Source organism: Dipteris shenzhenensis, chromosome 10 (genome assembly GCF_047967505.1).
Source record: "Dipteris shenzhenensis isolate YYH24624 ecotype China chromosome 10, Dip_SZ_1.0, whole genome shotgun sequence".
In the NCBI taxonomy this organism is placed as follows: domain Eukaryota; kingdom Viridiplantae; phylum Streptophyta; class Polypodiopsida; order Gleicheniales; family Dipteridaceae; genus Dipteris; species Dipteris shenzhenensis.
In genome coordinates this window covers 14,926,008-14,998,096 of record NC_141605.1, presented here as the reverse complement: position 1 = coordinate 14,998,096, position 72,089 = coordinate 14,926,008, and the positions used below count along the sequence as shown (strand labels likewise).

Below are 72,089 nucleotides of genomic sequence, written 5' to 3'. Positions count from 1 at the left end.
ATGGAAGCCATTCTAGTAGTGGGGATTACACTTCATCGATCCATCCCATGTATGCCACATCCAACAAGAAACAAAGACATCATTATGGCAAGTATTTACGTCACCAAATGGGCTTTAAAAACATCCTTCAAGGACAACAATCATGGTTCTTGTATGACAATGTCATCTACCAATTCAAGTGCCCCATCCGACCAAAGGTTTCACTTCATGAATTCAATCACTGATGTGATGATAAAAGAATTCCTCATTTGGTAAAAGAAATTGATGATGTTACTATCTACATGCAAATGGGTAGGTCAGAGCAATGAACAAGGCCTAAAAATGTCCTCCACAAGACGACGATGAGCACTAAAACAATTAGGATGACAAGATGCAAATAGCACTTTGTGACTACCGAGAACGACATTCAACATCACAACAACACACACCATTTTAGCTGGGATTTGGACTTGAAGCAATACTAAAAGTGTAATTTCTTGTGCCAAGTCTAAGAATGTCTATACAACACATTAATGGGCAAAAAGTTCCATAGCGTAGAGGTTGGATAAGTTGTCTAGAATAGCATAGAGGCTAGACAAATTGTCTAAAATTGATGAATCCATAGCCTAGACACAAGGCATAATTCAGTAGAGGAGGAAAGTGTGGCATGACCACCACATTAGAATGAGCTCTCAAAGATGACATGTTCATACTACTAATGCTTCTTTAGGAGTGATGAAGCTAAACCCACAACAACGATCATGGGTAGGGCCCTACCGAATCAAAAAGTGTTTTGACAAGAGGACGGTCACTCTAGCTCCATGGTCTCTAAGCCTCCCTATTCAATCTCCACTATGATCTTACAAACACCATGACTAGCGATTAGTAAAAGAAGCAACCAAACCAAAGGCTAAAGGGCCATGTCAAAGAAGTCACAGCCAGAGAAGCCGTAGAGCTCAAAAGCTTCACCCACCTATACTTTTTTGATGGCCCATCACCTCTCTAAATTGACTACGCCTCGCAAGGCTACATGACTTCTATGAGCTACATTGGGGAGTAGTGCTCGACTGGAACCTTGCCATCTGGCCATTAGTCACAATAAAGGCATTCCACACAAAGGGTTTCATGGTCACTATTAGTGAGCGCAACGTGCCCAAGGTGTTGAATATGCTGAAGGTTGAAGATGATCCACCCAACCGTGTAGTGATGACTAATTACAACAAGCTATTCAATCCAAAGTATGTCTACTAGACCAAGGCTATGCCACAAGCAAGGCCCAAGACCCCAAATTCAACACATTCTTTTGCTTCCTATCAGAGAGGGTGCAATTGAAGACGTTGGACACTTGCGTCCCATGAATTCTTGTAGAAAAGCATTGAAGGCCAAAGCGAGAGCATTGATCAATTGAGCAAAGTTAGTCACACATATATAAATGACCAAGAATCAATAACTACCCATCCAAGAAAGAAGAAGGCTAGGCGAGGCAGTGCCCACGTTGTTGAGATATCGAGCTCCACTCGTGATATGCTAGGGTGACCGTTGTGCATTTATGTCACCGACTTGTTAGTTACAGATGCGATTGGTACATTGCCCATGAATAATAGCTGGATGACTGCTATCTTTATGTACTCTAGTTAGTGGCTCAGTTAGTATGCCACCTAGGTTAGCTGAGTTTGGTTTGAGACCCACATATAGGGTTCATCTATTCCTTTTGTACTAAGAGAAAGTTCTTTTGGCTTTCACAACTAAGAAGAGAAAAACTGTTTTCAGCCTCTTGTGTGTATTCCCCCATTATGTATGTGAGAAAGTTGCAAGTGAGACTCCTTACCTCTCTTCACATGGTATCAGAGCTTGGTTGGTGGTAAGGAGCTCAAGAAAGCAAACCAAGTTTGTGGTGTCTTGGTAAGAGGATCAGTGTTGCTTTCCTTTTTCGAGTTTGGGAGCAAATCTCTGCAGGTAGCATAGCCGAAAAGTGCAAGAGTGCACTGTCTCAGATTGGGATGCCCTTCGTGGTGTGGCGAGAGGGTAGTATATGCTGTGAGAAAGGGCAAAGCTCTTGGTGACATTTTTTTTTGATTCAAGGCCATTTTGGGGCCCGTTTTAGTGGCGAAAGTTTTCCGTAGGCACTCAGGAAAGTGCTCTATTTTTGTTGTGCGACCACTGTCCTGCAGATCCGTGAAAGGTTGCCATAGAAATCTCATCATATGCCTGTGTGTAGAGATATTGGGAATGACAGAATCATTATTATTGCCTATTGATGCAAAATCATCACTAGGAAGTGACTGTGTACCACTTTCATCAGTTTTGGAGATTTGCCTTTGTGAGGCAGAAGCTATGTTTTTTGCAGTGACAGAATATTTTTTCAGTGTTCTGTAATGGCATCTAATGCTCTTTTATAGGTAGTCACTAAAAAGCTTGACAAGAACAACTTCCCATCATGGAAGTTTAGAATGATGAATTTCCTTAAGGGAAAAGGCTATTGGGAGTTCATTATTGGAGCTGAACAAGAACCAGTTATGCCTAATGTTCCCAATCAACAAGAGTTGCAAGCATTTAAAGGATGGCATGAGAGAGCTAGAAAAGTTATGTACTGGTTGTCTATCAGTATTTCAAGTTCTATAATTGTGCATATTCAGGATGCAAGCACGCCGAAGGAGGCGTGGGATACTTTGATAAAAATGTATAGCACAAATACGCAAGCTAGAAAAATGCAGCTCAAGCAGGAGTTGCATAATGTGCAGAGAGAAAATATGAGCATCAATGACTACCACATGAAGGTAAAGAAGATTGCAGATAAACTTGCTTCCATTGGGTCGCCAGTGGAAGATGATGATTTAGTTTCTGTGACCTTGAATGATCTAGGAAAGGGTTATGCACAGTTCTGGACATCCATTGCCATCCATGAGAATTTTTTGATTTTGGGGAGTTGATTGCTCTTCTAATTTCTAAAGAGCAGAGAAATGGTGGTGCATCTTCTTCAGGAGGAACTTTAAAAGAAGCTGTCTTCTACTCAAATGCTGGAAGAGGTAGAGGCAGAGGTAGAGGTAGAGCAGGCCGATTTGGAGGCCGTGGCAGAAATCAGAATATGCAACAAATTCAAGAAAACCAGTCCTATGGAGGAGGACGTGGTAACTTTAGAGGCAGGGGAGCCAAAGAGGTCGCAGTGGATGGCAGAGAGGCCAAAATGCAAACAGCAATGTTGAATGCTACTACTGTGGTAAAATGGGTCATATGGCTAAAGACTGCTACAAAAAGCAGAATGACATCATAAATGGAAAATTGCAACAAGGCAATTATGCATCCTCTAGTAGACAGGGTGATGACAGAAATGAGCATTTGTTTATGGTGCAACACATGACCAATTCTATGACAAGTGCAGAAGAAAGCAATGATGTGTGGTATCTTGACTCAGGTCGTCAAACCACATGATAGGTCATGCAGAATGGATGCAGGATGCAAGGAAAATGGAAAGACTAGGATTTGTGGAGACTGGTGATGATACTGCACATCCTATTGTGCAGATTGGTAAAGTTCCTTTGTCTATGCAGGATGGGAAAAAGAAATACCTATATGATGTATTTCATGTCCCGAATATCACCAAGAACCTAGTTTCTATTGGTCAAATAGTTGAGCAAGGCTTGCAAGTCAGATTTAATCCTCATGGATGCTTTGTTGAGGATATGAAAAATAAAGGTCACTTGATAGCAAAAGGGAAGAAGAAGGTCAGAATGTTTATGTTAGATGCGGACATGCCTGAATTGAGTGCAGCAATGTTTGCACATGGGACCGGTGTAGTTGCAGATATTGATATCTAGCATAAACGCATTGGTCATGTTAATATACAGTGACTTAAATTAATGCAAGCCCAAAATATTATTGCAGGATTGCCTAAGTTCAAGGTTGCAGAAATGCATAAGGTATGTGAAGCCTGTCAATTTGGAAAACAGGCAAGGAAACCATTTCCTAGACATGTTCCTAGACATGTTCAAGAGAGTAAGAGGCCATTAGAATTAATCCACTCTGATGTGTGGACTACTAAAGCTACATCTATTGGAGGCTGTCATTATTTTGTCACTTTTATTAGTGACTACAACAAAAAATTTTGGGTGTATTTTATGAAAAAGAAAAGTGAACTGTTTGGGCATTTCAAAGCTTTTAAAGCTATGGTTGAGAAAGAAACAGGCCTGCAAATAAAATGCCTAAGGTCAGATGGAGGGAGAGAGTACCTCTTAAATGAGTTTGCAAGGTTCCTACAGGAGCATGGCATAAAGCAGCAATATTCATGCAGTCATACCCCATAGCAAAATGGACTTGCAAAAAGGAAAAATAGGCATATTAGAGAGGTATCTCGTGCCATGCTCAATGAAAAAGATCTACCAGATTATTATTGGGCTGAAGCAGTTGGTACAGTAGTCTACATAATGAACAGGACTCCCACTACAGCAATACATGGCATGATGCCAAAGGAGAGGTATACTGGTAGGAAACCAGATATTTCTCATTTGAAAGTTTTTGGTTGCATTGCCTATGTTCATGTGCCAGATGAGTTGAGATCCAAGTTGGATCCAAAAGCTAAAAAGTGCATCTTTATTGGTTATTCTCTACAATAGAAAGGGTATAAATGCTATAACCCTTCTGCTCATAAGTTTATAGTGAGCAAAGATGTTGTTTTTTATGAGATGAACAGCTGGTATAAACCAGTAAATGTGATTGATGATGTAGATGCACAAAATGGTAATGCTGCACAAAATTCACAGCAGCAATCACAAAATATTAGTGGACCTATAGTGTCCTCTAGGAGTGGTTCATATACTTCGCCATGGACAGGCAGATTGAGATCAGGAGAATCTCCTCAAAGCAATGCAGATAGTGGTATGCAAGTATCACGAAAGGGAAAAGAGAAAGTAGATCAGCCCTAGTCTGACAAGATAGGATAGTATCTTGTCACTATTGGCTTTTAAATTTCCACGACAGATTTCTCACTTTATGTGAGAAAAACAGAGAAAGGTATTATGCTGCTTGTCATTTATGTTGATGATTTGATCATCACAGGTGATAGTGATGAAGATATCCTTCATGTGAAAATGCTATTGAAGCAGAAGTTTGAGATGAAGGATTTGGGAGAGCTGTGTTATTTCTTGGGCATTGAGGTGATTAGATCCACAAGTGGGATATGGCTCTTGTAGAGGTAGTATGGATTGGACATGCTGTCCAAATATGGGATGACAAGCTGTAAGCCTATTTCAGTTCCTTTGGAGCAGAATGTGAAGCTAAGCACAGATGCAGTGAGCTTCTAGAAGACCCTACTATGTATAGACGCATCGTAGGAAGTTTGATTTATATGACTATTACCAGGCCAGACTTGAGCTATGTTGTTGGGTTGGTAAGTCAGTTTATGCAGGCTCCAAGGAAACTACATTTGGATGTAGCTAGATGCATATTGAGGTATGTGAAGTCCACATTATAATATGGGACTATTTTATGAGACTGGGGTTCAGATACAGTTGCATGGATACACTGATGCTTATTGGGCTGGTAGTATTTCTAATAGACGATCTACTAGTGGATATGTGGGAGTGCTGCAGTCACTTGAAGCAGCAAGAAACAGCCTACAATTGCCTTGTCGAGCACAAAGGCTGAGTACAGGGGTGCAGCAATGGTTGCATGTGAGGTAGCTTGGTTGCGTAAGCAACTTTATGATATGCATCAGTCTACAGATGGGCCAGTTGTCATTTATTGTGATAATATGAGCAGTATACACTTGGCAAATAACCCAGTCTATCATGCTAGAACAAAGCACATTTAGGTGCATTATCACTGTGTGCAGGAGAAGGTTCTAGTAGGTTTTATTGATCTAGTTTATGTCAGCATAGAGCATCAGGTAGCTGACATATTCACGAAGGCATTGGGTGTAGAGAAGATACGCAAGTTCAGAGACCTACTTGGTGTGCAAAAATTGGGACTGAGCTCGAGGGGGAGCGTTGAGATATCGAGCTCCACTCGTGATATGCCAGGGTGACCGTTGTGCATTTATGTCAATGACTTGTTAGCTGCAGATGCGGTTGGTACACCACCCATGAATAATAGCTAGATGACATCTATCTTTATGTACTCTAGTTAGTGGCTCAGTTAGTATGCCACTAGGTTAGCTGAGTTTGGTTTGAGACCCACATATAGGGTTCATCTATTCCTTTTGTACTAAGAGAGAGTTCTTTTGGCTTTCACTAAGAGGAGGAAAACTGTTTTCAGCATCCACCTTTGTGTGTATTGCCCCAATGTGTATGTGAGAAAGCTGCAAGTGAGACTCCTTACCTCTCTCCCACTCTCTTCACACACGTATGCCTATTAGCATAAAGCTAGGAGAAATTGTAAGGCCCACCATCCACCACCCACAGTCACCAACATAGTCAATGACTTGTTCGATGAGTCATCAAAAAGAGAAGAGGAGAAGGTGGCAAATCCGACCACGAGCAGCAGTAACAACAAGTCAAAGCATGACCTACAAAAGAGCAATAGGAGAAAAAGCAATAGTAGTAGAAAGGGCAATGGTAGCAATACATGAATCAACTAATAGTGACGCCCTCCAAGATGACAAAAGAGGACAAGGGGAAAGGCAGCATCGAACCCAAGTGGAGTAGGCAATTGAAGCAACCAGAGGACGCACGATGCAGAGATCACCACCTAAAGCCCAAATCAATACATTGTTAGACAAGCATGAATGGTACCCCTACAAAGTGTGCACTGATGATGACACCACCTATGCAACTCATCATGAATTGCAACCAAATTTGATGTCACACACTACTAACAACAGTTTTCCGTCAAGGTTTGATAGGCCAATGGAGCTCTTGAGTGAAGAATACTTGGAGTAGCAAGCCAAAGGACTGGGCATCAACACATGTTCAAAGAGTCTCAATCCATAGGCGATGAGGATGGATCACTTGTCAAGGTCACCAAGGCCATGCAAACCAGGCAGTAGTGGAAGAAGCTTAGTCCTACAATTGCTAGGTAACAAAGGGGGAAATGCTACATGATGAACCAAGTTAGACGTTTGTGGTAGGAATAGACACCAAGAAAAACATAATTACATTAACGAAAAATGTGCCATTGCATTAACTAATTAGATGAGTCAAACCATTGGACCAAAGATGTTGTCAAAGGCTATGCACAAAGGATTCACCCAGGCAAATTTTGGCAAGCAGGTAGGTACAAGTTACAACACCTACTCTCCTAACAAGGGTAGTGTAAAATGTGGAGTGCAACCCAAGAGTTGTTTTTATTCAAGCCAATTTGGCTAAGTAATAGAAAGACTTCTTTTTTATTTTAGAAAAAAGAAAGTAGTTTATATTATACTATCAAAAAGGACTTTGATTATATCCGTTATATCTCAAACCTATGTAAACAACAAAAAATGGGGGGTAAGTAAGAAAAAGCCTTAAATTGTCTACCATCTATAAACATATCTAAACTTCCTCTAGCTTAATAGTAACTAGCACCTCATAAGAAGAGGACCTCTTTTGAAACATATTGTATCTGAGGAGTGTTTCCCTGACCGGGGCCATAGTAACATGCTCTATTGAACCACCAGATTAGTAAGATTTTGTGTGAACAATAGGGCATTTGTACTTGACCTCTGGAGTGATAGAAATAGGTGCAGTTGAAGAGGTAACCATAGCAGTACCTTTCTTAACCATGCCCTGAGGAAGAGCGATAATATAATCCCTAATTACATTCCGAATGCTTGATTAAGAAGAATAGGGAAAATATTATTCTTAATCACACATTCCAAATGTTGATAGAATGCACACAATTCATAAACAAATGTGGAATATCCTCTTGCATCTTATGACATATCATGCATCTCCCATCCCCTTGCCTAATCATGCTGGCCCTGCTTGTTGTAAACTAGATCCATCCAAGTTTAGCTGACCAAACCCTAACAAAGTCCCTCCTATGCCATTTCTTATTTTTATGGTCTACTATCTCATCTTGGTATTCCACACATATGGGGATAGGGAAAATTCTCCTTCTTTGGACCCATCTAAATTTGACAACTACCTACCACCCATCCATACCAAAGCCTATGTCCTAAAGTTGTCTCCTTCCTTGAATTAGCATTAGATCAAAGATGTTTAGTTTGAAACTTCTTTGGAGTTCCCTATCCGCAATCCAACTACCCCTTTGTCTATCCCATGAGTCCTTCCACCATCATATCCCTTTCCTGCTCAGCCTTAGTGATCCTTTTAAAGTAGCATACTTTAATGGTGGGTATTCATCGCAAATGATTGAAATCATATAGATTCCTAATTGTAGAAAGTCCCTGTCTTTCTAGACAATCCTTTCCATAACAAGTAGGTCTCAATGACTCCCAGGCTTCCCAAATGGCTCTCCAGAAGTCTAAGCCCTTAGCCACAATTGGCTCACTATCAAAAATGGTTGAACCCTCTAGCAAGTATTTCCAATGTCCACATCAAATTGGTCTACTAACCCCAGCTATGCTTCTCCTAAACAAAGTGGCCCACACTTAATTGAGTTCGTGGAGGTAAGCCTTTAGAACTCACTATCCCATGAATCTGGCCAATGACTTTTCAATGTTGACTATTCCTAGCCCTCCCATGATCTTTGGCATTATACAAAAATTCCACTTGAACCTTGGCTACCTTTCTTTGCCCCAATTCACCGACCCATTGAAAACTTCTAAAGAGAGAATTTATCTAATTCAGAACTTTTTTAGATGGAACCCAACAAGAAATTAAATAGACCAAAGATGGATATATAAAGTGATTAAGCACAAACTTTCTTATTGCCAGTGATGGCTGCAAATTCTGCCATTTCTGGCTATTTTCCGTTGATTTTCTAGACCACTCAATCCCATCTATCACTATTAGTACATTTAAATCCCATTGGGATCCCCAACAATCTAAAAATATCTTCCTCTCTCAATGCTTTGCATCCCTTTTCAATGAGGAATTTAGGAGGAGAGCTTCTAGTCCCTTGCATCCCTATTTTTTTATTATTTATTTTTTAGCTAGATGCAAGATAAAAGTCTCCAAAAAGTACAATGTTTCCAACTGATTGAGGATCATTTATGCAAGGTGAGATTAGTGTCATCAGCAAATTGCTAACTCACGATTTGTAGGCCCCCCTCCAGTTGAATAACCTTAATAACTTCTCTATACACTCCATCTTTTCTAACCAACCAAGAGCATCTGAGCGATTGCAAAGGAGAAAGAAGGCATCCCTACCTAATGGATCTTTTCACGAAAAAATGCTAAGGGCTTTGTCCATTTATCTAACATAGGAGTGTAAATAATGAAGTGGTAAGAAAGTGTTGTAAGATTGGTTCCATTTTCTTGTCCATATTTGATTTTTCCTTGTGTAAAATCCTCATAATCAAGCATTATTAATCAAACTCAAAAGTTGGATACTATTCATTGCCAAAGTTGATTCAAATGAGTGCGAGCTTAACATATTTTCTTACCAACTTATTATTTACACTCGTACTTTATTTCCATTATTTTATGTTTTGTAATAGGTAATTCCAACTCCTATGCAAGATACAAGAAAAGTTAATCTATTTTGTCAAGTATATAAGCTTCCACTCTTTCACTGTGATTTGACCTTTTTTCTGAGATTTGGATGCACTCCAATCTTTCTACAATATAAACGATTTGAAGGTCAACTTGGATAAAACCAAGGTCATGATCTTCAATACATCCCAGACAATCACACGCAAAGAGCCATTTAACTTTGATGGAGCTCCGATAGAGATTATTGCATAATATACATACCTGGAAGTTCTCTTTTCACTTTGATCTTCATGATGCGACTAGCTATGTAGGCTCATTTGAGTAGGGGATATACCATTGTACCAAGGCTTGACTTCAGGGCTTTCAATCAAATTTTTAAGATACTAGAACCAAGTCTCTCCTCTTCGACTCACTACTTTATCCAACAAGGATGTACAGTAATTCCTTTTGGAAGACAGATTGATCCCACACAGAAACTTCAAGTTCTACTTCTTGCTCGGATGGTTCATAACAAACCATCATTCTCGCATCATATCATATTAGCAAAGTTTAGAGATACCCCTCCACAACTTGATGCAACCTTCTAGATAGTCACTTATCTCTGGGTCAGAAACTTTGGTAGCACGATATCCAGACGACGCAGACTACCATGGCTAGCCTTGACTTCATCTATGGCATTAGAAGAGGAGGATTAGAGGAGTTAGTATGCTTGAACACGCATTTGGTTTACAAGCTTATGATTATAAATGAACAAATTACTATCATTTCCATATTTCAGTATGGTCTTAAGCCTCCATCTATGTCATTCATCTATTAGAAGGTGAACCATATCATCAAAGAGGATCTCTTGTAGCTCTACGCAAACACGACCTAGTTATCTCCTATTGAGCTTTCGATTAAATGCAGGTTCTACTACAAAGATCACTACTTACAAATCTTAAAGAAGTTGACTGAACCATCATGCTATACACATATTCATCTCCTGCATGCACTTAGGATATTAATTGGTCAGTTTCTAGTCTCTTCACACAAGCTACTAGTTGAGACAGTGCGGACATTGGGCATCCCATGAAGATTAAGATAGAGGATCACTTTGCATTCACATGCGGATTATACTATGAGATCCGTCGAGACACCATTGTCTTTCTAATAGCAATTTTGGCCCACTCAGAGTTCTTGGTGCACCTTGATCAACAACATGTGGCCACTCTCATTCTAAAGGCTCGAAGATAGAGACCACCTTATATGAGTACATGAGGGACTAGCTAAGCCCAGCCAAAGCACGATCGTAGATTTTTTCTTCAATGACTCGAGCCAAGAAGCGTGACTTGACACACCCAACTCCGGATGGAACATATGAGAATCACAAACATATACTTTCTTTTCGACGTGGAGAGGTAGACCACTAGAGAATAAAACTCGCCAGACAATGGGCTACATCATGAAGACTATAGATATTTGGACATGTTAACATGTCGATTGCTAGCTATCACTACTTTCTTTCTTGACATCAACCTTACCAGATCCCAAGCCTCTTCTTGTATTATCTCAATCACTTAGTGGTGTTGATTCAACTGACAACATACATAGATCTCGTCACTCGGATGAATTGTTGATTGTTTGATAAGTGACAGCATTGGTATTTTTTTCTTTTGAGTTTTTAGCAACGACAACGCAGTGCACTACACTAAATTTAGATCAGAATACCCATTTAGATATCCCACCCTTAGCTTTCACTACATCTAGTGTTTTTAGTCTCATTGCTCATTATTCTCAATAGTCCTTATGATTATATATAACAATAATATATGAGCAACTTTTTTAACCAAACATTGTACATGATAGGTGTGAATGTCAAGGAAGTTCTTTTATTATCAAAAGCAACCCAAGATTTATAATAGTAACCTAGTTGCCATTCAAAAGTAGATTGAAAAGAACATAGGCAACACAACAAAATCAAAATTTATAAGAGTGAATCTTAGAACCAATAAAAGAAAGAGTAAGAAATAATGAACAATATTTGTTAAGGAAACATAAGCTAATGTCTTTGAACTTTGATATCATGGTGCTCACGTGAAAATTTGAAGCCAAATCGTTGAGCCCATCCAATTCTCCTTTTTTTTAATTAAGTCATTCTTTCAGATTTTGAGAATGAGTACTTTCAAACTCCTTAGCAAAAATTGTAGCAATCCTTGAGCTAGCATTCAAATTTTCTACTTCCATATTTAGTACCTCTACTGGTGTGCTTTCAAACTATTTGAGCAATGCTACAAATACATTGGAGTTCAAATCTAATATGCTAGAAGATTCATTGGCACACTAAACATCAAAACACGCTAACAGAGGTATCAAATATGAAAGCATGAAAATTGAATGTCAACTCAAGGATTGTTGAAAGTTTTGCTAGGGAAAAGCTGAAAGAATAATTCTATAATAAAAAGAAAAAGAGAGAACTTTTTGGACTTTGCTTTGATAGAAGATATTGAAAGGAATATAAATGGTGGTTTTATGAAGGTTTCATGTTGGAGTTCAAGAAAGATATTACCATGATCGAGAGCTAGAGATTTTAGACTTTGGTGACACAGCTTGTGTTATTACAAAGAAGAGAGAAATGCAAGTGGTGAAGAAAGAGAGGCCACTGATTTGTGTCAACTTTTAGAATGTTCTCATCCAATAAGTAGTGTTGTTTGTTGTATAGATGATGACTTTCTTGCATGCAAATGGCATGAAGCATGCAATTAATGTCGTCGGCAAATTGGGACTTCAAAATGGTTCATACATTGTGGCCAATGGGATTAGTAACAGTCGCCACTCCTTGTGCCATTGAGATAAGATATGTCGACCTCAATGTTACTGTCAGGATGTCAGACATTGAGGAATGGTCAGAAAAGGAGTCAGGATCCTTTGTAAAGGTGATGGACATCAACAAGTGCCAAGAGTCATCTGGGTGCTTGGCTAGTGTTATTGAAGCAGAGGGGGATTCTTTGATAAGACATGAAGAGTTAGGTCAGACAATGGCAGTGAAAAATGGATTTGTACTTGGGATATGATGTCTCGGATATGTTGCTTGGTTACAGATGTAGCCAGATGGAGGATAGATTGAAACAAACTCTGAGAGCTTAGCGCCTATGTTATGACAAGAGAAATCACTAATCTGTGATTAGTAGACATTAAAACATTATTATATATTATACGCCAATGATGTAACATGTATTTGTATTCACGATGGACACCGACCGATTTGTTATTGCGGTAGATCATCTCAATAGATAGGACTAGTCAAGCTGGAGCCATTGCTTCAAACGGCATCGAATTTGGACATGTGACACTTATTTTATTAATAAAAATGTGCACACATGTGTCTAGGTCCTAGGGGCAATAGGAAGGGAAGGGTGCATTAAGGTGCATTGAATGGTAGATGCATGGGTCATAGGCTAAGGATAGGTTTAAATGGGAAGATGGAACTTGAGTGATCTCAAGGGACATTAATGAAAGGGTATCACCCTTTCATTGTGAATCTCACATAGCATTCTTCATTCACCTTGCATTCATTCGCCATCTCTCACACACCTAGCATGTAGGTTGAAATAAAAACAAGTACTCTCACGAGGGCGCTCTTCCCCATTGGAGGGCCAATTGGAATTCAAATTCTACATGCATTGCACACATTTGCATTCTTAAGAAGGCTGGTTCTTCACATTTGGTATCAGAGCATCAATGAGCCAATACTGGGACAGGAAGAGAAGGAGAAGAAGCGAGCGCGAGGGAGAGCGCAATCATGTGGGACAGCAGGCAGTGCAGCGTTTGCGGAAGGGAGTTGTATGAGAAGACGGCGCACAGGCAAGATCGTACAGAAGGCAGAGAGAGAGTGCCGCAAGGAGTCCACGCGTGCAAAAAGGAGGCAAGATGTGGGAACAAACTCATAGAGAGAGACTTGTAGATCTGTATGTGAAATAGTGCATTGGCCGAGATCCAAAAGGCCGCCCGACAAGATCTGCATGCAAAACTGTGGGGTGACCTAAGTTCCGCAAAGTCCAACCGTAAGACCTAGGAAGGGTGGAATTCGGAGCCCTTGAGGTGAGGGCTTTCTCTGATTTTTGGATATTTGGACGCGGAATGGGGTGTCCTAACGGGGTGACTCCCCCCCATGAGAATAGATCCTTAAAACCCTTAAACCGTGAGAAAAAGAGACCCTCCCCGTTCTCCCCAATGGAAAGTCGAATTGGAACAAGATTTTAAGGGGGTGATCCAACCACCAAGCACCTCCTATAATGGTATCTAGAGCTCCAATCCACTCAAAATCGTTGGATAAATTGATGTTTAGGGGACACACTTATGGACATGGTCATGTGGTGTGTGTTTGCCAGTGTACTAGTACTTGTGTAGGACATGGTGTGAGTGCTAGTGAGCACCATGGTAGGTGTGTCAGGTGAATCATCAGTTAGGTCTCACCCATCTAGGTGTGATTGAGATAAGTTAGGGACTTGGTGGCCACTTTGATGGAGGACTTGGGGGTGTTACTGATGGAGACAATCAGGGAGATAATCATGGATCTGGAGCCACCTACTCAGGGGCATTCCACTATATGTAAACTCTACTAATGAATGAAATCATACTTGCCATTGCTTCTATCTCGTGTACTCTCTCTCTCTCTCTCTCTCTCTCTCTCTCTAAACTATGGATCTCCACCTCCATCCTCCTTGAACTCTCTGTTACTCTCTCTCTCAACCTGGTACCTTCAAAAATAAGTAGCCCAAATGGAGCGCACCAGTTTACAACAGAAATACAAGAAGAAAAGCCTAAAAGAGAAGGAAGAAGAGTTTATTTGAAGTGGTTTTTTGACACAAACAAAGCGGGAGTCGGATAAGTACCACTAACTCACAATACTTGGCTTTTACTATAAAATAAACCCATTTTCTAAAATTACAGCAAGCCATTTCCTCTCTTGTATTACTAAAAGGAAGGAGAAGGGATATTTAATAATGAACTTGTCCTTTTTCCTCAAATACCAGAAGGACATAGGGAGAGAACACCATCACCTCCTCCTAAAGAGGATAATGTAGATGAGAGTTACACACATATTGAATATGATAACCCACGTTTAGAATTTTCTTCGTCTCTCCTTCAAGAATCTCTTGATAGGGAGTTTTCCTTCAGAAATGAAGGGAGAAATGAGTCCATCCAAGAGCAAGGCGTTGAGTTTACGCCTTTAACTCAAAATCCTATATACATGGATTATAATCCAAGTGCAAGAGGGAGAGAGGAGTCTCCTGTTGATGAGTTGGTTTCTCAACGTAGCCATTTGATTGAACAGCCCATTATGACAAACTTTGGGACTAAGAGAGTGCTGAATTTCGAGGATGAAGATTTAAGTACCCCCTCAGAGAGAGCTAAATTCCAACTCTGAGAGAGAATAGAATTCCCAAAGTATGATGAAGTAAGAGAGGCGGATAAAATCTTCAATTGGATTCGCCATTTTGAGCTATATTTTGCCCATCAAGATAAAACCAACCATGAGAAGCTTGCTCTTGCTACACTACAGCTACAGAAGGATGCTTTGATGTGGTGGTCCTTATCACAAACGTGAAAAGAGTGGTCCAAATTTGTAGAGCAGCTTAAGGCCACTGCCTCCGAGACATGAAGAAGAATTGACCTTCCGCTGGGAAAGGTTCAGGCAATTCGATAACGAGAGTAACGCTGAATGTACAGCTAGGTTCTGGAAACTCTCTTTAGAGTTACCTGAGAAGAGTGAGGATGATAGAAGGAAGAGGTATTTAGTAACCCTAACCCTGAAAGTCAGGTATGAGGTTGAAATGTTCAACCCAACCACCTTGAAAGACCTCACTAAATTGGCTGAGATTGCTGAGAGGAAATTGAATTCTCATAAACCCTTCAACAAAGGAAAAGAGAAAGCTATTGTACAAAATGTTAACAGCCAATCACGTCATGGATGGATACCATTTCCTTCCATGACTGGCGATGAGAAGAAAAAGCTAATTAAGGAGGGTAAATGTTTCGGATGTAAGAAACATAAGCCACGGCATCCATGGTTAGCCAGAATTGCCAAAACCAATTCTATAAAAGGTAAAGGCAAAGCATCCAAGCAAGAGGGTGAGGCTTCTACCTCCTCATCCTAAGACTCTACGGTGAACATAGAACCAAGAGTAAATGCTATCCATTCAGCCAACACTGGTGTATGGATGTGTGAATTGAATAGAGAGTAGGCATATTCACTGTAGAGTATGGAAGAATCTTCTCCTCCATATAGAGCGTCTTATGGGATGAATAGCGCTAAAATAGAAGAGTTGGAAAAAGAGAGTAATGATCTATAGTCTCTATAGACTAAGAAGCTCTTCATCACAAAATCATCTATAGCCAAGGTCCCCCTAGTTCAATGAAACATTTGGGTGAGAGAATCGTTTTAATATTAACCAGTTTGTTGAGAATGTGTTTCAGCTTATTGAGCAGGTTACTATTAAGAGATTTTAGCAGCTAAGTATTCAAAAGAGGATTTTGAGCATGAAGAGATATTGAAGAGGCACTGCAGTGGTACTTCTGCATTTGAATATTCAACATCCAAAGGAACCAGAACTTGAAGATGGGATTTAAGTTCTGATTCAGAAGAGATCGTGTACTACCAAGAGAAGATTATTTGCAGATTATGAAGAGGAGATGCAAATGCAAAAGTAAAAGAGAAGCGTGCCTAAGAGTAAGAGACAAGAGAGGATTCAAAAGAGGACTTCTGCGCATTCAAGCCAGAAGGGAGTGTCATGACAAGAGAAATCACTAATCCGTGATTAGTAGACATTAAAACATTATTATATATTATACGCCAATGGTGTAACATGTATTTGTATTCTCATGATGGACATCAACCGATTTGTTATGGCGGTGGATCATCTCAGTAGATAGGACTAGTCGAGCTGGAGCCACTGCTTCAGACGGCATCGAATTTGGACATGTGACACTTATTGTATTAATAAAAATGTGCACACAGGTGTCTAGGGGCAATAGGAAGGGAAGGGTGCATTAAGGTGCATTTAATGGTAGATGCATGGGTCATAGGCTAAGGGTAGGTGTAAATGGAAAAATGGAACTTGAGTGATCTCAAGGGACATTAATGAAAGGGCATCACCCTTTCATTGTGAATCTCACGTAGCATTCTTCATTCACCATGCATTCATCCGCCATCTCTCACACACCTTGCATGTAGGTTGAAATAGAAACAAGTACTCTCATGAGGGCACTCTTCCCCATTGGAGGGCCAATCGGCATTCAAATTCTGCATGCATTGCACACATTTGCATTCTTGAGAAGGCTGGTTCTTCACAACCTGAAGGGCTTCATGATGTTCACCTATCATGAGGGAGATAATTGGAGGATGTTGGTACCAGGAGACCTCTAGTTCAGAGACGGATTCGTGACTAAAGATGGTGGTGCCATTAGCACTCAGTTTTAGTCCTGTGTACCAGACTGGGATGCGAAAGAGAACCGAACTTGGCGAAGCAGGAAGCATTAGTTGAAAAGCCAAAGAAATACTATGACAATACCAAACTATTCTAGAGGGCTATGACATGAGAACTCCTTGAGCATCTTCATAGATGGAGTGAGATCAGGCCAATGTGGGTCAGTAAGAGATGGTGCTAGAATATGGATGGTCACCTCCCCACTTATGAGCCCCCATATGAGGATTGCATTAAGGGGGGTGGACCACAGAGAGAAATAAGCATGGGATTGCCACATGGGCAGCACATGAACTGCCATGTAGGCAACACAAGGCAAGAGCAGTTATCTGGATGGTAAGAGCAAGTCGAAGAAGGATTGGCTGGCTAGAGCAAGTCAGAGATGGCATCAGCATGTACGGAGGCTATACGGGAGGGTACAAACTTATAGAGCCTGAAAAGGAATTGAGATTGTAGCGGGTCTGAAGTAACAAGAAGGTGTGGGTGTACAGGCAGGTTGCGGTGCCGACAAGGACCTGGAACATGGCGCAAAGATGGCAAGGAGTGCAACAGCAAGGTCGACGATATAGATGGCTGCTTGGACTGGTTGGAGCCAACCAACCAAGCCATGGTTAGAGCAGACCTAGGGGCTAGGCCCCTGCATTGAAGTGTGGGCCAGAGTTCTCCTTTTTTATCAACCCCACAAGTCGATGGGGGCAAGAGACTGAGTCAATGAGAGGGGTCGGTCCATTTTGAGGGGCTATTAGAGGCTATAAAGGCAGTAAGGTGATGTGATGCGAGGTATAGCACGCGGGCTCACAGATCTAAATGTGTTAGGCACGTAGTAGAACCTTTTGGTATTGTTCTTGTCCAAATTGTGGAAAGACGAAAATATAAAGTATTGCTTCTAAATCTGTCTCTGAGCACAGTCTATTTGCAAGTCTACACACATACATGAATGTTGTGAAGTACACACACTTGATGAAGCTTGATTCCATAGCGAAACACTTCTACGTGTAATTCCTAGGCCATCTATCATCTTCTATTGCTGGATAACTCTGTGTGAGATTTCGTTTTCTAACATCTATAATGAAGAAGAGACTAAGGTTTCCATGTTTATATGCGGAGTCTAAGCACTTTGCAAAAGAACATGCTTTTTGGTTTGATTACAATATAAGTGATCAAGCACGACAGAACTTGGAATGTAACTCTGGACTTCTACACAAACTAACTCTGGTCAGACTAACTTAATAAAGCTTAATTTTTGTTTTCATATTTTTTAATCCAAACGCTATTATATATTAATCAAAGTGAAAATTATAAAGTTAAGAAAGTTCCACCATGTCGTTTGTGCAAATAAGGCTTTGGAAAAAAGTTCATAATACAATGCAATTTCTAGTATCATGTATCTTGTGTAGGCTTAGGTAAGCGCATTGTTCCTCCATCATGGCTTTGTAAAACCTGCTGCTAAGGGTGGGTAGTAATGCTTGAAGCTATTGGAAGTGCCCCTCTACGTAATGCGCAACAAGTTCCAATAGTGGCTATCTCCTTTACATACTCAATGATGTTACATTACAAGGACACTTCCATTAGCTTCAAGTATTCCTATACATCCTTAGCAACACATGTTACAAAGCCATTATGGAGGAACAATGCCCTCACCTAAGCCTACACAAGATACATGATACCAAAAATTACACTATATCATGAACTTTTCCCCAAACCCTTACTTGCACAAACGATATGGTGCATCTTTCTTAACTTTATAATGTTCTCTTCCATTAATATATAATACCTTATGATTGCGTTTGGCTTCAAAAATCTGAGAACCAAAACTAACAAACTAACTCTGGACCTCTATAAGTACTTTGATGTCAAAATTACTCACGTATGTAGTTAGTTCATTGCATAGAATTTTAAGTTTTCTGCATAGAACTAGTAGTTGGTTGAAATGAGTGACGTTTGACTACATTTGTGAATTACATATTGTCTTTAAAAGTCTACTTACATGTTCATTTTGGGAGACGAGCATTTTCTGAGCGAAATCTTCTGAGCGTTCGAGCAAAGGAAAAAAAAAGCTTCAAACTATGCAAAAATATGGCAAAAATAGATCAGAAGAAAACATAGTTTCACTTAGAAATATGCAAAGTATTGTAGCAATGCCTATTTTATACACAAATCTTTACGTGAATCTTTAGGAATTGAGAGAACATTATGGGATGTCTTTTGAAGAACCCACATGTAGAGTAAGCTTCTCTATGAAAATTCCCTTATGATCCTTCTTACAACTTTTACTTAATAGGGGATGACATTAAAAAACCTCTCTCAACCTATCTTCATGAAAGGAGTTCTTCAAAGAAAACTCATTGAAGCAAGCATCCAGATAGTTTCGCCAGCGAAACCCCTTTAAAGTAGAACTTCCAAGGTAATTTCGCTAGCAAAACTACCTTGGACAACACTTTTAAAAGTGACATAACTTTCACATTCAATGTACAAATATAGTCATTCAACCACTCAAATTGATCGAAACACCCCATTTGAGCACATCTATGAGATTATATTTTGAAAAATATTGCATATATAGTATTAAATATTACATGTATTTTATGAGAGTGATATATAAGCCCAAGTTAATACTTATTCATAGTAATTTAACCTTCTTTAGAAACATGTCCATAAATATCTTGTTATTTATGCTATAAAAATACTAGAAAGATATTGCCATATGATATAAATGTGTTAATAAGTAATTATATATGTATAGTATTATTACATTGAGAATGATTATGAGGGATGTCTCTTAAAGGAATTATTTTTCAACAGTTTTTTAAGGTAATAACAGGGGTACAAAGGGATGTCTATGAATAAGAAAATTTATGTTGTGTAAAAATGAATGAGTGACTAGTCTGTATATTTTTATGATAAAGGGATCTAGTTCTAGTTAAAATAAAAGTGTAAAAACCATGTTTCCTAAAGAAATACAATTTTTTAAATCTCTTGAAACACGCTCGGATAAACCTGCTCATAGGTTTTTGCTCGTAAAATTGACGCATCCTTCATTTTGGTGATAAATTATGAAAGTGACATGAACTGTTTTTGTTTCATGAGCATGCAAGTGTAAGCCTAATTGGGGTGATGATATTCTTGTTTAGATGTTAAATTATAGTCCTTCATTGCTCTGATGATTAAAGGTTTGTGAACTATGGGCGAGTGAGACCGGACTAACATAGCACAATTCTACAAGTTCAAATGTTGGTCCAACTGCATTTGTTAGTTTTAGAGATTTTGTTTGTTCAATTCTCAGTCTTTAAGCTCTAGATGTAGAATAGGAATGTACAACAGTGAAGAGGGAAGAGCAAACGACTCACAAAACTGACCTGAAAACAAGAGAGACTTGCACAAGCATCTTAGGAGAAAACCCCTCAACTATTAGGAAAAAACTTCTACTCCAATTGTGAACTACTGTGAGAAACAAAGATGGAGAGAATGGAGGAGAGGAGCCCTATATATAAGCTCCCCTCCCAACCCTAGACAACCGACTGACAGGGATACGGACAGCCAACTGACTAGTAGGTGCAGCCTGTTGGGGTAAAGGCACATTGCCAACCCTTAGTTAAAGAATTAAAGATAGGACACCTATGACTGTCTTAAGACAGTCATAGGGTAAACCTAATCCTAATAAAACATAAGTGAGTTTGTGGTGTGGCTCACTCATCACTTCACACCCACACTAGTGTGTCTCTCTCTCACTCTCACTCTCTTGCTCCCTTCCTCCACTCTTCCCCCTCTCAACTGGTATCAGAGCCATCGAGCTTTCTCTCCCTCTACCTCATCCTCATCCATACCGTACGGACGTACGGACAGTTCCGTACTGCCGTACGTCGTCCGTACGACTGTACGGACCAGGGCGCAGAGCCGTACGACGGCGCGTTTTCAAGGGGATACGGTGGTCGCGGGTGTGTGCATCGCAGGTGGCACAGTTTGTCGCGGGCGATTTCGTACGGCAGCTGCAAGGTGTGGTCGCGAGCGCATTTCGGCGCATTTCGTACAACAGCTGCACCTTTTGCAGGTCTTTGAAGAGGGCGTGAGCGTCGCCAGCCTGCTGCAGTACAACAGCATAGCTGCTGTGTTTTACAACAGTTCTTACATCAGCTGTACGAACTGTCCGTACAGTCGTACGGACAGCCGTACACAGGTACGGACGACAGTCCTTCACAGCCAGGTACGGACGACAATCCGTCTGCAGGTACACTGGGTTGGCGTCAAACCAGCAGGGTACAGAAACAGCAGGACTTGGTTGTTTTTGCTGCAAAGTCTCAATTTTTTTTTGGGGGAAGCGTGCTGCAAGAAGGATAGAAGTACAGCAGGAGTTTCTATGCATTTACTGAGTGAAATTCTCAGTTTTGGGTGATCTTATCAAAGGGCTTTTGCCTGGATGTGTTTGCAATATATGCCTTGAGGCAGTGTGTAGCCAGGGAGCACACATTTGCTTTATTTCCGCAGTGCATTTGGTGACATTTGTTGCAGGTCACATTCTTTGTACGCACTTTGAAAATCTCAGTTGAGCCACGCTTGGTCAGGGCGCATCGAGTTTACTCGGTCCCTAACTGCCCATCGTTGACAGTGCTCAAAAGATTTTCTTCTTGGTGTCTGTACGTTGTGAGTTGTGTTGTTACTGAGTACACAGGGGCAGCCTATGCATTGTCAGGTACAAGTGTCAGAGAGATTTCATATTGCATGCTACCTCAGTGTTGAGGTGTTCTCCACTTGATTCAGGTGTCAGATCAAGGGGCTTTTGCCCAGACTTTGTTTGATAGCACTTGGGTTACCAACAGAGATCTTCAGATGCATTTTCTCCCCTTGGTATAAGGGTGATTGCTTGGGATTTATCCCATTTACCGTTGCAGGTTTTGTGACAGGCTGAAGGGTCATTTACTGTTTTTGGGGTGTTTGTCAAGTGGTTTCTGCAATTTGAGTCAGTGACATATCTCATCTGAGGTGGGAGAAGTGATCAGTACAGTCAGTACAGCAGTGTTTACAGCAGTGTTGGTGGTTTTGTCAGATAATTATGCACTGTTAAGCTCTTGTTGAGCAGCAGCAGCAGTCTGAAATTACTGTTTTTATGCCTCTTTGAGCTCAGAACAGTTTGTCAGAAGATACAGTATTTGCAGGGACATTTACTGTTTTGCTGCAGATTTTACTGACAGTAAAAACAGCACCTTTGAGAGTGCTTCTGGCTCTTGAATAGAGCAGGCTTTTCTGAGAAATCAGAACTTTTATTCAGTCTTTTTTTACTTCCAGGGAGTCAGGTACTTTCCTCATCTGATATGGCATCAGGAGGAGGTGATTCTTCAATTCTGAACATAAAGAAACTGGAAGGAGCACATAACTATGCATTATGGGCAGAACAGTGCTTGAATGTCCTTCTGCTAAAGAAGATTGCTAAGCCCATAAGGGTAAAGGGTGTCAAGCCATCTAATATGGCAGCTGATGACTGGGAAGAGCTTGATTTGTCCGCGAGGGCAGCTATCATGCTTACTATTTCAGACACTCTTGTGTTCAATGTACAGGCTGAAAAGACCTCTTATGGTCTATGGCAAAGACTAGAAGAATTATATGCCCAAAAGAGCTCAGCCAGTAAGGTTTATTGGCTGAAGAAGCTGGTTGATCTTCGCATGAAGGAAGGTACAGCTATGACCTCACACTTGAGTGAGTTCAATGCTATCTTTACAAAGCTGATTGCACAGGGGTTGAACCTTGATGAGGAGTTCAAGGCCACTTTCTTGTTGTGTACTCTTCCTGAGAGTTGGGACACTTTCAAGACCACCCTGCCAAACTCAAATGCCACTCTTATTTATGCTGATGTAGAGAGCTCTCTTCTTATGGAGGAGATGAGCAGGAAGAATAATGCGGGCAGCAAGTCTTCAAGTGCTTTGCAGGTACAGGACAGAGGCAGGACTCAGCAGAAGGGGAGATCTGCTAGTAAGTCCAAATCCCGTAGTCAGTCCCGTGGCAAAAAGGACATTGAATGCTTTTATTGTGGCAAGAAGGGACATGTGAAGTCGGAGTGCTTCAAGTTCATACGGGATCAGAAAGCCAAGAAGGCTGAAACAAAGGATGCAGGAAATGCAAGCAAAGGCAAAGGCAAGGCCAAGGCAGATGACTTGGATGCAGTGAATGTTGCAGCAGAGGATAGTGACAGTGACATACATGATGTTTTATGCTCTTCTGCTGTAATAGCACATGCTTTGGTTATTGATGGCCATGACATGCACACCTGGCTCTTGGATTCAGGTGCTTCTTTTCATGTTACACCTCATAGGGAGTGGTTTACTTCCTACACAGGTACTCATGGAGTTGTTCATCTTGGGAACAACTATGCATGTCAGATTGCAGGGATTGGCAGTATACAGATAGTATTTCCTGATGGACAGTCATTTATGCTTGATGGTGTTCGCCATGTGCCGCAAATCAAGAAAAATCTGATTAGCACTGGCTTATTAGATGACAGTGGTTACCACACCACATTTGGGGATTCCAAATGGGTGATTACTGATGGCCAGACTGTAGTGGCTGAGGGTTTTAAGAGTGATACCTTGTACCCTCTTTATGTTTCCAGTGTGGGTAATCATGTTGTTGCCATAACCGAGCTGCCAAAGGTTTCATTGTGGCATAGCCGGTTGGGACACATGTCTGTTAAAGGAATGCAAGAACTGTCACGTTTGGGTTATCTGCCGCCTCTCTCTTTTTCAGATTTGCCTACTTGTGATCATTGTATTTTTGGCAAGCATTCTATGACTCCTCATAAGAGGAGATCTCCCCAGAATAGAGCACCACTTGATCTAGTGCACACTGATTTGTGTGAGATGCCACAGTTATCACTAGGGGGTGCCAAATATTTTATTACTTTCATTGATGATGCCACACGTAAGGTGTGGGTCTATTTCTTGAAGCATAAGGGAGATGCCCTAAATGCTTTCAAGAGGTTTGTCGCTCAGGTTGAAAATCGGACAGATCGTAGGCTGAAATGCCTCAGATCCGATAATGGGGGTGAGTATGTGTCACATGCTTTTGTGCAGTTTTGCCAAGCTAAGGGCATCAAACAGGAACTCACAGCCCCTCATAATGCATCTCAAAATGGTGCAAGTGAGCGGATGAATCGAACTATTCAGGAGAAGGTTCGATGTATGTTGTCTTATGCTGCATTACCCCATGGCTTTTGGACAGAAGCCGTGCAAACAGCAGTTCACATTATTAACAGGTCACCAAATAAGGCTTTGGAGTTGAAAGTGCCAGAGGAGGTGTGGTCTGGCAAGCCACCCTCATATAAGCACTTACGTGTATTTGGCTGCGAGTGCTTTGCTCATGTACGCAAAGATCTCCGCACCAAACTGGATCCAAAGTCTATCAGATGCATCTTTATGGGATATGGTGACGAAGGTGAAATGGGGTACAGGTTATGGGATCCTGTTAAACGGAAGATTATACGCAGCAATGATGTCATCTTTAAAGAAGATAGTGTACACAAGGAACCCGTGCAACCTGTGGAATACAGGAGGGTTATTTATGATGATGTTGGACAGCAAAGAATGCCCATTTATATGCAGCAGCAGCCTGCTGCAGATCACCCTGTTCAAGAGGGTATACAGGCTGAAAATCAGCCAGATAATTTTGCCAATGATGCACCACTGGATGTGCCAACAGATGGGGCTGTAGAACAGCCAGATATGGTGGTACAGCCACCCGTCATGCATGAAGAACAGGCTGGACAGCAGCCTAATCCGGAACATTTTGTGAGGAGGAGCACCCGTGCACAACGGCCTCCTGCCAGGTTTGTTCCAGGAGCCAATAATGTGGCTGATTTTATTATGCTGACAGATTGTGGTGAGCCTTTCAGCTTCAAGGAAGCTATGGGAAGAACAGAGAAAAAGAAGTGGGAGAAAGCCATGCAGTCAGAAATGGACTCCCTACTTCAGAATGATACATGGGACTTGGTGCACTTACCTGCAGGCAGAAAGGTTTTGCCATGCAAGTGGGTTTACAAAGTCAAAGTGGATTCAAATGCTTTACCTCGGTATAAGGCCAGATTGGTTGCCAAGGGATTTAAGCAGGAGAAGGGCATTGACTTTGATGAAATTTTTTCACCTGTAGTCAAGATGACTACTTTGAGAGCAGTGTTAGCTCTTGTTGCTCATGATGACATGGATTTATGTCAGATGGATGTGAAGACAGCTTTTCTTCACGGAGATCTTCATGATGAAATCTATATGAGTCAGCCAGAGGGATATGCTGTTAAAGGGAAAGAACAGCTTGTGTGTAAGCTCAAGAGGAGCTTGTATGGACTCAAGCAGGCACCAAGGGAATGGTACAAAAAGTTTGATGCCTTCATGCAGTCCCAAGGGTATCATCGGTGTGAGACCGATCATTGCTTGTACACCAAACGGGCAAAGGATGGCAGTTTGATGCTACTCATTCTATATGTGGATGACATGCTTATTGCCAGTAAATCTCAGCATGAGATTAGTGCTTTGAAGAAACAACTGCATAAGTCTTTTGACATGAAAGACTTGGGTGATGCAAATCATATTCTTGGCATGCGTATTACTCGTGACAGGTCCAAGGGACTTTTGTTTCTGTCACAGAAAGAGTATATTGACAAAGTACTGCAGAGGTTTAAAATGGAGGGGGGGAAGTCCATTAGTACCCCGTTGCCTCCACATTTAAAACTCAGCAGTAAGGACAGCCCTAGATCAGATGATGATAAGGCTGAAATGGCCAAGGTTCCGTATGCATCTGCAGTTGGATCTTTGATGTATGCCATGGTTGCCACTCGTCCGGATATTGCTTTTGCGGTGGGAGTCATCAGCAGGTATATGGCAAATCCAGGCAAGCGGCATTGGGAAGCAGTGAAAGGTGTCTTGAGGTATCTCAAAGGTACCAAAGACTTGTGCATATGCTATGGTAGGCAGGATGCGTTGGTGCATGGTTTTACAGATTCAGACTATGCAGGGAATGCAGATAACCGGAAGTCTACTACCGGTTATATTTTCACATTTGCAGGAGGTGCTATATCATGGGTGTCTCGGTTGCAGAAATGCGTTGCACTGTCAACCACAGAAGCTGAATATGTTGCAGCCACTGAGGCTTGCAAGGAAGCAATATGGCTTACTCGGCTGGTGGGAGATTTGGGCATTACAGGAGATATGCCAGTTTTGCATTGTGATAGTCAGAGTGCTATCATGTTGGCAAAGAATCCGGTCTTTCATCAGAAGACCAAGCACATAGAAGTGAAATATCATTTCATCAGGGAGGTACTGGAAGACAAGCGTCTTGAGCTTGTGAAAGTACATACTGATGAGAATCCTGCAGATTTGCTCACTAAGAGCTTGCCTACAGAGCGGTTTGCACATTGCCGCCACATCATGGGATTAGGATGAGACCATTCTTACTTTATGGTCTTGTATACAGTAACTGTATATTGCTGTAATTTTTTATTCTTTTCTCCCCTTTAGGCACATTGGCCTTTAGGTGGGAGGTTGTTGGGGTAAAGGCACATTGCCAACCCTTAGTTAAAGAATTAAAGATAGGACACCTATGACTGTCTTAAGAAGACAGTCATAGGGTAAACCTAATCCTAATAAAACATAAGTGAGTTTGTGGTGTGGCTCACTCATCACTTCACACCCACACTAGTGTGTCTCTCTCTCACTCTCACTCTCTTGCTCCCTTCCTCCACTCTTCCCCCTCTCACAGCCGACCCAAGAGGGCCAACCAACTGGCTATAAAAGGCCCCCAACCAGGGCGCCTACTAGGCACCAAGAGAATGGCCCCAGAACAGGGCACAAAATGGCCCTCACTCTCCCTCACATGGGCGGGCAGACCCACAAGCAAGGCCCTCACTCAATGAACCAAGAGATGACACCTCTAACACCCCCTCTCAGCTCTTAGATCATGGATCATCCTCAGTGATCTGGAATGATCACCAAGCACTTGTTGTGCCTGGGGCTTAGTGAAGAGATCTGCCTTGTTGTTGTCCTTCGTCTTACAGTATGTAAGCTAGATCACGTCATCGAGCACCTTCTCCCGAACATAGTTGTACTAGATCTGAATATGCTTGGTACGAGCATGGAGCACGAGGTTTCAAGCATGTGCAATACAACTCAGATTGTCACTGTGGATGATTGTCGGGGATGTCTATGGGAACCTGATCTCTTGGAGTAACCGGAGGATCCAAACTATTTCGCAAGTAGCGAAACACACAACACGATACCTAGCCTCGGTCTAAGACAAGGCTAAAGGAGGTTGCCTTTTACTATTCCCAGTAGTGGAACGACGAGTATTTGACTCTCCTCCCCAATCAGAATCACTCCAACCTAGAAGCTATTAGGTACAAGAAGCAATGGAAACGAAGTGGAATGCAAGGGAGCAAACAACAAGCTGAAGCAAACACGAGTACTTGCAAATGGATAATGAGAAAGTACAAAGGAGTGGTCTATATGGCCCCAAAGTCAACCATATAGTTGACCAATGAAGTCAACCTAAGGGTTGACTAAGACCTAAGACTAGCCTACAAGGCCATACCAAGGCTAATGATACATGAAGGAGGGCTCCCTTGTTCTTTTCCACCCCGCCACGGATTTCCCTTAAGCTCCCGTCTCTCCTCGTCCAACGTCACGTGAGATCTCTTTCTAAAATAGAGCTCCTTGTTCTGGAATCCTCCCCCTTGCCAAGCACTTGCCATGTGACCTTCCCTATTAGTGTCATGTGTCCTACAAGGGACCTTAGCATATGAGCCCTCTCTTGGACTTCTTTTGCACCTTTTCATTAAGTTCCTAGGCCTAGGTGTGACAGACCCAATCCCTCTACGACTTGCTCTGCCAGGGTTATCGAGCCCTCTGGTTTCCTGCCTCACCATAATCAAGCCTTAGGCTTCCATGATTATGGCTAACATAACATTCCCTCCCCCTCAAGAATGGTTTACGTGAGGTAGACTTTCTCATTTACTTCAAACTCCAACCTTCTACGATGAGGGTTTACGTAACTTCGTGCTCTATCATGAGCTCTTCTTATGCTTATATTTAGCTAACTTAAGCATTTGATTCATATCTTCAAGAAAGTCTTTGACCACTTGAACCTTCTCTTTTTCGAGTCCCACTGCCATTGGGGTTCCATTGAAATCCATACATCATCATGAATGGACAAAAACCTATAACGGAACGTTTGACACTGTTATATGCAAATTCTAATATGGGCGAATACTGCTCCCAATTAATTTGCCTTCTACTTACATATGCTCGAAGCATATCCTCAATGATCTCATTGACCCTTTCACTTTGACCATCACTCTGTGGATGATCCGCAATGCTCATATTCAACGAAGTTTCTAATTCCATAAATACAACCCTCCAAAAATGACTGTTAAATTTGCTATCCCGATCCCTAACGATACCGACTGGTAGCCCATGCAAATCATAAATATGCTTCACAAATAGCCTAGCTAAATCCGGAGTTTTAACATCTTTCTTGATAGGAATAAAATAAGCCATCTTGGTCAGTCGATCAACAATTACCCACATAGAGTTGTGCCCCTTGTGTATTCTAGATAATCCCACAATAAAATCCATGAAGATGCTTCCCCATTTGCTAGATGGAATCTCCAATGGGGTAGGAGACCTCTTACCTTAAAGACTTCAGCCTTATTGACCTGGCATTTTTGACACTTCAATACATAGTCTTGGACGTCCTTACCTATTCCAGGCCAAAAGAATTGCCTTTTCAGAAGCGCATAAGTCTTCTGAATTCCCGGGTGTCCAACACTCAGACTATCATGACATTCAAAAAGAATTTGGCGCCTAATGTCATTATTATCCGGGACACATACTCTTCCCCTGTAGAGTAGGTAGCCATCCTTAATAGTATATTTTTTCCACTAAAGTCCTTTATCACCAATCTTGCAAGACAAATACAGTAGACTCGGTCACGTGAAGGCTAGCACTTAAGAGGCGATCTAACCACCCGCAGTCCTTGAGCCAAATTGTTGTTTACTAATGAAGGGAAACATGTTTCATGTAAAATTCATGATTTTTGTTGCACGCGAGTGAAAAGTCTCTTTCAATCACAACTTAAATTACTCATTCCACAAATTCTCACAGCAACAAAATGGATCATCTCCGACGTACCTGGCCTAAGGTGATGGATTTTTCATAAAGTTGGACAACCAACTCCACGTCAGCAGTTGCATTTCTGTTTCAATGTCCTTGGCAATGGCGTCTTTGTTGTCACGACAAGCCCACCAAGTCGGGCTCTGGGCTTGATGTTCGCTCTTCTCTAAATGGAAAACTCCATACATTTTAGTTTATGAGCAAAAAATGTGAAAGTGACAAAGACAAAGACAAGGTTTATAGGATTCTCGGTTATGACACTGCTGCTCACAACCACTCCTGCAAGACCCCGAGGTCTTGACTCTTGAGAGCCTCGTCTACATCGCTTCTCTTCTTTGAATGTCTTTGTAAGTAGAGCAACTAGAACAACTTATTTGATGGCCAAACTCGAGTAAGGGGGGATCGGAGGAGGAATGATAAAAAGGGAGTGAAGCAATGCAAGAAGGGTAGTATCCAAGCGCATACGATGGGCAATTTATTTCAGAATTCAAAGATGTATCCTTGGTCACAATTTTTAGAGATACATTTGGTACAATCTCAAATAGAGAAGATAGAGGGCACAATAACCGTGCTTTTTCCTTCGATCACCAAAACTTTATCCTCCTTGTGACACTCCAAATTAAACTCGACTCTTTGACCCCACATGTACCAGCATAAAGATATTAGTGATTAGAACATCTCTCTCTCTCTCTCTCTCTCACAGGAGCAAAATACACCTTTCCTAAAAACACAAGAGTGGAGAAGGGCTGTGCACTACTTTAGCCGTTATGGATGAGCTTAGAGAGTGAATGAGAAATACAGTGAAGGAGGAGTCCATAAAGCAAGACCAGGGTAGATTTTTGGGCTTACAGCAGTAATGGCTGGTACAACATCAAAATCGGTCATCTCATTGTCATCTTCTTCATCATACTTAAGGATCTTCTTCTTCGGAGTAAGCTGTGCGCATGTCTGCGCCTGTGTGGAAGAACAGCTGCAGCAGCAAGTGGCAGCATGGCAGCATGGCAGCACAGCAACAGTGCAGGGCAGTAGAGCTAGGCCTATTTGTAGGCCTGGCAGTAGTGCAAAGCCAGCAGTAGGGTAAGGGTCGGCATTAGCATCAGTCAGGGTCGACAGCAAGAGCAGATATGGGTCGTTCTCCTACTACCTCCTAGGCACTTTTAGATCCCTAAGCCTGCATGCTTCTCGTAGAGCTTTTGTAGACTTTAGTCACCATGGCTTGATCCCTAGACCTTGCTGACATTCAGGTTAGCAGCCACTTCCTGAGCTATGTCTACAATACTCAGCTCCTCTTGGTCATCCTGAATGTAGGCCCAAGACCTGCTGCTGTGCTACTCCAGTCTGCTCCTCAACTGCTGCTCTAGTGGATCCCTTGATCCCTGTGCCTTGCTGCCCTGGAAGACAGCCAAGGGTGCAGCCCTTACTTGAGATCTGTCTGCAGTACCCAGCTCCCGCTTAGTCCTCCTGAATGTAGGCCCAAATGCTGCTCATCCACTGCTCCAGTCTGCTCCTTGAATGCTGCTCTCGTGGATCCCCTGATCCCTGTACCTTGCTGCCCTGGAAGACAGAGAAGGGTGCCCCTTCCTTGAGAGCTGTCTGCAGTACCCAGCTCCCCCTTGGTCCTCCTGAATGTAGGCCGACCAAAACCTGCTGGTGCATTGCTCCAGTCTGCTCCTTGAATGCTGCCACAATGGATGTGTTCTGAGCCCTAGGGGCTCCCCTTTTATAGGAGCTGAAAGCCCCCCCAAACAGCCGACCAAGAAGGGGAAATAGGCCGACCCACCGGGGTCTGTAAACCGACCTGGTAGGAGCACCTTCTTGAGGTGTTGCAGTCCTGCCTCACCACATGGCAGGCAGCCACTGGCCCAGGCATTCCTGCCCATGCCCCAACCTGTTCCATCCCTCCTTTCCAGCCTAGATGCTTCTTCAGCAGGCACAATCCTGCTGCTGCTGTTCCGCACTTGTTCCAAGCCCAAACCATCTGCTGCAGCTCCATACCACCTGCTGGATGCTTCCGTACAGATCCGTACCTCTGCTGATGTCATCTGCCACATCATTACACTGCTCCAGCCCAGCAAACCTGCACATTCCTGCTCCCATGTGAGCCGTAATGCCACGTGTCTGCTCCGACCTATTACAATCCACCATGGTTCCTTGCATTTGCCAAGTACCTTCTCCTTTGTGTTGCCCACATGGCAGCCCATGTGCTGCCCATGTGGCAGCCCCATGCTTCCATCTTTGATTGTTTGTATGCTGCCCACATGGCAGCCAATATGCTGCCCAAGTGGCAGCCCTAACCTTAAGTACACATGTTTCCTTCAAGGGATTTGTCACGACAGTGACAGTGTCATGACAAGAGAAATGATTATTTAGTTAATTAATAGTCATTAGAACCTTATTATTGTTAGGGCGCCAATTTGATGGTGCGGTTATATGCTTGTATTTATGATCGATCAAGCGGTGTAAATAGTACCACTAAACTATGTAACATTAGCCAATGAAAAGATGTGCACATGTGTCTAGGTCCTAAGGGAAATAGGAAAGGGAAGGGTACATTAGAGTGTTGTTAAGTGTTATAACAATGAATGGAGGAAAGAATGGAGGGGAGGGAAGGGAGATATAACAATGAACTTATTCCTTTTCCTCCATTACCCGAAGGAGAGAGAGAGAGAACACCTTCACCCCCTCCTGAAGAGGATGGATTAGGTGAGAGTTACACACATCTTGAGTATGATAACCCACAAATAGATTTACAACAATCTCTCCTTCAAGAACCTCTTCATAGGGAGTTCTCCTTTCATAATGAAAGAAGAAATGAGACCATCCAAGAACAAAGTGATGAGTTTAAACGAAATCCAGCACACATGGATTATAATCCAAGTGCAAGAGAAAGAGAGGAGACTCTCTTGAATAAGCTGATTTTTCAGCTTAGCAATATGATTGAACAGTCCATTACGACAAAATTAGGGACTAAGAGGGCTATAAACTTTGGGATGAAGAGCTTAGTACCCCTTCTAAGAGATCCAAATTCCAACCCCGAGAGAGAATCGAGTTCCCCAAATATGATGGGACAAGGGAAGCTAAATTTTTCAATTGGATTTGCCATTTTGAGCTATACTTTGCCCATCAAGATAAGACCGAGCAAGAGAAGCTTCCTCTTGCCACATTGCATCTGCAAAAGAATGCTCTAATGTGGTGGTCTTTGTCACAAACAAGAAAAGAGCCTATTCATGAATGGGCTAAGTTTGTGGACCAACTGAAAGCCACTTTCATGCCAGCGAAGCATAAAGAGAACCTAACCTTTCGTTGGGAGAGGTTTAGGCAGTTCGATAATAAGAGTAATGTAGATTTTACAGCCAGCTTTTGGAAAATCTCTCTAGAGTTACCCGAAAAGAGTGAGGAAGATAGGAGAAAGAAGTATTTAGCAACCTTAAGCCCAAAAGTAAGATGCGAGGTTGATATGTTTAACCCGACCACGGTTGGACCTCACTAAGTTGGCTGAAATAGCCGAGAGGAAACTGAATCCTCGTAAACCCTTCAATAAGGAGGGTGAGTCAACATCTAAGACCAACAACATACCCACTTTTAGGAAACCAAACCAGTTTAAGAATAATAAAGGAAAGGGTAAAGCTGTTGTAAGGAATGTGAACAGCCAATCACGTCCTGGATGGGTGCCATTTCCTTCTTTGACGGAAAGAGTAAAGCTGTTGTAAGGAATGTGAACAGCCAATCACGTCCGGAATAGGCACCATTTCCAACTGAAAGCCACTTTCATGCCAGCGAAGCATGAAGAGAACTTAACCTTTCGTTGGGAGAGGTTTAGGCAACTCGATAATGAGAGTAATATAGATTTTACAGCCAGGTTTTGAAAACTCTCTCTAGAGTTACTCAAAAAGAGTGAGGAAGATAGGAGAAAGAAGTATTTAGCAACCTTAAGCCCAAAAGTAAGATGCGAGGTTGATATGTTTAACCCGACCACGGTTAAGGACCTCACTAAGCTGGCTGAAATAGCCGAGAGAAAATTGAATCCTCATAAACCCTTCAATAAGGAGGGTGGGTCACTATCTAAGACCAACAACATACCCACTTTTAGGAAACCAAACCGGTTTAAGAATAATAAAGGAAAGGGTAAAGCTGTTGTAAGGAATGTGAACAGCCAATCACGTATCACGTCCTGGATGGGTGCCATTTCCTTCTATGACGGATGAAGGGAAGAAGAAGTTGAATAAGGAAGGAAAATGTTTCAGGTGTAAGAAACATAAGCCAGGGCACGTTGTGTGGACAAAAATGTAAATATGTTTTTTACTTGTTGCATGTTGCTGGGTAGGTGCATAGCTATGTATATAGCTAGTTGGTGGTGGTATTGAGTTCTGGACACTCCCAAAAGAACTCTACACTGATGTACAGATGGTAGAAACTTCTACAGGGACTTCTGGGAAATGATGAAATGCAATGTGGTTGTACCAGATCTCCAGAGCAAGGGTGTCTAGTGTGTGGTCAAGTGAAATGTTTTTGGGGTCATGAAAATCAAATCATGAAGGGTTTTCTTATATTTTCCTCAGTCAATGTGTACTTGGATGTTACCCATGTCAAGGGGCTTTCCAATTGTGTGTATGGGGGTGCATGCAAGCTTTAATATGCATGCTAATGTGTGTGGAAATTGTGTGACTAAAGGTCCAAAATGTGCATTTGATGTGATTTGGGGAAATGTCTTGAGAGTGGTAAAATGTCACTGCTGAGGTGGCAAATTAGGCTGAGGTGGCTGGATTGATTGGGGAGGCATCGTGCTCATGCATATGGCTACATAATAGAAGAGGAAAGCTTCTGGTCGATGAATGTGCATGGTTACGCGTACATGGCAAGATTGTAGGTGGCGCAGCAAGGATTCGACAGCAGGAGAGGATGCCAAGTCGGGCTTTGTGTGGCAGATTTTTCAAGAACAAGGAGCGCAGTACAGAGGAGGGAGGAGCAGAAGGAAGAGGGAGCGCTCGTTGCTGAAAGGAAGGAAAGGGAGAGCTGAGCGTGGCTCGTAGATGTTGGAGCGGAGGATTGTGGGTGGCGCAGTGCGTACGCATGAGCTGAGCGCAGAAGCGTGAACTGTGTAGGGGAGGTACGTGCTGCAAGGCTTCGAGCAGGAGTACGGTAGCCGATAACCAAGGACTGAGCGGGAGATGTATAGCTGGAGCGAAGCTATAGTTTAAAGTGGAGGAGCGTATGTAGGATTGAGCGAAAGGATTGATGCTGGAGTAGAACGCAAAAGGGCTGATCGTGGTTCGCAGATGCAGAGTGGAGCTGAAGGCTGGAACGAAGGCCGAGCAAAAGGGAGAGCTGACTGCAGGCACGAGATGCTACTGAAGCATGTACGAAGTGGGCTGGAAGAAGGTTGAGCTGGAGTTTCAAGCAGGAACGCCTTTCGAAGGAGCCTGGTTGTGAATGCAACCGTGAGCAGGCCAAGGCTCAGAGAAGCGTGGAGAGCATACTACCAAGAAACGTTTGACCATGGGATTCAACTAGCCGTGTGTTGCCTTGGAAGGACTCAATATATAAGCGCAGGAGATGAGGATGAAGTAATTCTGTTGCAGCAGTGTTGGTGAACTTTTTTAATATCGAGCTATTGGTGCAAGCCACTTGGAGTTTCTTGCAGTTTATGGCTTGAGCCAAAGGACTCGACTTGTGTTTCTTGTTTGGCACTCACAGCATGGGTGCTGACTATCTTGCAAATGCGGCATTTGATCAACATTTTGGCATGGAAGCATGGTGCTCTTACTTGTAGTTGACGAGCCCGTCCCCTCTGAATTCATGATGAAGATGATGGTTGATAGTGGCTCTCCTGTGGGATATGGGTTCATAGCATGCATGGTTGTTTACACCTTGAGCTATCTGAAAGTGTTTGTGGTAAGTTATGCATTCTTGAAGTTGTCATTTTCTAGAGTTTTATGTTTCATGGGTCCTCTACGTGTTTTCTGAGCTTGATCTCAGTCAGTAGGAGCTTGTGTTGATGTTCTGTGGTCCACTGGGTTTTTTTTGCGGTTGTTAGGCTTCCGGAGAAAATGTGGCCATAGTATGAGTATGTATATAGAGGTGTGTATAGACACAGAGGTTGAATGAATGCCTTTCACCTTGTGATTGTGTCATTCGGGTGTTTCAAACGTGGATGAGGGTGGCTGTGAAGGCGGATTAGGCTCTACTTCTTTTGTCCATCCACGTTTTGGTGCCTCCACGGAGGCGTTCACTTCAGTTTACAAGATTGGAGAAGCAGGTGTTCTGAGACGTGTTGCAAGCAATGGAAGAAATCCACACATGAGAGTGATACAGTGTGAATGGTGTGGAGAATGTGGTCACAGGAAGGACAGATGCATTGAAGTCCAGCTACGTGTGATCCGACTCCGAGCCAGAGTGCAGAGAGCTCTGAAAGTGCTTGCCCGCAGAAAAAAGAATGCTCTTCGGATGCAGAGTGAGCTTCTTCAGTAGTGTGTTTGTTTTGTTGCCTTCCAGTTTTGTTGTGGTTGAGAAAGCCAGGGTGTGTGACAGTTGAAAGATTGTGAGGATGGCACAGGATTTCCCAGAGTACTGGGGGATGCCATATGAAAATGCAGTAAGATTCCTGGAAAAGATGGAATTTACAGCACTTATGAGAGATAGGGCAACCCCTGAGATTTTGTTTCAGATCTTGAATTATTGTTTGCAGGGAGATGCATCAACTGAATCCACAAAAAATATCCAAGTATATTTTGCAAAAGGAGGTAGAAATTTCATATAATTCATCTCCCAGAAAGCTCCTAGACCTTGACAATTCTACCTCCAAAACTCTTGAAAGGGAAAAGTGATTAGTATAAGCCTGTATGTTATTATTTTTATGTGTAATAATAGAGATCAATGGAAGACTAGAAATAATATTTTCTTGAATTTGTTTTGAGAGACCTTCTATATACCACAAAGACTATGTTGCCTCAATGTTGAGGCTAATCCTTATGATACAACAACATTTAAATCCTCTATCACTAGGTTGGATAGGACCAATTAGGGGAGTCAAGTTTTGTCTTGATTATAAGCTTTTCATTTCATTGTGGCTAGATACTTATTTGCAAGCTCCATGAGTATAATGTTATCCCCCTGTTTAACTTTGGGTGACTATGGATCTCTTGGAAATCAAGAGAGATTATGGATTCATGATAGATGTTATTTTTGAGGTGAGAGCAGCTTTCCTTGCACGGTTTGTACAAGCCAGGAGCCCTAATGAAGTCTGGAAAGCCATGCTCAGTGAGACAGGCGGAGGAACAAGATGTGAACCATTACATAATCCAGTTTGGGAGATTATGGAGTTTGTGGTGCGAAGCTCTTGTTCCGGAAGTACCACCTCAAATGATCAAGCGTGATCGTTTCATAGCTGGCCTAAAGCCTACACTCAGATTGAAAGTGGAGCTGAAGAATCTGGATAGTTTTGAAGATGCTGTCAGAGTGGCCAGGGAGAAAGAATGGAAAGCCCAGAGACTGAGGCAGCTTGGCATGCAAGAAGAGCCTAGGAATCCGATTGGAAGTCCAGAAATAATAAAGGCTTATGCACAGAGAGAGCCGGTGTCTGTTCCTATGCAGGATGACTCCCTGAAGAAGGACTTGCATGATGCTGTAGAGCTTATGAAGTCGCTCAGTCTAAATTGGATGGAGACTGCAGGAAGAGGAAGAGGCCGAGGTGTGCAAAACAACAGGAGAGATGTACAGGCTGGGAGTGAAGGAAATATAGTTGGAACAGGTAGAGGACGGGGATACATGAGTAATGTGAAGTGCTGGAATTGTGGAGAATGGGGACATATTAGCCCTCACTGTGATAAGCCAGCAAAAGTAGGTGGAGAAGTTTATCCTGTGATGCAGAAGACAAATGATAGGTCAGGAGACTTCAATGTGGAGGTGAATGATTTGAATCAGCCCTCTACCAGTGGAGTCAAATGGGATGATAAAGGAAAAGGGAAGGCAATCAGCCTGATTAGGGTGGAGACCATTCCGGAGATCATGCCAGTAGCAAAGAGAACAAGGAGTGCAATAGGAGAGAATGGATCTTCTCCAAAAAAAGGGAAGCATGTGGAGTTTGATCTCAGCCCTCAGTCTCCTAAAAAGAAGAGTCGGAGGCCCAGGAAACATTACAAGATTTCAGATTTGCATATGGGTCAAGGACAAGAGGAATACACATTGATGAATGATTTGAAAGGGAGAACAACTAATGTAACTTTTGCACAGTTACTTGGTTTGTGTCCAAAGCTCAAAAGAGAATGGAAGAAGTTGGCTAATCCCAGGAAAAGTAATGAGCAGGAGCCTACGAGAGGAGAGATGGAGATGATGTCTGTAGAAGATCTTCCAGATTTATGCCCTGCAGTGGATGCATGGTGTGGAGGTATGAGTGTTGGAGAGGCATATGTTGATGGCGGTGCACAGATAAGTGTCATGACTCAGGCATGTATCAAGAGGTTGGGGCTAAAATTGAATGCACATTCAGATTTTAGGCTCCGATTGGCAAACCATGCGAAGGTGAAGTGTCTGGGTATATGCACGGGGGTAGTAGTGGATGCTTTTGGAGTATCCTGTTGCATTAATTGCCACATTATGCCTGCCGGTTTGGGAGCATACCCATTGATTTTGGGCAGACCTTGGCTCACACACGTAGGAGCAATACAAAACTGGAAGATGGGTACGATTACAGTGCATAATAAGAAGGGAAAGGCCAAGAAATTTGATATGAACAGCAGACGGGAAATAGAAGAAGAACCAGAAGAAACAAACATGGAGGAGGAGTCGGACAGTGAGACTGAAGAAGAAAGTACTACATCTGAGGAGAAGGGGCAAGTATCATTTCTGTTGAAGGAATGTGATGCATATGAGTTGCAGGCAGCAGAGGTACAAGAAGCTAAGGAGGAGAGTAAGCTTGAAGATATGGATAATTTGATGCAACCCCCACCTTCCCAGACAGAAAGAGAAGAGATATTGCTGTCCATGCTGAATTTCAGTCTGGAAGAGGTGGAAAAGGAGGAGTATATGAGAGTCAATCATTAGTATCCAAAGCTGTTTATAACCTCACATGAAGAGATCAGGGGTTTCAGATGTGAGCCAATGCACATTAAGTTAAAAGAAGGCAGCAGGCCTGTTTTTCAGAAGTTGAGGAGGACACACAGAGAGCTTTTACCCGTGCTGAGAGAGGAGTTGAATAAGTTGCTCAAGGCTGGGCTGATATATCCAGTGAAGCATTCAGATTGGGGCAGTCCAGTGGTAATCATTCCTAAGCACACAGGAGGATGGAGAGTATGCATTGACTACAAGCCTCTCAATGCGGTAACTAAAAGCAATCATTATCCTCTTCCTTTTATTGATGATATATTGGATAGAGTGGCAGGATATGAGAAATACAGCGTGTGTGATGGATACTCTAGATACTTCCAGATTTCAATTGCCGAGGAGGATCAAATCAAAACTACATTCATCACACCCTGAGGTTGCTTTTGTTACAGAGTAGTGCCATTTGGATTGAAGAATGCACCGGCATGGTATCAGGAGAATACTAATGAAGTGTTAGCTCCTTCCATTGATAAATTTGTGAGAGCATTTCTGGATGATATATGTGTGTAAAGTTCCAAGAGAGAGCATGCATGGAGGCTGGATCAAGTGTTCCACAGAATGGATGAAGCAGGAGGACAATTCAACCCACGGAAATGTCATTTGGGATGCTCCAAAGTGAAGTTATTGGGACATATAGTATCCCAAAATGGCATTGAACCTGATCCAGGGAAGGTGAAAGACCTTATCTTACTTCCAGCCCCCTCTACATCAAAACAGTTGCAGACTTTTGTGCAGAAAGTGAAGTATATGACAAGATTCATACATTTAGTCTCTCAGTTGTTGTATCCTTTGCAACAAGCTATGAACGAAGAACCTCTGCAATGGAATGAGGATTGTGAAGCAGTGTTCGGTAAAGTGAAGGAAGTGTTGGGAGAGATTGCTTGTGTGAAAGCTCCAGATTTCTCTCAGACCTTTTATGTGAATCCTTCATTTGGACCTGATGCTGTGGGAGCCATTTTATTGCAGAAAGGGGAGGAGTCCCGTTATATGAGGCCTGTGTATTATGCTAGTAGAGTCAAAACAGAAGCAGAGAGGAGATATATGGAGGCAGAGCTGATTCTGTCAAGCTTAGTGTATGCTTGCAGGAAGTTCAGGGCATATCTGATCTCAAAGCCATTTGTGGTTTTGACGTGCTACCCTTTATTGCCTCAGCTTGTTAATAATTCAACACTTTCTCAAAGCATGATGAAGTGGTTAGTTGAGCTACAAGAATATACTTTCTCATTTCTGGTGGAGAGCACTTCCAGGGCCACACTGGCAGATCTGTTAACATACAAAGAGGGTCTTATTTTGGTAAAGGAAGTAGAGAAAAAGATAGATAAAGAGGAGCATGCTATCATTCCAGGAGCATCTATCTTGCATTTTGATGGCTCATACAGGAAGAGTTTACATCAAGCTAATGGAGGATATGTGATTGCTGATTCAGAGAGCAAGCTGATTCAGAAGGAAGGAGTCCATCTGGAAGCCGGAAGTAATAATGAGGCAAAGTATGCAGCATTATATGAGGGGTTGCTGGCTGCACTTAAGCTGAAAATTCAGAAGATAATGATCAAGGGAGATTCTCTACTTGTTGTAAAGCAGGTTCTAGGAAGTTGGCAAGCAAGAAACCCGAGGTTGAGAGGGTGTCTAGCCAAAGTAAAAAGGATGCTTCAACAATTTACAGCATGGAATATCCAGCATGTGTGAAGGGAGGATAATCAAATGGCACATGAATTGGCTCAGGAGATGAGTGGCCAAGATCCAGTGATAGCAAAGCTTGAAGATCCACTGTACAGAGGGAGAGAATTCCTGGCTCAAATAGTGGATTTCTTACTTACTGGACATCTACCTCAGGAGCTTAAGAAGAATCAGAAATATCACTTCATACAGAAGAGCAGACAGTATATGATGATTGATGATGAGCTTTACATGAGAGGAGCTGATCAAATCTTGAGAAGAGTGCCCTGGAGAGAAGAAATATATTATATACTGCCATCCAGTCATGAAGGAGCTTGTGGAGGACACTATGCTTTTAAGATTACACTGCAGAGAATACTTCTGGAGGGTTATGCGTGGCCTTCAATACAGAAGGATGTGCAGCATTGGTGCAGATCCTGCCATGAATGTCAGAGGATGGGAAAAAGAATTCTTAAAATGGAGCCGAGAAATATTATGCTGGTTTATGATATGGGGGGTAGATGCAGTTGGTCCTCTACCCAGAACTCCTAGAGGGAAATGTTATATGCTGACTGCAGTGGAGTATTTATCAAAATGGGCAGAGGTGAAGGCAGTGAAGAGAGTGGATAGCAAAGGGGTTGCTGATTTTATATATGAACACATATGCTGCAGATTTGGGATTCCCCTGGAGTTACTTTCAGATAATGGTTCTGGATTCAGAGGAGAAGTGATAGATTACTTATGTAGCAAGCTGAATATAAATCATAAGTACATCACCCCATACTACCCTCAGTGCAATGGGTTGAATGAGAATTTTAATGGAGATTTCAAATTAATGATGACTAAGATGACTGGGAGCCACACCAAAAACTGGGATTTAGAGATGAATAGAGTTTTGTGGGCATACACGGTAGCGGTGAAGCATAGCACTCAATTCTCTCCATTTCATTTGGTATATGGGAAAGAAGCAATTCTGCCATTGGATGTAGAGATACCAGCTTTGAAATTTTTAGTTGTAGAAGGATATGAGCCTGTAGACAGTTACAAGGAGAGATTACCAGCACTGTAGGTAATGCACTTAGACAAGGATTTGGCTTTTGAGCATTATGCCAGAGTGCAAATGCGGAGGCAAGAATTGGAAAATGTTTTTAAAAAAAAAAAGAAATCGAAGATGGAGACTTGGTTCTCAGATACAATAGCAAATTGGACAGTACATTTCATACTGCATTTCAAACCAAGTGGGAAGGTCCATACAAAGTGGAGAAGAAATTTGAAAATGGAACTTATCAATTGATTGATTTAGATGGTAAAAAGCATAAGAAGAGAGTCAATGGTGTCCGGTTGAAGAGATACTTTGCACGGTTGATGGTAGCACTGAAAGAAGAAGATCATGAAGATAATGAGCAGTGGCAGAATCAATGGAAGTCACTGCAAAACGAAGAAGAAGAAAATTTGGATCTGTCACCTCTTTTTGGCTCACTGCTGGACATGAATGTCACAGCAGAAGAAAGGGGTTGCTAGAGATGTGTGGACAAAAATGTAAATATGTTTTTTACTTGTTGCATGTTGATGGGTAGGTGCATAGCTATGTATATAGCTAGTTGGTGGTGGTATTGAGTTCTGGACACTCCCAAAAGGACTCTACACTGATGTACAGATGGTAGAAACTTCTACAGGGACTTCTGGGAAATGATGAAATGCAATGTGGTTGTACCAGATCTCCAGAGCAAGGGTGTCCAGTGTGTGGTCAAGTGAAATGTTTTTGGGGTCATGAAAATCAAATCATGAAGGGTTTTGTTATATTTTCCTCAGTCAATGTGTACTTGGATGCTACCCATGTCAAGGGGCTTTCCAATTGTGTGTATGGGGGTGCATGCAAGCTTTAATGTGCATGCTAATGTGTGTGGAAATTGTGTGACTAAAGGTCCAAAATGTGCATTTGATGTGATTTGGGGAAATGTCTTGAGAGTGGTAAAATGTCACTGCTGAGGTGGCAAATTAGGCTGAGGTGGCTGGATTGATTGGGGAGGCATCGTGCTCATGCATGTGGCTACGTAATAGAAGAGGAAAGCTTCTGGTCGATGAATGTGCATGGTTACGTGTACATGGTAGGATTGTAGGTGGCGCAGCAAGGATTCGACAGCAAGAGAGGATGCCAAGTCGGGCTTTGTGTGGCAGATTTTTCAAGAACAAGGAGCGCAGTACAGAGGAGGGAGGAGCAGAAGGAAGAGGGAGCGCTCGTTGCTGAAAGGAAGGGAAGGGAGAGCTGAGCGTGGCTCGCAGATGTTGGAGCGGAGGATTGTGGGTGGCGCAGTGCGTACGCATGAGCTGAGCGCAGAAGCGTGAACTGTGTAGGGGAGGTACGTGCTGCAAGGCTTCGAGCAGGAGTACAGTAGCCGATAACCAAGGACTGAGCGGGAGATGTATAGCTGGAGCGAAGCTGTAGTTTGAAGTGGAGGAGCGTATGTAGGATTGAGCGAAAGGATTGATGCTGGAGTAGAACACAGAAGGGCTGATCGTGGTTCGCAGATGCAGAGTGGAGCTGAAGGCTGGAACGAAGGCCGAGCAAAAGGGAGAGCTGAGTGCAGGCACGAGATGCTACTGAAGCATGTACGAAGTGGGCTGGAAGAAGGTTGAGCTGGAGTTTCAAGCAGGAACGCCTTTCGAAGGAGCCTGGTTGTGAATGCAACCGTGAGCAGGCCAAGGCTCAGAGAAGCGTGGAGAGCATACTACCAAGAAACGTTTGACCATGGGATTCAACTAGCCGGGTGTTGCCTTGGAAGGACTCAATATATAAGCGCAGGAGATGAGGATGAAGTAATTCTGTTGCAGCAGTGTTGGGTGATCTTTTTTAATATCGAGCTATTGGTGCAAGCCACTTGGAGTTTCTTGCAGTTTATGGCTTGAGCCAAAGGACTCGACTTGTGTTTCTTGTTTGGCACTCATAGCATGGGTGCTGACTATCTTGCAAATGCTGCATTTGATCAACATTTTGGCATGGAAGCATGGTGCTCTTACTTGTAGTTGACGAGCCCGTCCCCTCTGAATTCATGATGAAGATGATGGTTGATAGTGGCTCTCCTGTGGGATATGGGTTCATAGCATGCATGGTTGTTTACACCTTGAGCTATCTGAAAGTGTTTGTGGTAGTTATGCATTCTTGAAGTTGTCATTTTCTGGAGTTTTATGTTTCATGGGTCCTCTACGTGTTTTCTGAGCTTGATCTCAGTCAGTAGGAGCTTGTGTTGATGTTCTGTGGTCCACTGGGTTTTTTCTGAGGTTATTAGGCTTCCAGAGAAAATGTGGCCAGAGTATGAGTATGTATATAGAGGTGTGTAGAGACACAGAGGTTGACTGAATGCCTTTCACCTTGTGATTGTGTCGTTCAGGTGTTTCAAACGTGGATGAGGGTGGCTGTGAAGGCGGATTAGGCTCTACTTCTTTTGTCCATCCAACGTATGGCATGTGTCCCGTTCTCTTGGCTAAAATTGCCAAGACGAATTCGGTAAAAGGAAAAGCCAAGGCATCCAAGCAGGAGGGTAAGGCTTCTACCTGTCATCCTCGAAATCCACCGTGACTATTGAGCCAATAGCGAATGCTGTCCATTCAGCCAATACCTTTGGGCCTCATGATCTTTCTATGGATTCGTGAATGGACAGAGAATAGTGGTTCTCCTAGACAATGAATGTAATTATGACTTAGTGAGTGATAGATTGGTAAAATTACTCCATCTTAAACCAGAACCTATAAAAAACATGGCACTCTCAGGAGCTTTTAGGTGACATAATGAAGAAGACACATCCATAGTACGGAATATCCCTTTTCCCAAACAAAAATATAGAGATCAAATGGATTTTCTAGTAGCTCCTTTAAAAGATGTTGACATGATTCTAGGTAAACCATGGTGGTATGATTTTAATCCTGCTATTCATCCTCATACTCATCATTGTTGCTTTGTACATAAGGATCCTGGGGGATCGAGACGTGTATACGATTCCATTGATTACTCCTACTCAAGCGAAAAGATTGGTAAAAAGAGGTAAAAAGACAGGTAGATTGTAATCTTGTGTATATACGGGATTCACAAGATCTTCATATCTCAAAAGAAGATCAGAAGAGAAATGGGTTCTTTGGAGCTTATGAGGATCAATTTTCAAGAGATGACTCATTCGAATTGCCTATGGAGAGAGAAAATGATCATGCCATAGACTTAGAGTCAGGAGCTTCTTCTCCATGTAGAGCCCCATACAAGATGAACACGATAGAAATAGAGGAGGTAGAAAAACAAATTGAAGATCTATTGCAAAAAGGCATGATTCGACCAAGCAGTTCTCCATTTGGAGCACATGTATTATTGGTCCAGAAGAAGGATGGATCATATCATATGTGTGTAGATTATCGTGCTTTGAATAAACTTACGATTAAGAACCGGTATCCGATTCCAAGATTGGACGATTTATTGGATATGCTTAAAGGTGCTAAAGTTTTTAGCAAATTGGATTTGAAATCTGGTTATCATAAACTTCGGATGAAAGCTAGAGATGAACATAAGACTGTTTTTCGCACTCTCACTAGACATTATGAGTTTTTGGTCATGCCTTTCGGCCTAACTAATGCTCCAGCCACTTTTTAGTAGGCTAATGAGAAGGGTTTTGCGGCCCTACTTGGGAAAATTTGTCAGTCTTCTTTGACAACATTTTAGTTTTCAACCAGACTGGATCACCTTACTAAGGTGATGGAGCTCCTAAGGAAAGATCGATTGTTCCTAAATACCAAGAAGAGTGAGTTCTTCGAGACAGAAATAGAGTATTTGGGACACATTGTCTGCTGAGGGAATTTGGGTTGACCCTAAAAAGGTCAAGGCCATGATTTGAATGACCCAAAAATATACATGAGTTGAGGGATGTGTGGTTATTATCGCAGATTCATTAAGAATTTTGCACGTCTTGCTTTCTCCATTAACAGATTTGTTAAAGAAGAATTCCTTGTATGAGAGGGGAGAAGTTCACCAAGTAGCTTTTGAGGAGCTTAAGAGAACATTGGTCACTGCACTAGTATTAACACTTTCGGATATGAACAAAGAGTTCTTTGTTGTATGTACGGATGCGAGTGGTACCTCGATTGGTGCAGTGTTGATGCAAGGAGGGCATCCCATTGCTTATGATAGTAGAAAGCTTCAAGGGGCTGAATTGAAATATATAACGTATGAGAAGGAGTTACTGGCTAACATTCATTCTTTGAAGTTATGGAAGCATTATCTATATGGTTTTGCTTTCAAGATTAATACTGACCATCAAAGTATCAAGCACTTGTTTTCTCAACCCATTGTTTCTTCAAGACAAATCAAATGGGCTGAATATATTCAATCTTTCGGGCAACCAAATATGGAATATCAACCAGGAAAGGAGAATTTAGTAGATGATGCTTTGAGTAGACAGCCCCATGTTAATCACATTTCTATGATTAAGGAGAAATCACTAGGAGCAATGGTTGAAGCTTATTCTTCAGATGAGGACTTCGCCGAAATTTATGGGAAGCCTCAACGTAACAAGGTTGGAGAGTTAGAGGCATATTCCATCGTGGATGGATACCTATTGTTGGGACGCGCCATATGTGTACCCAAAACATTTCGGTAACTAGTCATGAGTGAGTTACATGCGAGTCCATATTCTTGACATAGAGGCATTAGAGGGACCATTGATAATACTGAGAGGTACTTCCATTGGCCTAAACTTCGCAAAGAAGTTTCAGCCTTCGTTCAACAATGTGACGTATGTCAACGCATTAAATCTGACACAAGTAAGACTGCTGGCCTTTTGCAACCTTTGCCTATTCCCTTGAATTTTCACGATTATAGATAGGCTGAGTAAACAGGCTCATTTTATTCCCTGTAAAAAGGAGTTGTCTGCTCCTGAAACAGCACGGTTATTCTTTAGGGAAATCTTTAGGTTACATGGGTTACCAAAATCTATATTGTATCCGATAATGATGGCCGTTTCATTAGCAACTTTTGGATAGCCCTATTAGAGAATCTCAGAACCAAACTGAAATTTACTACAGCCTTCCATCCTCAAGGAAATGGACAAAGTGAGACTGCCAATCAAACCATAACTACTTTACTTCGAGCTTATGTTTATGACCAACCTAGAAGGTGGCAAAATTCTAACCTATGTCAGAGTTTGCTTATAATAACACTGTACACAATTCCACCAAGAAAGCCCCATTCGAAATCATGTATGGGCAATGTTTACCCACTCCAATAACACACTTGGGGAGCAAATTTTTGCTGCTGACCAGTTTGCTGAGGATATGTCACAGGTTATTGAGCAGGTCAAAGAACATATTAAGAAGGCCCAAGTTCAACAATCCAAGGCGACCAATAAGAAAAGAAAATAATTTTATTACAAGGAGGATAAATGGGTTTTACTGAAGATTGACAAAAGAAGAATCAAGCCAGTGGGAGGAAGTACAAAACATGTCAAGTTAGCACCGAAGTTTTATGGTCCATTTCAGATTCCAGCAGCTTTATATCCAGAAGAAGGATCCAGAGCATATGAGTTGAAATTACCAGCCCACTGGCGCATGAGAGTATCTTTCATGTGAGCAATTTGAAGAGATACCATGGCGATACTTCTGTGTTTTTGGATGCTTAGCATCAAGAAGAACCTGAACTTGAAAGTGGGACTGAAGTTCTTACTCCGGAACAGATTGTGTACCGTAAAGAGAGGAGTACTCATGGAAAGAAGAGAGATATGTATTTACTAAAGTTTAAAAACCCGCCAGCTAGTGACGCACAATGGATGGAAGAAGAGTTCTTTACAGATTTTCCACATATACTTGCAAAGTATAAAGAGGCGATGCAATTGCAGAAGTAAGAAGAGAAAGAGGAAGAGACGAGCAATAATCCAAAAGAGGACTTCACCGACAACAAGGCAACGGTCTACTCCAATGATTTTTGAGTAGCTTGCGCAATACTCCAAGAAGAGGCCCAAGAGAAGCAGTATGATGTACATGGTGGTGAGAAGGCCCTCCTTGCCAAAGGGAAAGGTGGTACGGGTAAGCCTAGAAAAGGCAAGCCCAAGAATTACAATGACTCTAAAGGAAACAAGTCAGAAGACAGTGGAGACAAGAAAAAGAGGAATCGGTATCAAAAGTGTTTCTAATGCAACAAGCCATGCCACACAGCAAAAGGCTGCAGGAAGAAGTCGTCATAATAAAGAGGTTGAAAGGCAACAAACCCAAGGAAGAGTCGGAAGTTAAATTCAGCAAAAAAGGAGCTCTTTCTAATCATAAAGCATTGCTCAGCTCATGTAATATGTAAGGACAGTGATGGCAGGTATGCTGACAGCGGCATCTCGAGACACACGTCCAACAACAACAACTAGTTCAAGGTACTGCAACTCGTGCACCTCAACTCATCAATGACAGTTGGAGATAACAGGAAGTGCTTAACCACAGAATTTGGTGAGAACAAGGGACTTACAATTGTTTGCTATGTTCCTCATCTTTGCAAGAATATTCTTTCTATTAGCCAAATCATAAAGAACAGGATGAAGGCATACGATGACAAAGAAGTCTTGATCCGATCAAAGGATACAAGAAAGATAGTGGCAAGAGGAACGAAGGAGCTCAGGCTCTACAAGACCAAGGCATTACTCGCCTACACGGATGCAGACAATTCAAAGTTGTGGTGTGTGGGCTGCCATAGAAGCATAAATGGAGGCCATTCTGAAGAACCACACAACCTTGAAAGAGGAAGTGAGAGGAAAGGTAAGAGGGAGAAGTACAAGGGGGAGAGAGTGAGAGAGAGTGGTGACACAAAAGATGCGGGTGTGAAGTAATGAGCCACACCACAAACTCATAGGTTTTATTAGGATTAGGTTTTTCACCCTATGACTGTCTTAAGACAGTCATAGGTGTCATATCTTTAATAAAGGGGTGGCAATGTGCCTTTACCCCAACAACCTCCCTCCTAAAGGCCAATGTGCCTAAGGGGAGAAAAGAATAAAAATTACAGCAATATACAGTTACTGTATAAAAGACCATAAAATAAGAATGGTCTCATCCTAATCCCATGATGTGGCGGCAATGTGCAAACCGCTCTGTAGGCAAGCTCTTAGTGAGCAAATCTGCAGGATTATCATCAGTATGCACTTTCACAAGCTCAAGTCGCTTGTCTTCCAGTACCTCCCTGATGAAATGATATTTCACATCTATGTGCTTGGTCTTCTGATGAAAGACCGGATTCTTTGCCAACATGATAGCACTCTGACTATCACAATGCAAAACTGGCATATCTCCTGTAATGCCCAAATCTCCCACCAGCCGAGTAAGCCATATTGCTTCCTTGCAAGCCTCAGTGGCTGCAACATATTCAGCTTCAGTAGTTGATAGTGCAACGCATTTCTGTAACCGAGACACCCATGATATAGCACCTCCTGCAAATGTGAAAATGTAACCGGTAGTAGACTTCCGGTTATCTGCATTCCCTGCATAGTCTGAATCTGTAAAACCATGCACCAATGCATCCTGCCTACCATAGCATATGCACAAGTCTTTGGTACCCTTGAGATACCTCAAGACACCTTTCACTGCTTCCCAGTGCCGCTTTCCTGGATTTGCCATATACCTGTTGATGACTCCCACCCCAAAAGCAATATCCGGACGAGTGGCAACCATGGCATACATCAAAGAACCAACTGCAGATGCATACGGAACTTTGGCCATTTCAGCCTTATCATCATCTGATCTGGGGCTGTCCTTACTGCTGAGTTTTAAATGTGGAGGCAACGGGGTACTAATAGACTTCCCCCCCTCCATTTTAAACCTCTGCAGTACCTTGCCAATGTACTCCTTCTGTGACAAAAACAAAAGTCCCTTGGACCTGTCACGAATAATACGCATACCAAGAATATGGTTTGCATCACCCAAGTCTTTCATATCAAAAGACTTATGCAGTTGTTTCTTCAAAGCACTAATCTCCTGCTGAGATTTGCTGGCAATCAGCATGTCATCCACATATAGAATGAGTAGCATCAAACTGCCATCCTTTGCCCGTTTGGTGTACAAGCAATGATCGGTCTCACACCTATGATACCCTTGGGACTGCATGAAGGCATCAAACTTCTTGTACCATTCTCTTGGCGCCTGCTTGAGTCCATACAAGCTCCTCTTGAGCTTACACACAAGCTGCTCTTTCCCTTTAACAGCATATCCCTCTAGCTGACTCATATAGATCTCATCATGGAGATCTCCGTGAAGAAAAGCAATCTTCACATCCATCTGACATAAATCCATGTCCTCATGAGCAACAAGAGCTAACACTGCTCTCAAAGTAGTCATCTTGACTACAGGGGAAAAGATCTCATCAAAATCAATGCCCTTCTCCTACTTAAATCCCTTGGCAACCAATCTGGCCTTATACCTCGGTAAAGCATTTGAATCCACTTTGACTTTGTAAACCCACTTGCATGGCAAAACCTTTCTGCCTGCAGGTAGCTGCACCAAGTCCCATATATCATTTTGAAGTAGGGAGTCCATTTCTGACTGCATGGCTTTCTCCCACTTCCTTTTCTCTGTTCTTCCCATAGCTTCCTTGAAGCTGGAAGGCTCACCACAATCTGTCAGCATGATAAAATCAGCCACATTATTGGCTCCTGGAACAAACCTGGTAGGAGGCCGTTGTACACGGGTGCTCCTCCTAACAAAATGTTCCGGATTAGGCTGCTGTCCAGCCTGTTCGTCATGCATGACGGGTGGCTGTACCACCATATCTAGCTGTTCTACAGCCCCATCTGCTGGCATATCCAGTGGTGCATCATTGGCAAAATTATCTGGCTGATTTTCAGCCTGTATACCCTCTTGAACAGGGTTATCTGCAGCAGCCTGCTGCTGCATATAAATGGGCATTCTTTGCTGTCCAACATCATCATAAATAACCCTCCTGTATTCCACAGGTTGCACGGGTTCCTTGTGTACACTATCCTCTTTAAAGATGACATCATTGCTGCGTATAATCTTCCGTTTAACGGGATCCCATAACCTGTACCCCATTTCACATTCGTCACCATAACCCATGAAGATGCATCTGAAAGACTTTGGCTCCAGTTTGGTGCGCAGTTCTTTGCGTATATAAGCAAAGCACTCGCAGCCAAACACACGTAAGTGCTTATATGAAGGTGGCTTGCCAGACCACACCTCCTCTGGCACTTTCAACTCCAAAGCCTTGTTTGGCGACCTGTTAATAATGTGAACTGCTGTTTGCACGGCTTCTGCCCAAAAGCCATGGGGTAATGCAGCATAAGACAACATACATCGAACCTTCTCCTGAATAGTTCGATTCATCCGCTCACTTACACCATTTTGAGATGCATTATGAGGGGCTGTGAGTTCCTGTTTAATGCCCTTAGCTTCACAAAACTATACAAAAGCATGTGACACATACTCACCCCCATTATCGGATCTGAGGCATTTCAGCCTACGACCTGTCCAATTCTCAACCTGAGCGACAAACTTCTTGAAAGCATCTAAGGCATCGCTCTTATGCTTCAAGAAATTGACCCACACTTTGCGTGTGGCATCATCAATAAAAGTAATAAAATACTTTGCACCCCCTAGTGATAACTGTGGCATCTCACACAAATCAGTGTGCACTAGATCAAGCGGTGCTCTATTCTGGGGAGTTCTCCTCTTATGAGGAATCACAGAATGCTTGCCAAATATGCAATGATCACAAGTAGGCAAATCTGAAAAAGAAAGAGACGGCAGATAACCCAAACGTGACAGTTCTTGCATTCCTTTAACAGACATGTGTCCCAACCGGCTATGCCACAATGAAACCTTTGGCAGCTCGGTTATGGGGGAAGAGAGGAGAGGGGGGGCGGGGTGGGGGGTGGAGGGGCGAGCGTAAGGGGGGAGAGAATGAGGGGGAGAGAGGAGAGAGTGAGAGAGAGAGAGGGGGTGGGGGAGAGAACGAGGGGGAGAGAGGAGAGAGTGAGAGAGAGAGGGGGTGGGAGAGAGAACGAGGGGGGGAGAGGAGAGAGTGAGGGGGGGAGGTGGAGAGAACAACATGATTACCCACACTGGAAACATAAAGAGGGTACAAGGTATCACTCTTATAACCCTCAGCCACTACAACCTGGCCATCAGTAATCACCCATTTGGAATCCCCAAATGTGGTGTGGTAACCACTGTCATCCAACAAGCCAGTGCTAATCAGATTTTTCTTGATTTGCGGCACATGGCGGACACCATCAAGCATAAATATGCGTCCATCAGGGAATACTATCTGTATACTGTCGATCCCTGCAATCTGACATGCATAGTTGTTCCCAAGATGAACAACTCCATGAGTACCTGTGTAGGAAGTAAACCACTCCCTATGAGGAGTAACATGAAAAGAAGCACCTAAATCCAAGAGCCAGGTGTGCATGTCATGGCCATCAATAACCAAAGTATGTGCAATTACAGCAGAAGAGCATAAAACATCATGTCTGTCACTGTCACTATCCTCTGCTGCAACATTCACTGCATCCAAGTCATCTGCCTTGGCCTTGCCTTTGCCTTTGCTTCCACTGCCTGCATCCTTTGTTTCAGCCTTCTTGGCTTTCTGATCCCGTATGAACTTGAAGCACTTAGACTTCACATGTCCCTTCTTGCCATAATAAAAGCATTCAATATCCTTTTTGCCACGGGACTGACTGCGGGATTTGGACTTACTAGCAGATCTCCCCTTCTGCTGAGTCCTGCCTCTATCCTGTACCTGCAAAGCATTTGAAGACTTGCTGCCCATATTATTTTTCCTGCTCATCTCCTCCATAAGGAGAGAGCTCTCCACATCAGCATACATAAGAATGACATTTGAATTTGACAGGGTAGTCTTGAAAGTGTCCCAACTCTCAGGGAGGGTACACAACAAGAAGGTAGCCTTGAACTCCTCATCAAGATTCAAACCCTGTGCAATCAGCTGTGTAAAGATGGCATTGAACTCACTCAAGTGTGAGGTCATAGTTGTACCTTCCTTCATGCGAAGATCAACCAGCTTCTTCAACCAATAAACCTTACTGGCTGAACTCTTTTGGGCATACAACTCTGCTAGCCTCTGCCATAGGCCATAAGAGGTCTTTTCAGCCTGAACATTGAACACAAGAGTATCAGAAATAGTAAGCATGATAGCTGCCCTTGCGGACAAATCAAGCTCTTCCCATTCATCATCTGCCATGTCAGATGGCTTGACACCCTTCACCCTTATGGGCTTAGAAATCTTCTTTAGCAGAAGTACATTCAAACACTGTTCTGCCCATAATGCATAATTGTGTGCTCCTTCCAATTTCTTTATGTTCAGAATTGAAGATTCACTTCCCCCTGATGCCATATCAGATAAGGAAAGTTCCTGACTCCCTGTAAGTCAAAAAATGACTGAATAAAGTTCTGATTTCTCAGAAAAAACCTGCTCTATCAAGAGCCAGAAGCACTCACAATAGTGCTGTTTTTTTTACTGTCAAAAGAATCTGCAGCAAAACAGTAAATTTCCCTCCAGTTACTGTACCTTCTGACACACTGTACCGTGCTCAAATAGGCATAAAACAGTAATTTCAGAATGCTGCAACTGTTCCACAGGTGCTTTAACAGTGCATCATCATCTGATGAAGCATAAAACACTGCTGTACTGATCACTTCTCCCACCTCAGATGAGGTATTGCACTGATTTTATATGCATAAACCACTTGTCATACACTGTTTTGTTCACTGTAAAAGAGGCTCCAGACACTTCAGCCTGTCACAAACCTGCAACAGAAAATGGGACAAATCCCAAGCAATCACCCTTCTGCCAAAGGGATAAAAGGCATCTGAAGGTCTCAAACAGTAACCCAAGTGCTCTCAAGCAAAATCTGGGCAAAAGCCCCTTGATTTGACATCTGTACCAAGTGAAAAACACCTCAAAACCGAGGTAGCATACAAAAAAGTAGCGCTCTCCTGGCACTTTCACCTAACAATGCAATGCATAAACAGCCCTGTGTACACAATAACAACACAGATCCCAACGTACAGACACTGAAGAGAATCTTTTGAGCACTGTCAACGATGGACAGTTAGGGACCGAGTAAACTCGATGCGCCCTGGCCAAGCGTGGCTCAACTGAGATTTTCCAAGGTGTCGTACACAAAATGTGACCTGCAAGAAATGTCACTGAATACACTGCGGAAACAAGACCAATGTGGGCTCCCTGGCTCCACACTGCCTCAAGGCATACACTGCATAGACTTCCAGGCAAAAGCCCTTTGAAAATGTCACCCAAAAGCTGAGATTTGCACTCAACAAAAGCATAAAAGTCCTCTGCAAAATCAAGGCATTACCTTCCCGAAACAAGATAACTGTGCAATCAACCACACACTGTGGTACTAGTCACCTCAAGCACGAGGGACACGAAGGTACTTGCTGTACTTTCAAAACACAGTTTTGAGAACTGAAAATGATCCTGAATGAAGAGCAGAGTGCTCTCTCTCCTTTTCTTTCTCCCCCAAAGAAAAACTGATGTACCTGCTGTACTTTTGTACCTTTGTACATGTGTAGGGTACAAATGTACCTGCTGTACTTGTGCAGGGTACAGATCCAAGGAGAAATTTCGAAATGCACTCCTCTGACGCAGATCCAAAACAAAAAATGCACCTCCCTGTCGAAAATCCTTGACGCAGCTCCCTGTCACAGTCCGTACGGCGGCGGCCGTACGGTACGATCGCCTGTACGGTGTCCGTACGGCTGTACGGACGGCCGTACATCCGTACTGTACTGTACGGCGCGCGAAATGGCACGATGCCTGCGCCCACACGTGCGCCTGCGCGATGCGCTGCCCGCTGCAGCCCGCGCTGCTGCCCTTGCTATTGCCCGCACTGCCCCGCTGCAGCCCGCGCTGCCCTGCGCTGCTGCCTTGCTGGCCACTAGGGCAAAGAGGTAGGGGGAGTGGGTAGACGGAGTGGAGAGGGAGGGGTAGGTTCTGATACCAGTTGAGAGGGAAGGTAAGAGGGAGAAGTACAAGGGGGAGAGAGTGAGAGAGAGTGGTGACACAAAAGATGCGGGTGTGAAGTGATGAGCCACACCACAAACTCATAGGTTTTATTAGGATTAGGTTTTTCACCCTATGACTGTCTTAAGACAGTCATAGGTGTCATATCTTTAATAAAGGGGTGGCAATGTGCCTTTACCCCAACAGGAAGATCATACAAACCAAGTGGATTCCAAGTACAAATCTGATGGGACTTTGAATAAGCACAAGGTGAGGATTGTCCCCAAAGGAAATGCACAGGCTGAGGGAGTCAACTGTGGAGAGACATTTGGTCCTACAGCCAGGATGACTACCATATGCATGGTCATAGCTTTGGCTGCCCACCGTCAGTGGCCAATCTTTCAAATAGACGTGAAGTCTTAAATGGAGAGCTTCGGGAGGAAGTTTATGTTGAGCAGCCAGAAGACTTCTGGAATCCAAGAGAGTCTTCAGGCTTTGCAAGGCACTTTCCAAGCTAAAACAGGCCCTAACAGCATGGTACCAGAGGATAGAGGACTACTTCTATGAAAAAGGCTCATCTCGTAGCCCATCTAATGCAAACCTCTACTTATTCGCTACTTCTTCACAGGAGGAGGTAAGACCATGATTATCATCCTTTATGTAGATGACTTAATTGTCACAGTTGATCATAGGAGGTTAAAGGACTCTTGATGCAGGAGTTCGAGATAACAGATTCAGGACTTCTTCACTACTTTCTTGGAATAGAAGTTTGGCAGAAAAACGAGAGCATCTTCATCAGTCAAGAAAAGTATTTCAAGAGGTGCTGAAGAGATTCCAGATGGAGGAATGTAAGGAAGCACCAACCCAATGGAGATCAGGACAAAGCTGATCAACGAGGACATATCTCAGTTGGTTGATGCAGCATTGTATCGAAGCATGGTTGGAAGCTTGTTGCATCTAACCAATACTTGACCAGATATAGCTTTTACAGTGGGGTTACTTTGTCAGTTCTCACATCAAAGCTAAGGGAGAATCAAATGAAGGCTGGATTCAAGGTTTTTTAGGTATATCAAAGGTACATCCAGTTATGGGATCACATATTGCACTACGAGCGAGCCTGGTGGGTTCTGTGATTCAGATTGGGTTGGAGATTGGGATACATGGCCCTCGACATCAAGCTACTGCTTCATGCTTGCGTCAGGTGCCATTTGGGTATTGATGGCTTTAATGGAGGAGGAAATTAAGCTATGTAAGTAGGGTTAGCTCTTGGGGCTATTTAGCAAGAAAGGGTCTAATTTACCGGGTAAAAGGGAGCGGGAGCTATATAGATGCTTCACCTATCCACCTTCCAACCTCAAAGTCCCTCTCTCCCACTCTCATTTTCTTTCTCTATTCCTCTACCCAATCCCTCCTTTCCTCATTCCCTCTATCTTCCCCTTCGCTACTCATTCCCTCTGCCTTCCCCTTCGCTACTTTTATCTAGTCTTTTCCCTTCTCTCCTTACATAATTCCCGCTACCAGTTAACAAGGTATACAGCTTATGAACAAACGAATTCTTCCTCGGTATTGATGGCGGACTTGGAGAAGAAGCATCCATCGATTCGCATAATTATGACAGTGCGTCTGACCTAGTAGCTCCCACATTTTTCATTCGTTTATGTTGCTGAAACAGGAAAAAAAGGCCGAGTCGTACAGAGAGACCTGAGACTATCTTTTTCTTTATGTATGTGAAGAACCTTCGCTTCAGCTTCTAGGCATTCACCAACAAGTGCAGGTTCTTTGAATCTTAATCTTTTCGTCTCGAATATCGCCCCAGGCTACTCACCGTAAACCCGTGCACAATCAACAGGCATCATTACTGACCTCGGTTAGAGCAATACTAAACCGAGTGAAATGACCGATATTTTTCAAACTCACCAGATTGGATCCTATGACAGCAGGAAAAAGGCTTGCACAAAGCATGCCGTGGACGACGCAGCCCTTGAATCCCACAGACCGTGCCGCTGCTTCCTGAGTGTGAATGGGATTGCGATCACCAGACAGCTCTGAGTATGCAGCCACGTCTTTCTGATGAAAAACGTGCTGCAGACTGAACAAGTCCCCCTCGGAAAGAGTTCCACGACTGGCAGGAATGGAGGAGAAGAAGCGTATACTTTTTGTAGCCGGCGTTCGAAGCCACGATGCTATCATGATGTTCCACCTGTGTAATGAAATTCTGATTCAACTTGACAAAAAAATAGGCTGCATTTCATGCTCGAGTCCACACTATCACTTCGTATACGTCTGTACATTAAGGTAAAAACCAATCCTGTCACATTGAAACACAGCAATTTCAACCACCGAGCTTATAAAACAACACACCAATTAAAACCACCGAGCTGATAAAACAATCAGCTAGTGTTTCATTTTGAATTGCTATGTCCTTTCACATCTCTCACATCCATTAGCATTGTAAAGACCACATTTCACCCCAATTTAACCCTCCATATCTTGCGCGTTTGGGACCCGAATTGGACCCACATCCATGGACAAAATCGTTAATGGAAGTCAAGTAGACACCTTCTAGCACATATAATCTACAAAATATAAAGGCGTAAGAGTAATTCCTACATAATCACTTGGCTATATGCATAACGATCAAAGGGATAGAGGTCATCACGTAAGATAATCTTATCTAACAAAAGGCAAAGGATAACAAATTTCCCAACCAATCAAAGTAATCAACATGGGAAAGCTAATAAGCTGCCCATGTCATGAACCAAGAAAAGGAAAATGTGGATGTGTGAGCAGTTGAATCTGCTGTGATTCACAACCAAACTCCACTATATTTTGTTAGATGGCCTTTTTCTATGAGGAAGACTAAGCATTTATCTGCAACTCTAGGAGCAAGCCAATCATACCTATCATGCTTTGATAAGCAGCTTTTCCAACAAGCAATCAACTTGAAAGATCAGTTTGACTGGGCCTTCCAAAGAATCAAAGCAAAATTTGATAAATGGTCGGGTAAGACACTCTTACTCACAGGAAGGATAACTATAGCTAAACACATGCTAGAGGCAGTACTACTTTATGTTTTGTCTCTATTACCATTTTCAAAAAATTATCTAAGGAAGGTGGACAGATGCATCAACAATTTTGTATGGGAAGGAAGATGACATGCTTTCAGCTCTGACTTGCTTTCAACCTCAAAAGAAGGAGGAGGTTTAGGGTTGGTGAGAGAGAAAGAAAAGAACGATACTCTATGTATGAAGACCCTAATGCAAGTGGGAAGCAATCAGCCTTGGGCAAAAATGGCACTTGGTCTAATTTGCAGGAATGCACCACAAGGAATCAACTCTCCCTGGTAAGATTTGGTACTGGTTGATAGGATCTTTAGAGTTCCCTCATCAAAAATGGTGTCAAAGTTGCTAACATTGTGGAAACCAAAAGCAAAGGGATGCACTTGGGGAGGTTACAAGAAATTACAGGGAGATGCATCACTGGGAAGATCCCTCTAGCTAACTAATTGGGCATTTGAGGACTCACCAGCCTATATAACAGCTCACCCAAGAATGGTTGCTCGGCTATTTAGGAAAGGATTGGTCTCATTCATACAAATATGGGACCCAGGAGGAGCTACGTGGATCGAAGTGAATCAGTTAACCAAAAGGTATGAACTTTCTAGAGCAGAGGAGCGGCTCATGCAAGACTTGATGAACAAACGGAAAACAGACTAGCCAACGAGCCACATGTGCATGGAGACTAAGGACTTCAAACGTTTCCTATGGAAGATAGGTAAGGACTTCTCTAAACTATCTCTGTAAGACTTCAAAGAAAAGCAATAATGGTACTGCCTTGGTGGCAAAGGCCCATTGGAAATTTCTTGCATCGATGGTGGACAGAGGGCCCACTTGGGATATGAGACTACGGAGGAGCTAGAAAGCGACTCCCTCCTTCACATTGAACTTCCTTTTATGGCGAGTGATAATGGGTAGAGCAAGACTAGCTAAATGGATCCCAAGAATATAGCCTCATTGTCCGTTCTGTAATAACTTCAGGGAGACACACATGCACATACTATGGGAGTGTCCTGTAACTAGAGAATGCTAGAAGGCAATCGAGAAGAAGCTGGCAGAGATGCAGATACAAGTAAAACTCAAGTGGAAAACTACCTTACTAGGTGACAAGAAGGAGCACAATGAGTTAATTTACTAGACACTTCAACCAATTAGAGCTTTAGTTTTGATGTGTATATGGAAACATAGGAATGATATAGTTTTTCACAGATTGCCAAGTCTAGAATACCAATAGTTAAATGTTTAGATGAAGTTCGGGCTGTCACTGCCTTTTTTGGCTTGAAAAATGAAGCTTGCAACGCCCTTGCAAGGGTATGGGTTTGATTTTTTAACCTTTCCATAGAAAGGTGACTTGTACTTTCTTTCTTTTCCTTTTTAATATACGATGATACTTTTCGTGGGAAAAAAAAACTTGGGAGGGCAATGGGTTATCTCAAGAAAAGTGTGGATGATCCTCCAACAATTAGGTGACTTACCATATATTAGAATGGTGACCGTTCTCCATTCCAAAGAGTAGCTAAACATAGAGTTTAGGGAAGCAAAGTTAATGGGCTAATAAAGAAGAAGATTACATAGACCCATCAAGGAGGCTAGGACAGACCGAGGAAAGACATCTCTCAAAATCCATAGCACCAGTTCCTACTCAGACTCTATGTCGAACAGTTTTGTAGTACCACAAATGGTAACCAGATGCTTGCCTAAGGACAAGGTAGTGGATGAGCAGAGAGACTCTTGTGCTCAAGTAGCCATAACGATTGACATTGCAATCTTCCACTCAGTTAGGAGGACATTCTATTCAACGAGAAAGGCGGTAGTAGCATATCGTTTATTGCAAGCTTGTTGAAATACTTCACAGCTCCCCACCTTCGGCTTACCTAAGCATTGGAGCTACATGATGGGGCAAAGGGAAAACGCTACACACTGCGAGAGTGGTTGAATACGAAATAAACAAGAAGTGGCGATGGAAAATGGTCAAGTGTATGAAGGAGTAGGGAAAGGGAGGGGGGAAGCCTTTCTCCCTCATAAAATGGCGAGTGGGCGGGTAGACCGCAAGCCATTTTATAAAGGGAAAAGGCTGACCCCTCCCTTTCCCTTCTGTCAGAGGCATGGGGAGAATGTCACATGTCAGATTCTGATTGCGGGCAACTTTTCTGGGCAGGGGCAAAATTCCCATTCTATAAGCTGAGATTGCGTTATGCGCGACCCCAGCCTTTGACAGGAAGGTCCATAGATAGAAGCTGATTACTCTCCCTTGCTTCACTAACTCTTCAGACGTTTTGCAGAGACAAAAGAAAGTATTGCTCCTTATGCTACTACCCATCAACGAATAGGGTCGGCAAAAAGCTGATCTAAAACTATCTGTAATGGTAATCTACACACTACTGCGCAACTGGATAAATTATGACATATATAAAGTTTACATTACAATAACAAATTTACTCCCACATCACATTACCAGCGAATATAAACACTCCACGTACGCATTTCATACCAAATAAGAATTTATAGAAAAGGCAAAAGCCTTTCAAATTTATTATATAAAAGAGTCTCTATACAATGACCAGATCAACTGGTAAAAAAAGCTAATGCTGTATACATTGATGAAAATAATGAAACTCTTCTGCTGAAAAACTACCCCAATAGAAGATCACCAAAATTTCGGTAGCCACTCCACCATCCATGCACTGTGCCATACACCAAAGATACAATCCACTCCGCCATAGCCGAAAGAAAAACAAAACACTAATCCATACTGATGAACTGCACACAACAATTCTTGAAAATGGCACCCTGAAGAATAGCAACTGGTGCAGTGATACTTCAGACCCAAGGCACCATACGCAATAGAAGAAACTCGAATCAACTCCTCCAAATCTGATTGCCATCATCTCTAGCATATAAAGCGCCAAAATCAATATCATCACCATTACATTTCTCTGACGACAATTCAGACACACCAAGACTAGCACCCACCAAAGCATCAACTTTACCCAAACCACCATCAGCAAAAATATCATCACCACCCTCATTCACCGCATTACAACAATCCTCAATCAAAATTCCCGAAGCATCACCAGTTAAACTCCCACCATGACATGCAACACCAATAGAAACCTTCACGCAAAAATACAAAGATTAGAAGACACATCCATTAAAATTCCATAGACCACAGCACTTAAAATACTAACACCACAAGCACGACAAACACTAACCTCAACAGAAGACTTCGGTCCATCGCTAGCACCAACACTTATCGCACCAAGACTTACTCCACCAGAAACATCAATCATTGCAATAAAACAAATTGTGAACTACATGACCTGAAGAAACTCCCAAAACAGCAACAAGAGCACCAAAAGCTTCCACATTTCCAACATTCACACTTGCAAACACAATTACACACAAACAAAACAGAAACACCAATCAAAACTAACCAAAACCACATAAAAAACAACCTGAAGAACAAAGAAAAGAACCACCACCATCAAGACTCCCAACATCAGCAGATCATTTGAGTCCATCCACCTTCTCAGTAAACATCTTCACACATTCAAAACATTAGAATAATTTCTCAATTTCCCAAATTGATCATAAGGAGTTGCAAGAATTGATTGAGTTGTAGCAACTCTTATGACCTTGCTCTTATCATACTTTCGATAAGAAGATGCCTTGCGATGACCAGTAACTAGTTGTCCTACCTCCTCTGGTACTTGACCCAAACTACGTAGACGCACGAACACTCTTGTTCGTCCTCTTACAGCAACGGTACCACCAATTGTTCCAAGCATAGATTTAACAAGCATGCTTAACATCTTCTTGCTAACCCTATTAGTATTAAACCACACCTACACAAAAACTGCAACAATACCACTAACTCAAAAACAACACAAAGAAACAAACACACACAAACACGAAAATCAAGAAACACTTACCTGAGAGTGAAAACTCGATGCATTGCAGAAACAAGAATTTTGAGTTAGGAAAGCTATCATCCACTGCAGGGAAATGATGAACCAACGGTTCATAGGTCCTGACAACATCAAACTCATAAACACAAATAGCTGGACAAAAATTTGTCTTCTGGAACTGAGTGAAAGTAACATAGTTCTTGCTTAGCCTTTCGTTGTACCTGCAAGAAACAAAGTAATCACAAAATTCTTCCTTACCCTGTCGTTGCACCTGCAAAACAAAGCAAAAATCAAAACGACACACATACACAAAACAACAGACTTACTCTATAAATTGTCCCAACTCATCCGAACCCTCCAAGAAATCCACCCATAGAATGTTGTGAAGCTCCCTACCACCCCGAATGTAGAATCAGCTCAAACAATAGTAGGCAAATCACTTCTGTACCCCACGAGTATGATACATTGAAAAATCAATATCATCTAACATTCTCCTCTCGTTGCTGAAGCTGACAGCACAATCTTTATCTTTATCATTGTCACATGCAGAACCCTTCTTATCAAATGATTCATTACCGTCACCAAAGCACATTGACTCGACTTGAAAAGCGGGCTCTTCACAATGTCAACTAGCATTTCGGCTATCCCAGACCTAGCAACAAACACATCCTGCTCACGGTGCAACATCCTACCAAAGCACCTAAACATTCCCATTAAGCTCTCCGGTGGATACAAGGACCCATCCAACTTCACAACCTGAAGAAAGAACTTAGACAGCATATCATTCAAAAGACGATAATCCAAGCACTCCAACTTAACATCGCTCCCATACGCCTGCAATTCCTCCACACATCAAACCTTTTCCACACCCACTCATCCTTACTCAGACTCTGATTGCTCCCACTCACAATCCTCTCTTCTTCCTCATCCACAACAAGAAATGGAAGACTATTAGCAACACCACCACCTGCAAAATAGAACCAAGGACCATGACCACCTCACCCACATTACCAGATACCTCTCCCCCAGAAGCCCTGACAGAAACCTCCACCAGAACCTGAGAAAGACCAAGGCTAAAGGATGGACTATCCTCCTCCTCCATTGCAGAACGTAGAACACACACCCACACCCTAAATACCATCTTTAAAAGAGCGATCAAAAACTTCTACAGCGGTGATGAACAAAATTCAATATACCCACAACCTAGCCTCAACAAAACTCCAGAATCCCAACCACTCAATCCAAAACTCCATCTTTCCCGTGTCGATCATCCAACACGATTCAAACGCACCCATAACTCAATCACTCACAAATAGCCACCAACGACGAAATACATGCCATTCAAATAAAATGAACCCCACCACATGATGAAACCCAATCGGAGGGTCCACAATCGCATTCAAATATAAGGAACCCCAACCATACTATGAAACCCGATCGAACAGTCCATAAGGAAAATACCCAAATGCAACATGCAACCAATCCACAAAAAACACCACAACATACACATGGCACACACTCACAAGCCAAGCCCAACAACCCAACCACATCCAAATAAATGAATAAAAAATCCCACACGCCCATCATAACACCACGTCTCCATAGTCGTCGCAAACTCCAGGTCTCGCCTCCAGTACGCCACCCACATGTAATCAACTCCACTCCACCTCTTATGATGTATGCTCTCTACGTCTTGCAACATTAATGGGTCTCGCCTCCCCTAGGCCATCGATGGTGGCAATCGACGCCAGTCGTCGGATCCCAGTCAAAAACTGGGCGAACCGGCTTTTGACCTATCGATCATCGTCGGTTCGACCGGTTTCCTCTCGAGAATCGACTTCTGATGCCGATTCCCTACGCCTTCAACATGCCCTTGGTTTGTAGTATGTCCTTGGATACACAGTCAGGAAACTCTACATACCTCAAGCCATGTATAATCCATCTTGAAATCCGAATTGGATGCATGTTTTTCATCCACAAGCTCCTCTTGCTTTCCAATAATGAGTGAAGTACAAGGCAAAGGTCAGAAGAGCACAAAATTCCACAAGGGCTATCCTGGTCCTTGGATTCCCTTTGTGTAACCTTGCACCAAAAGTACCATAACTGCCTCCCATTAAGTCCACTACAAGGTCATAAATATCCACTTGGAGTGTATCTCAAATATCCACGTACATTTTGTCTCTGCTTCTTCCACCTTGCTATTCTGCCATCTAGGGAACTTTAGTTTGCTAATTTCCCTAGTGAGTTTTCCAAATCGAAGCACACCCCAACAAATGGTCCCCAAGGGGAAGGGTGTGTGTGTGTGTGTGTGTGTGTGTGCACGTGTGTCACACACACACACACACACACACACACACATTTTGTGTGCGGTGAAACCACTACCTCACCGCTTTTCATGAGGGTGACATGGATCATTTTCTCTCTCTCTCACACACACACACAAAAACACACGCACGGTTTGGTGGGGCACCTCCTTGTAGCCTAGTATCTCCATTGTGTATATATATGGGAACAACTATGAGAAAGAAGGGGCAAGTGACATAAAGGTGAGGGAGGCAGAGAGAGCAACCCATGCAAAGTGGATGGTGAGCAAGTGAGGTGTTGAGGGCACTTGCACAACAAAGACAAGGGGGGGTGAGGGTGCGGGTGGGGGTGAGGGGGGTTGGAAGAGGGGAAGGTGGAGTGAAGGTGAGAGGGGGTAGCCCGCAAGGAGAGGGGAGGGCAAGATAGAGCAAAGGAGAGGGCAAAGTGAGAGAGTGATGAAACAAGGAGGGTGGTAAGGGGCTAAGGGAGTAGCCAATAGCAGAGGTGACATGGAGGGTGAAACCACAAGGAGAGGGGAGGTGAGGCAAAGCAAGAAGCCACGAGAATAGGAAAGGGGGAGGTAGTGTAAAGGTGAGGGAGACTAAGAGAGTAGCCATGAGGCGTGCATATGCAGATGCACCTCCAGATTGTGCTAGTCTCCTGGATCATTCGAATTCTTAAAGTATGGATTTTGGTTGATGCCTAATCGCCAGGACGGTCACATCTTGAAGCCCAAGCCCTTGAGCGATCTCTAGCTCTTTTGCGCAGCCGACCCTCCAAAGAACACCTACACAGCCAACTCCCAAGGCTTGATGTCCAATGATCGGCTCCATCAATGCCCACAACAGTAGCTTCTACAAGCCAGCCCACATTCCAGCACAACGAACAAGTCCTATGCCTCTACATCGCCCATCTACAAACAAAGCCTCTACACAACAAATGACTAGCACATACGAGCTCCCTGCCAACTCTCCAAATGGGCCAAGCTCCACAGCTCCTACAACACACCAGTGAAGAATGAATGACAAAATTTCTCTCAATGCGAAATGAACAAAAATCGAAAGATGTAAACCTCTCAATCTAGGCTTAGCTAAACCTATGCTCTAATACCATGTCAAAGTGCGGATCATAATTAGCCTAATCTATCACTCAATGAGCATAAAGATCATGGAGGATCAAGCCATAGAAGAAACTCCATGAGAGAGACACACGGTAGGCAATGCTCAATCTATTCAAAATGTGTGTACTCAACAGTACATGATAGGCCTCTTATATAGAGAGTGCCCTTTGAATACTCAACACATGTGGGATCCTCTGATCCACATCTCTCCTTGTGGATGTCCTCGATCCACATTCTCACATCTTGTAGCCCACATCCTAGGGTGGCTACTTTAATACATTCCTTATCACATTCCTTTTCCTCTAATTCATGTGCACTTGGCACCATATCTCAACATGAAGGTCTCAACAACTACTCCAAATATTTGTTTCCTTTATTTCCTAAGTATCACCACAATGAGATCGATACTATATTTATGACATAATCACAGCGCTCGCAAATGATAAATTGAAGAGATGGAGGGGTCTTGAAACTTGAAACTTTATTTTCTTAGAATTACGATCCCACCTCGAGATGATGCTCTAACCCGTCCTTATTAGATTTGTGATGGACTTTGGTATTCCCTTAAGATCATAGGACTTAATGGAATCACAACATGAGATATGACAATGGTAACACTTTAAAAGTTGTTGTAAAGCTAATGTTGAGAACAACAGACTCTGAGATAGTTGAAGATGGGGGTTTTGCCATCTCCTCCTTGCAGCAACATGACACTCTCTTGTGACAAGGTGCCTAGGTGATTCATGTGACAAAATTTTGTGACTCAACGCATTGTAAATCTCAGGTCCATAACCTTTTTTTTAATCGTGCCTTGAGCTAATAAATTTTGATAGATTAAGGTCAAATCCATGGCTCTCTATCTCTTAATGGTATAAGACTTCATATGCCTCTAGGTCCCTATAAGCCAAAACACTATGCCAAATCTTGTACAATATATTAGTTTTATACATGCAATTTGTTTTTTGAAAACCCCTAGTTGCATGTACTACAAGACATGCAGGTATGCATAGTTGGTTTTTCATATCCATATTGGTCATTGATGTTAAAAACAAGACCAAACTTAATAGGACTCTAAATAGCATGGCATTAAACTTGTTGTCACTTTTTATTGCACTAGGGTACATGTCATTGTTATCACCGCACCTTGTGGTGATAAATTTTTGATAGGGTAAGGTCAAATCCATGGCTCTATGTCTCATATAATCTGCACATTTTTAAAAGAAAATGCTAATTCCATGCACTAGGACACATGTGGGAGGGAGAGGGGGAGTGAGAGGGAGAGAGGGAGGGAGAGGAAAAGAGAGGGAAGTTCAAAATTTTTACAGTAGGTAGCCTAGGGGGAAGTTTGTGTTTTTTTAGCTCTCCTTGAGCCACTCATCACAATCATGGGCATTGATTTCAAGCAAATCTAGCGGTGTGAAAAGCAACATGCAAAAGCATAGTTAAGCTTTTTATCAAAAGGATTGGAGAAAAGCATAGAAGTGCTTTTGTCATAAATCTATATAATTCATAACAAGCACATGATTGACAACATTGTTTACATCTTCAACCAATAGTGGAGAGGTCTAGTGCTTGCTTGCAGTTTGCAGTGTCTTTAACCAATAGTGCAAAGATTTCGAGGTATGATTCTCTCCCAATTCATATGTGTTCGGTATTTTTTGTTTATAGATTTGAGGTTGTGAGACAATTGAATGATTAGAGCTCTATGGGAATGACGATGATCAATGTATCTATTTGTCTATCACTCTGCGCGTCACGTTAACTACTACAGTGGAGACATTGTGGTAGTGAGGTTGTTGGAAGTCGGCCAGGCTCCAAGATTTGGTGTTAAGCAGTAGCTACAAGCAACCAAGATGGATTTGTGTTTAAGCACATAAGTGTAATAAAGGACTTAAAGAGATGAAGGCCAGTGTGGCATAGCCTTGGCATGTGAAGCTTTGGAAAGCCTCACGATGATGACCTTATGCTCTGCTCTCACAAGCCTAAAAGCTCCACTTACTACAATGTCCAAACTCCCATTTTCTCAAGGTTGGAGAGGCACGTAACACTGGCTAAGTGGAGAGCGAGAATATTGCGTGCTCTACTTCAGACTTGCTCTAATGATAGTTGTCTTTTTGTGCCATCCTCCACAGTTTACTAAACGATTTGAGAATGTTGGAATCATGTTGCTCAAGGACACACACAAATCCTCTCAAGCTCACATTGGCAAGTTTTTGGGAGATTGTCTCTAAGATCAAAGAATTCGCCAAAAGACAATGAGAATTTGAATTTTGCCCATCATGCTGCTCGTAGTGATTTTATCGGTGTTTGACTACGATTATGCTATTTCTTATCCATTTGTGAGACTTATCCTTGGTGCTAATATTCTTGACACCCAATGAAGGGCTTGTTCCCTCGGATTATAACTCTTTGGGGAAGGAAGCGCGCTGCCTCCCCGCCCACACTATGTGTGGTTATAATAATTATATATTATATATTATCATATAAATACTTTTAATTTCTCATACATTCAAAATTTCTTGCTTCAATTTGAATTCCTACAACATTCCTCTCATTTAATACATGTTATCGATGTGAGGGAGCAAGGAAATCCAAGATGGATGCAAGATTGAAGGATAACATGTTTATTCATATGGTTGTAGTCCATGTGACAATATTGTATACACTGCAATGAGGATCAGTTATTGTATTGCCTTAATCATGTATTTGTTGGACTTCAGCTTCCAAAATATGGATATCATGAAATCAATAATAAATCACCACCCTTGACATTTGCAAGGAGGATCGGGTCGGACCCTGTGTCGCGTCTCATGTCCACCATTTTACTCATTCACTTTTTTCCTTAAAAATTTGATAGAATACTAGGATTCAGCTTCAATTTTGAGTTAGTAGTTACGTGCTCCATGATGGAAAGGCTTCCTACCGCAAATCTAGTTAGGGTTTTGTGGCATATATATTGACTCTCACATTCCCCTCCCCTCTCCCTCCCTTTCCTTTCCCCTTTATCTCCCCTCTCCCTCTCCCTCTCTCTTCTTCCCTCCTGCCCCTCTCCCTCTCTCTTCTCCCCTCCCACCCCCTCTCCCTCTCTCTTCTCCCTCTCTTCCCTCTTCTTCCTGCCCCTCTCCCTCTCTTCCCTTCTCCTCCCCTCTCCCTCTCTCTTCTCCCTCTCTTCTATTCCGTCCCCTTCTTCTTCTCTTCCCTTTGCCTCTCCCCCTTCTCCTCCAAAACACAAATTAGGTGGCCGTGGCCACCACACACAATTTTTCTTTTTACTGGGGCTTAACGGCCATAGCCGTGGCCACTAGAGCATGTATTAGAGAGCTGCTCCCCTCTCCTTCCCTTCCTCACCCCTCCTTGCCTCTTCCCCCTTCCCTCCCCTCAAATTTTCCTTTCCTTCTGTTGTTTTTTTTCGGTGCTCGGCGGCCATGGCTGTTAGAGCATGCATTAGGGAGGCCCCCTCCCCTCCCCTTCCCTTCCTCACCCCTCTCCCTTTCCATCCCCTTGCCCTCCTCATTCCCCTCCCCCTCCCCATTCCCCTCCCCTCCCCACCCCTTTCTCCCTCCGCCTCCTCTCCCCTTCCTAACCCTACCCTTCCCTTCCCTTCCCCTCCCTTTCTTCCTCACCCTACCCTTCCCTTCCCCTCCCCTCCCCCTCCCTTCCCCTCCCCCTCCCTTTCCCCTTCCCTCTTCCTGCCCCCCCCCCCCCCCCCCCTCTCTCTCTCTCTCTCTCTCTCTCTATCTCTCTCTCTCTCTCCTCTTCCCTTCCCCTTCCCCTTCCCCTCCCTTCCCTTCCCCCTCCCCTTCCCTTTCCCCTTCCTTTTCCACTCTCTCTTACCTCCCTCCCTTTCTCTCTTTCCCCCTCCATCCCACCATTACCAATGGCCTTCCATCGATGAACCAAGGACATCTACGTTCCATGCATGAATGTCCAACGTCATGTGTGATGCCATATCTATAGATTTTAGAGTTTTAAACTCTTAAAAATTGTTTATTGACACTGTTATGGTATCTTGAAGATTTTAGAGGACTCGTATGGTATAAAATCGAGCCTATTTCTTGCCTTAGAGAATGCTAAGGCAAGAAATCCCCCCCCCCCCCTTTTGTACTTCCTCATGTATTCCCTCTCCAACTATAGCTTTTTCTTTTCTAGCTCTTTCTTCACTTTCCCTAATCATTTCATCCCTTTCTAGAGTTGCCATTTCAGATGCAAAATTTTCCCAGAAGATATAAAGCAAAAAGCTTTATAATAGCAAGAAACATGCAATGCCCACTTCCCTGGTACTTGTTCGAGGCGTTGGATTTGTCTTTTTGTTTTCTTTGATTCCTAATGTTAACTTTCGACCCTGTTCTTTTTGCTTTCTTTGAAACATCGAACTCCTCACTTAAAAACCTTTAATTCCTCAATTCCATCTTCTTCTTTGAAGGTGGCAAGGTTTAGAGAAAAAGAGGATGATACGCCACGAATTCACAGACCGTACGACATAGTGGAAGAAAAATCCATTCAGATTTGCTAGAATCAACATCATCGCTTCTCAGTTTACTAAAACTATGATTTGCCTTAGTATCTTCTTCCTTACTGTCATCAATAACATCCATATTTGCTATCTTCTCCAAATCGTTCCGAGCGTTCTTTTAAAATTGCATTCCTTTTTTGGCATCCATTATTGTCTCCACATCCCTTTGATTATTTCTAAGCATAGCATTTCATTCTAGTCATTAGACTTGTGTGATTTTAGCATAGCATTTCATTCTGGTCAGTAGACTTGTGTGATTTTAACTAGGTGGATGTTGTCCTCCTGCAAAGCAAGGTTTTGGCTTCTTGTTATTGGTGCTTAATAATTCTAGTTAGTGCCACATATTGCTTGTTAGTGGTAGGCTATAGTGATTATTACAGCTGCATGTACCACATAGTGCTTGTTAGTGCCCACATAGTGCCTATTAGTGCCCACATACTAGTTATTCTTACTACTTCACAATGCCACATATTGCTTGTTAGGTGCTTGTTAGTACTATTTACTTATAGACAAAGGTTTTTAATGCTTGTTACTGCCACATAGCAGTCCTTGTTAGTTCTTGATAGTGCTATTGCTTCTTAATGCTTCTTAGTGCCTCTTAGTGCTTGTTAGTGCCATGACACACTATTTACTTCCACATCGTGCTTGTTAGTGCTTGTTACTGCCATGACATAGTATTTAGTTCCACATACTACTTGTCACTGCTAATTACTGATTCTTATTAGTACGAGTTAATATTGCTTGTTAGTACTAGTAGTTAATGCTTATTAGTGCTTGTTGATATTGCTTGTTATGGCTTATTATTGCTTGTTAGTGCTAGTTGATATTGCTTGATATTTCTTGTTAGTGCATCTTAGTTCCACTTAGTGCTTAGTAGCACTATTTCTTGTTAGTTCTTGTTAGTGCTTGTGGTAGTGCTATTTCTTGTTTGTGCTTCTTAGTTCGACTCGATATTACTTTTGTTAGTGCATCTTAGTCATTCTTGTGCTAGTTAGTGCTTCTTAGTAGTAGTTGGTGCTTCTTAGTGCTACTTAATATTGCTTGATAGTGCTTGTTATTGCTTGTTAGTGCTTCTTAGTGCTACTTGATATTGCTTGTTAGGCTACTTGATATTGCTTATTAGTGTTTTCTAATGCTTGATCATAATCTGACCACATTTGTAGTTAAACTTTCTGATGGCATTTGATGGTGCAATGTGCAGGTTGAGTTATTTATTGATTTTAAGAAACATTATCCAAACATCGCAACCAACAATGCCCATTTAAGCATTTGATACCTTTTTTTGCTCATAAATTAAAGGATAGATATACATAACATGTCCAAATGGCCTTCCTTAAAGAGCCAATCAATTCCATGCAGTGTCCTACCAACGGTTTGCATGGAGCAGATTATAAATGTAGATGTGAACTATGTCCAAGGGACAATAATGGATATGTTTGCAAAGATCCTAACCATACATACAATGGCATTACATTGTGGTGGGAAAGTGTGTTGTGTCACATGCCTTCAGGAAGCCTGTTCGATCACTTGAAATGCCTCATGGGGGAATGTGCTAGTTGTGGGCCAAAAAACTGAAAGCTTGTCCACAATAGATTGTTGATTCTACCCACTGTGTTTCTGTTAAGGTTTTTGAGGATGTGTCTATAAATGTTGGTAAGACGAGGGAGACAAAGAGAAAAAAAGAACTTACAATCAAGAAAGTGAGCTTAGTGCTTTCTTACGAGTGTCTAAGAATCATCTGGAGAAGTTCATCAAGCACAACTTCCTATACAAGTGGCAAAGTGAACAATTTAAAGAGTGTGTGCAAAGGTTTCGTCAAGATGTAGTTGTTTCTATGGTGGATTTTGTTGAAAATTATTCATTCAAGGAACAAAATGGGATGCATTCCATGCACTGGCATTCAAACCAAGTCACTATGCTTGTTTAAATAACATATGTTTAGACAGGAGGTGAGACCCAAAAAGATATCCATTTCTTCATATCTGATGATAAGGTGCATGACACTCTATTTGTTGAGCATTGTTTTAAGCTAGCTCACAGTTGGTTGGTAAGACAAGGTTTATCACTGAAAGAACATTGGGTTTGGTTAGACATTACATCTTCTCAGTTTACAGTAAATCTGGACTTTTTTCTTTGTCATGAGGTATCCTTCCATAAGTAGCCTAAAGATGACATGGAAATTTAAAGAAGCTAGCTTGTGCTACTGATGTAGCATTGAGTTTTCTTCAAGTAAAACTCTCAAGTGGAGCTCAAGCCTCCTACCCATCAAAAGAAAGGAATATAAATAGAGTGCTCTGGGAGGTGAAAGTGGGAGAACTTGACAAATCTTAAACAAGGAACTGTGCTGCTATTCTAAGCGCATGATTGGTACACTCTGTCTCTAGATTCTCAGAGCCCAAACTAACAGAGCTTAGAACATGAAAGTTGTCATGCTACTGCACCACTTGCATGCATAGTTCTTGGAAAAGATGTTGCAACAAAGCATATGTGGTAGGTTGGAACTATGAAATTATTGTTTTTGGAGAGGACATGGAGGTTGAATAAAACCCTTGTGATGATCCTACATATGAATTACATCATGATAAACTTTTTAATGCTCTCTGTATTGGAGACAATGTTGCTATTAATGTAGAGGTAGACAATGATGAGGGTGTAGAATTCTATATCCTAAAGTGCACTGCAAAGGACCTTGGAAATCAAACTTTAAAGGATGGATGGGGAAACATCATTACATCCAATTTTTTGGTGGTGAAGGGTTTGTTTTATGAACAACAGGAATGATCACTCTTATTGCCTTCTTAATACTCAATTTGAGGTTCTTTTGTACTCTCACCTTGTAAACGCTATAAAGTTTCCAACAACTGAAGCTATGGATAGTGACAAGAAGATGTTTTTCCTGTTAGATGAAGTACATGAAGCCATATATAATAGCATGCCATTTGATATGTAAACTTGAGAGGTCTATTTGCACTTGGTTGAACACAAAAAATCAAATTTTAGACATAGTTTTGATTTTTTGATTTTAAAATAGTGGGAGTATGGTATTACCAATTGCATCATCTTCTGCTTATTTGAGATCCATCATACTATCAATGGTTCCTTTTCTTTGCATTCTCGTAATACTTGACATCATTTAATAGTAGTTGCACTGATAAACATATTGACCCTTATTGTCCCTACAGTAGTGTGTGTTGCTATAATCTTGGCCTACATCCCTTTTATGATGGTTCTTTTCTCAGACTCTGAATGGATACCATCTTTTCAGGACATATATATAGTGATTGGCTACTAGTGGTTAGTACTATTGCTACTAGTAGTT

The 72,089-nt window shown here is 42.4% G+C and overlaps 1 protein-coding gene across 1 annotated transcript; it reads right to left on the bottom strand.

The window, feature by feature from the left end:
- Positions 1–29,161: 29,161 nt before the first annotated feature.
- Positions 29,162–56,241, bottom strand: LOC147897448 (3-hydroxyacyl-[acyl-carrier-protein] dehydratase FERN, mitochondrial-like). Its single transcript, XM_087380308.1, has 3 exons — positions 55,787–56,241; positions 55,571–55,686; positions 29,162–29,743 (listed from the first exon to the last, which is right to left on the bottom strand). Exons 1-3 carry the CDS (start codon positions 56,057–56,059, stop codon positions 29,650–29,652), a joined length of 483 nt encoding a protein of 160 aa, XP_087236434.1. The 5' UTR covers positions 56,060–56,241; the 3' UTR covers positions 29,162–29,649.
- Between the last annotated feature and the right edge of the window lie 15,848 nt (positions 56,242–72,089).

Bases quoted from the DNA above. Each gene is read 5' to 3' on its own strand.
- LOC147897448 (XM_087380308.1), bottom strand. From the start codon at position 56,059: ATGATAGCATCGTGGCTTCGAACGCCGGCTACAAAAAGTATACGCTTC. The intron at 55,687-55,786 runs GTGAGTTTGAAA...TACGGTGAGTAG, and splicing joins CTGTCATAGGATCCAATCTG to CCTGGGGCGATATTCGAGAC. The intron at 29,744-55,570 runs GTCTCTCTGTAC...GTGGGGTCAAAG, and splicing joins AAAGAAAAAGATAGTCTCAG to AGTCGAGTTTAATTTGGAGT.